Below are 60948 nucleotides of genomic sequence, written 5' to 3' on the forward strand. Positions count from 1 at the left end.
TACAGGATTTCTATGCCAAGCAGAGAAGTATCCAAAAACAGCAAAGCAAAATGCATAAACTGCAATACTAATTTGTGATTTAGCTGGAGAATGTCCCGTATCAACAGGGAACAATGATTTTAGTTTTTCAATCACCCCCAAGATCATGTTCTCTATTGATGCCTGAGATGTCTGTAGGAAATCACTGAAATTGATTTATTTGTCCAGCAAACTTTTTGTCAGCAAATTCACCACTACCTTCAAAATGTCACTGACCACTCAATGCCTTCAAGCACAAGCCACAATGAAACCTGTACTGAGCTCACCCTTACTGTCAGAATTCTAAGAAGCAATAATATATTTATGATTTCATGTTAAAAATATCTCAGACATCACTGTTTAAATCACAATTCAGCAATACCAGTAACTTGAAATTACAAAATTTTACATTTCACCATTCCATTTTCCTCTTCACATTGCACACAATTTGAAAGGATTAAGAGAAGAAGCTGTAACATAAATTATTCAAGAGTTCTTCCTGTTTTTAAGCTCCACAAGATTGAGATGATAAATCTTTTGAAGTGGTAGAGAGTACTGTGAGATATCTGTATATGACTGAAAATAATATAAATGCAAGTAAGTTCAGTCTGATTATATAAAGGTAGATACTCTTTGTTGAGGGATTGAATGTAGTGCATTCAGTTGGGCTTCCCTTGTGGCTCAGCTGGTAAAGAATCCACCTGCAATGCGGGAGACCTGGGTTTGATCCCTGGGTTGGGAAGATACCCTGGAGAAGGGAAAGGCTACCCACTCCAGAGTTGTAGCCTGAAGAATTCCATGGACTCTATAGTCCATGGGGTCGCAAAAAGTTGGACACAACTGAACAGCTTCCACTTTGACTTTGAATGTAGTTGTATCAGTTGGAGATGACCCACTCATTCAAGAAAAGTTTGAGCACCTACAAAGTGACAAAAGGTAGAGATGAATGAAACAGATACAGTCCCTGGCTTCTTGGAGCTGAACATACTGAACCTTTGTATAGCTACATATATGGTATCCATTCAATACTGTATGTGATCCGTTATTGTATTACCCTATGAAAGGACAGGGCTTCCCTGGTGGCTCAGAAGGTAAAGCGTCTGCCTGCAATGCGGGAGACCTGGGTTCGATTCCTGGGTCGGGAAGATCCCCTGGAGAAGGAAATGGCAATCCACCCCAGCACTCTTGCCTGGAAAATCCCATGGTCGGAGGAGCCTGATAGGCTAAAGTCCATGGGGTCACAAAGAGTTGGATACGACTGAGCGACTTCACTTATGACAGGACAACCCACTCCAGTATTCTTGCCTGGAAAATCCCATGGACAGAGGAGCCTGGTGGCCTACAGTCCATGAGATGGCAAAGAGTCAGACACAACTGAGCAACTAAGCAGCAACAGCATTGAGTGGTTTTATATACCAAACACTGTTTTAAGTGACTTGTCTATGTAAGTTTATATAATCCTCATGATGAATTCTTGAGTAGGTACTGTTATTATACAGAAACAGGGAGGTAATTTGTCCAAAGCTCCACAGAGTAAGTAGGGGAGCCAGGATTCAACCCAAGAAGTCTTTGTGTTCTCTGCCACCTCTCAAATTGCTACACAAATAATATTTAATCACCAGGGCAAATTTTTGAGGACAATACTAAATTTTACAGAAGAGGAAACTGAAGTCTGAAGAGGTGAAATAACTCATCAAATGTTAACTGACAAGATCCTACCCACGACACACGGCATTCCTAAGATGGACAAACAAGGGTCAACTAGGCTCTGTATTTAAACTTTGACCCCATTTGACCTCAGGGTAAAGCATTTGCCTTCGAACCACAATGACCACATCCTTTCCTGGCCTCCTGTCAGTGTCTCAAGGAGTCCTTCCATTAGCATTTCTCTTATACATGAAATTCCAATAATACATCTGAATCTTCAAGAGCACACGCAGTTTACACTCCACACTTAAGTATATTTTTCCTTCCCTGACTTATGAACTTCTTAAAATTTAACATTTTTTTTCTGTCCTTTTTGCTCCATGATCTCTCCAGAACAAATTCGTATCTTGCAGATTCCTCCCTAAAATCCATTCAAATTCTGTTTTGCTTACCATCACTAGTGTTTAACTGCTTTACAATATCACTTCTACTTATGCATAAAATGTGTGTCAGAATTTGATTCTGACCACCAAGATGCAGCTTGAGCAGGAAGCCAAATTAAAAATAATTTAAGGTTCATTTTGGCTTATAGTTTGGTGTATATGTTTAAGGCTAAAATATTTCTTTGCACAGCAATGTGAAATGTATTCAATGCCGCTGAATTGAACACATGAAAATGGCTAAAATGTTAAGTTTTATGTGATATGTATGTCACCACAATTTTTAAAATAAATAAAAGCTAAAAGATCTAGTCAATGTCAAGAAGGGGAAAAAAAGAATAAAACATTGCCAACCAAGCCTTAATATCAATTTACAAGATCTAACAGTTTTACCTCATAATAGGTTTTGAGACTATTTTAAGAAAATAACGGCCAAATTTTATGACTACAATGGTGACCTAAAATATTTATGTATTCCAAGTTTATTATCAATTAAAGATGTTTGAATAGGTAAGTTTGCATGATTTAAAAATCAGCAAAGTCCTTTATCTCCCAATCAATATCTTCTAGGTACAAGCAGAGTGCTAGTACATAATAGATACTTTATAATTATTTGTGAATGAATGAATAAGGATTCTTCAAGATTATGTCTATTGAACTTCTTTATACAGAGAATAAAAGGAAGCTTTGCAGTTATATTGATCAGTGGTGGTGGTGGTTTACTCACTAAGTTGTGTCTGACTCTTGAGACCCCATGGACTGTAGCCTTGCAGGCTCCTCTGTCCATGGGATTCTCCAGGCAAGAATACTGGAGTGGGTTGCCATTTCCTTCTCCAGGGGATCTTCCCTACCCAGAGGTCGAACCTGGGTCTCCTGCAATGCAGGCAGATTCTTTACTGAATCTAAGCCCATATTTATCAATATAAAGTATTAAATATAAAGTATCAATATAAAGTATTTTGAGCTTTTTATATAAACAGGGAAAAACGCTTTTGCATCACAAAAAAATGCATCACAAGAAAAAAAAAGATTGGAATTGGTTCAGTTCAGTCTACGTTACTAATGCCTCTATCACTACATCTCAAGTTTGATGTTGTAAAACAAATGGATAATTATTATCAGTAAGAATAAGAAAAATTTTAATATGTATAACATGCCACACATATAATGACTGCTACTATTGTAAGGCTTTACACATATTCAGTTCAGTTCAGTTGCTCAGTCATGTCCGACTCTCTGCGACCCCAGGGACTACAACATGCCAGGCTTCCCTGTCCATCACCAACTCCCAGAGCTTGCTCAAACTCATGTCCATTGAGTCAGTGATACCATTCAACCATCTCATCCTCTGTTGTCCCCTTCTCCTCCTGCCTTCAATCTTTCCCAGCATCAGGGTCTTTTCCAATGAGTCAGTTCTTTGCATCAGGTGGCCAAAGTATTGGAATTTCAGCTTCCCCATCAGTCCTTCCAATGAATATTCAGGACTGATTTCCTTTATGATTGACTAGTTGGATCTCCTTACAGTCCAAGGGACTCTCAAGAGTCTTCTCCAACACCACAGTTCAAAAGCATCAACTCTTCAGCTTTTTTTTTAAAGTTCAACTCTAACATCCGTACAAGACTGCTGGAAAAACCATAGCTTTGACTAGACGGACCTTTGCTGGCAAGGTAATGTCTCTGCTTTTTAATATGCTGTCTAGGTTAGCCATAGCTTTTCTTCCAAGGAGCAAGTGTCTTTTAATTTCATGGCTGCAGTCACCAACTCACTAAATTTTCTTAATAACCTTATGATCTTGTATACTGTTACACCCCAAAAAACTAAATGGAGGCAGACACTTGCACCCAAGGTCACGTAGCTAGTACTTAGAGGATCTAGGATGTAACCCCAGGCAATCCAACTCTCAAATTTGAGCTTTTGACCACTTTGCTCTATTGCTGTTTTTGTGTTTAGTCCTCAACTACCCTAAGAGAATATTTTCATTTTCAGAGGTGAAAGTGAAGTCGCTCAGTTGTGTCCAACTCTTTGCGACCCATGGACTATAGCCCACCAAGCTCCTCCGTCCATGGAATTCTCCAGGCAAGAATACTGGAATGGGTTGCCATTTCCTTCTCCAGAGGTGAGAGTTAGAATAAATAGCTGATAAATTGCAGAACTGACATCCAAACCTGGGAAACCTGAATCCAAGACCCTTCTTGATTCCTCTAAGCAATATTGTCTCCTGAGTCAAGCTAGATCTTAAAACCTGCACACAGTTTTGATATACATTCTGACAGCAAATGTGCTGTGTGATAAATCACTTAAGTCGTGTCCAACTCTTTGTGACCCCATGAACTGTAGCCAGCCAGTCTCCTCTGTCCGTGGGATTCTCTAGGCAAGAAGGGTTGTCATGCCCTCCTCCAGGAGATCTTCCCAACCTGAGGATTGTACCCACATCTCTTATGTCTCCTACATTGGCAGGTGGGTTCTTCTATACATGTGGTTTTGGTTCAGCCAAAAACTGATATTTGTATTCAATTAATGATTCATTGTTATTTACTATACTTTTGGTTTGTGATTCAATTTAGTTCAAATCCATGACCTGAAATAAATCACTCCATCTTTCTGTAATTCTACTTCTTTAGATAAAAAGACTATTAGGAAATTTTAATAGCATGTTGGCAATTAGAGATACCAAGGGAACATTTCATGCAAAGATGGGCTCAATAAAGGACAGAAATGGTATGGACCTAAGAGAAGCAGAAGATATTAAGAAGAGATGGCAAGAATACACAGAAGAACTGTACAAAAAAGATCTTCACGACCAAGATAATCACGAAGGTCTGATCACTCCCACTCACCTAGAGCTGGACATCCTGGAATGTGAAGTCAGGTGGGCCTTAGGAAGCATCACTATGAACAAAGCTAGTGTGGGCGATGGAATTCCGGTTAAGCTATTTCAAATTCTAAAAGATAATGCTGTGAAAGTGCTGCACTCAATATGCCAGCAGATTTGGAAAACTCAGCAGTGGCCACAGGACTGGAAAAGGTCAGTTTTCATTCCAATCCCAAAGAAAGGCAATGCCAAAGAATGCTCAAACTACCGCACAATTGCACTCATCTCACACGCTAGTAAAGTAATGAATGCTCAAAATTCTCCAAGCCAGTCTTCAGCAATATGTGAACCGTGAACTTCCAGATGTTCAAGCTGGTTTTAGAAAAGGCAAAGGAACCAGAGATCAAATTGCCAACATCACTGGATCATCGAAAAAGCAAGAGAGTTCCAGAAAAACATCTATTTCTGCTTTACTGACTACTCCAAAGCCTTTGACTGTGTGGATCACAATAAACTGTGGAAAATTCTGAAAGAGATGGGCATACCAGATCACCTGACCTGCCTCTTGAGAAACCTGTATACAGGTCAGGAAGCAACAGTTAGAACTGGACATGGAACAACAGACTGGTTCTAAATTGGGAAAGGAGTATGTCAAGGCTGTATATTGTCACCCTGCTTATTTAACTTCTATGCAGAGTACATCATGAGAAACGCTGGGCTGGAGGAAGCACAAGCTGGAATCAAGATTGCTGGGAGAAATATCAATAACCTCAGATATGCAGATGACACCACCCTTATGGCAGAAAGTGAAGAAGAAATAAAGAGCTTCTTGATGAAAGTGAAAGAAGAGAGTGAAAAAGTTGGCTTAAAGCTCAACATTCAGAAAACTAAGATCATGGCATCTGGTCCCATCACTTCATGGCAAATAGACGGGGAAACAGTGGCTGACTTTATTTTTCTGGGCTCCAAAATCACTGCAGATGGTGACTGCAGCCATGAAATTAAAAGACGCTTATTCCTTGGAAGGAAAGTTATGACCAACCTAGACAGCATATTAAAAAGCAGAGACATTACTTTGCCAACAAAGGTCCATCTAGTCAAGGCTATGGTTTTTCCAGTAGTCATGTATGGATGTGAGAGTTGGACTATAAAGAAAGCTGAGAGCTGAAGAATTATGCTTTTGAACTGTGGTGTTGGAGAAGACTCTTGAGAGTCCCTTGGACTACAAGGAGCTCCAACCAGTCCATTCTACAGGATATCAGTCCTGGGTGTTCACTGGAGGGACTGATGTTGAAGTTGAAACTCCAATACTTTGGCCATCTGATGCGGAGAGCGGACTCATTGGAAAAGACCCTGATGCTGGGAAAGATTGAAGGCAGGAGGAGAAGGGGACGACAGAGGATGAGATGGCTGGATGGCATCACCAACACAATGGACATGGATTTGGGTGGACTCTGGGAGTTGGTGATGGACAGGGAGGCCTGGCATACTGCGGTTCATGGGGTTACAAAGAGTCGGACACGACTGAGCAACTGAACTGAACTGAACTGGCAATGTTTTGAGCTCAGAGAAGAAAACTGCTCCCCAAATGTTAAAATTAAAACAAAAGCCACCATTATCTGAACCATATTTGAACATCCTGTTAATTACTTACTGTTCTATATAAGCTACAGAGTATCTTCTTGACCTGCAAACAGATTTCTCATGAGGCAGGTAAGGTATGCAGGTCAAGAAGCGACAGTTAGAAGTGGACATGGAACAACAGACTGGTTACACATCAGGAAAGGAGTACGTCAAGACTGTATACTGTTACCCTGCTTATTTAACTTATATGCAGAGTACATCATGAGAAATGCCAGGCTGGATGAAGCACAAGCTGGAATCAAGATTGCTAGGAGAAATATTAATAACCTTAGATATGCAGATGTCACTACCCTTATGGCAGAAAGCAAAGAAGAACTAAAGAGCCCCTTGATGAAAGTGAAAGAGGAGAGTGAAAAAGTTGGCTTAAAACTCAACATTCAGAAAACTAAGATCATGGCATCTGGTCCCATCACTTCATGGCAAATAGATGGGGAAATAATGGAAACAGTGATAGACTTTATTTTCTTGTGCTCCAAAATCACTATAGATGGTGACTGCAGCCATGAAATTAAAAGACGCTTGCTCCTTGGAAGAAAAGCTATGACCAAAGTAGACAGAATATTAGAAAACAGAGACATTACTTTGCCAACAAAGGTCCATCTAGTCAAAGCTATGGTTTTTCCAGCAGTCTTGTACGGATGTGAGAGTTGGACTGTAAAAAAAGCTGAGTGCCAAAGAATTGATGCTTTTGAACTATGGTGTTGGAGAGACTCTTGAGAGTCCCTTGGACTGCAAGGAGATCCAACTAGTCAATCATAAAGAAAAGCAGTCCTGAATATTCATTGGAAGGACCGAGGCAGAAGCTGTAATTCCAATACTTTGGCTGCCTGATGCAAAGAACTGACTCATTGGAAAAGACCCTGATGCTGGGAAAGATTGAAGGCAGGAGGAGAATGAGATGATTGAATGGCATCACTGACTCAATGGACATGAGTTTGAGCAAGCTCTGGGAGTTGGTGATGGACAGGGAAGCCTGGCGTGCTGTAGTCCCTGGGGTCGCAGAGAGTCAGACAGGACTGAGTGACTGAACTGACTGACTGATAGTATATCTTACACCTATATTCAAAATTCTTCACTGTTTTGGATATGGCAAAAAAAATTTCAGCACCTACCATAGTTTAATTCACCTGATTCATATCTGACTCACTGGAATTTTGTTTTTCCTTTTGTTTTTTTATTGAATTTTTAATGAATTTATTAAAATATTCCTTTGAATTTCAATTCAACTATGTTATATGTTATGAAAATAAACTGCTTTTTATAAAAAGGCACAGTAAACTAGACAATAAAAACAAGACAGTTTCAAATCTCACCAAAGACAACGACTATCAACATTTCATGTGATCTTTCAGATATTTTTTTAATGACTTGCTTTTTTTTTTAAGATCAGTTTTCGGTTCATAGCAAAAGTTAGAGGAAAATACACAAGTTTCCCATATCTTCCCCTGACCCCCGTTCACAGATGTAGTGCCTCTCCCATTATCAGCCTGTATCACCAGAGTGGGATATTTTTTTCACAATTGATGAACCTGCATTAGCGTCATAATCATTCAACATCCACAGAGTTTCCAAAAGGGTTTACTCCTGATATTGACATAAAGGTTCATTCACTCTTGGTGTTGTACATTTTATGGGTTTGGACAAGTATTTATGATATGTGTCCACCATTATATTATCATACAGAATATTTTCAGTGCCCTAAAAAAACCTCTGTGACCAGTTCATCCTTGATCACTATCATCCCAGCCCCTATTTAGTATTTTTACACTGTTTCTGAACATACTGATGTATAATACATGTCCACCCACTTTACTGACTTAAAACAGAAACATTTCCAGGTTATTATGAACTATCTCTAAACATCCTTTTATGACTGCATAGCATTTGTGATGTGGGCATTGATTACTCCTTATTTGCCTCTGCTGGTAGACCTGGAGAACGTATGGCATGTGTGGAATTGTATCTGAACATGCCTACAACACAGAATTTGAGATAAAGAGAGTGGTAAAATGATGCCAGAAGGCTGAGTCAAATAGTTTGAAGTTAAAAATTGAGATCACATAGAAACTGAAATTTGAGTGACATGATCAGACTTATATTTTTAGAAGATCACTCTCCCAGCAAGAGGAAGAAATAAGTTCAGCTGGAGGATCTACAGTGAAGAGATGAATACCTCTGCCCTGTGAAACTTCCCTCCTACTGAAATCAAACCCCAGCTTTTGGCCTGGGCAACTGCATGTGGCCATTTGCGAAGATGCAAAATATATGAGAGATAGGGTTGTAGTTCTGTTGTTTTGGTGGGACGTGAGCAAGGAGGCAGATCTGTTGAGTTCAAGCTTAGAATCAGAACATATTAAATTTCAGGTACTCTGTATCCTCAAAGTGGACATGTTCAGTAAAAGCAAAATATGGACAAGAAGTATAGATTGAGAATCCTGGAGGGAAAAGTTGGTAGTTTAAAGACTGAGGATTGTGCAGGGTTGAAAAAAAGAGAGCTTAGGTTAGGATTCTGAAGAAAATGAATCAACATTTAAGGGAAAGGCAGATTTCAAAAGCCCACATAGGAGACTAGTTAAGAGAAGCCAGACAGGACTCAGACCGGAGAAGCCCATTAGTAAAGTCCCAACACCCACCTTTAGGAAGGTGGCAAACAAGAAAGTGGTCTACAGGGTCAGATGCACCCAAGATGATGAGAGATGAAAAGTAAACTTTTACTGACAAAGAGAGCTTTGGTGACTTTTCTTGGAGCAGTTTTCATTTAGCAGTGAGTGTTGAAGTCAGACTATGTTAAGCTGTATTTTTAATGTAAATAGAGACAAAGTTTCCTCTTTTAAAATATTTGGCTAATTTAAGAATGATGGAGATGAGTAATACTTGACATGATAAAATGTTCACACTGTTAAGTGGAAAAGCAGATTATAAAACAGTGTTATAGTCTAGTCCCATTTGTTCCAGTTATCTATGGCTATGTAACAAGCAACCCCCAAATGTAGTGGTGTAAAACTGAAACAGAAGAGAATGGGGCAGGGTACATCCTTTTAAAAAATGATATAGACTTTGAACTTCCCTGGTGGCTCAGTGGTAAAGAATCTACCTGCCAATGCAGGACATCTGGGTGCCATCCACGGTCTGGGAAGATCCCACATGAACAACTAAGCCCATGCACCACAACAACTGAGCCTGTGCTTTAGAGCCCAGGAGCCCCAACTACTGAAGCGGGCGTGCTCTAGAGCCTGTACTCCTCAACAAAAGAAGCCACTGCAATGGAAAGCCCGCACACCACAACTAGAGAGCAGTCCCTGCTTGCCACAAAGAGAGAAAATCCTGCTCAGCAGTGAAGCCCCAGCACAGCCAAAAATAAACAAAATTATTATTTAAAAAAATGACATAGCCTTTGAGAATATGACATAAACTGTTAGAACCAGTCAGGTCCAAGATGACAGAAGATTCAATTTCCCGTAGACACTGAGCCTCATAAAGTGAAGTGAAAGTTGTTCAGTTTTTTCTGACTCTTTGTTACCCCATGAACTATACAATCCATGAAATTCTCCAGGCCAGAATACTGGAGTGGGTAGCCTTTCCCTTCTTCAGGGGATCTTCCCAACCCAGGGATTGAACCCAGGTCTCCCGCATTGCAGGTGGATTCTTTGCCAGCTGAGCCACAAGGGAAGCCTGAGCCTTATAAGCTCATTATGATATATTAGTCTCTAAATAACAGTTGCCATGACAGTTCTGAGGCCCACCCACCGTAAAAGGCCATCAAGTGGTGGTGGCCTAATTCCTCGAAATCCTCCTGCCTTCCCCAAAATAGTTGAAATAATTCTTCCACTTGTTAGCCTATGAAATTACTGCTGCTGATTAGTTACTAAATCATGTCTGAATCTTTTGGGACCTCATAGACTATAGCTCTACAGGCTCCTCTGCCTATGGATTCTCCAGGCAAGAATACTGGAGTGGGTTGCCATTTCCTTCTCCATGGTGTCTTCCTGACCCAGGGATAGAACCCACGTCTCCTGCTTAGCAGGCAGATTCTTTACACTGAGCCACCTGGAAAGCCCCAGTCTATGAAATTACCCAGCCCACAGAAATCATTCCTTATTTCTGGGCTTCCTAGTGCCTTTTGAATGAGGCACTTTTAATTGTTAATTTTTTGATGTGGACCATTTTTGAAGTCTTTATTGAATTTGTTACAGTGTTGCTTCTGTTGTTTATGTTCTGGGCTTTTTTTGTTGTTGCTGTTTTGGCTCAGAGGCATGTGGGATCTGAGCTCCCTGACCAGGGATGAAAACTACACCCATTTCAGTGGAAGGCAAAGTCTTAACAATTGGACCTCCAGGGTAGTTTCCTGGTACACTTTTTACACAAATGTTCTGGACAGGGAGGCCTGGCGTGCTGCGATTTATGGAGTCGCAAAGAGTCGGACACGACTGAGCGACTGATCTGATCTGATCCCTCTTTACATATGAACTGAACCTTGGAGGTAATCCTTTGCTCCAAACTGCTCTTCCCTTTTACTGTGTGCCTTATGGTCAATCACTGCAAATACATTTTACAAATAAAACACTTTACAATTCATTTGCCAGGGGACACATGGCAAGAACCTGAAACAGGCTCCTACTTTGAATAAACCTGATTCCAGTACTGACAAAAAAACATTAAGGCCACATTTCATTTTCCATTAAGAGACAAGTACTCTTTTGTACAAGAAAAATTAGAATATGGGGAAAAACGAGGGTACTAGAGTGAGACTCAAGTAGTTATTGATGGAGGAGAAAATTAACATTTCGATGACTACTATGTGCAATGCACATTTGACATCTCCTTTTAATCCTCCCAACAACTCTGTGATGAACGCGTTATCTCCGTTTTACAGGCAAGCAATCTGCAGCGCCGGGGTTTCTAACCTAGATGGAGCTCAACGCCACGTTTTTTCAAAACCCCACGCTGTCTCAGCAGGAATTAGGTATGAAGTCCTCCTGGAACGACATTGCCCAGGATTAGGGTGGAATATGTCGACAAATGCCTAAGGAAAACGCAAATGTATTCCTTTAGGGCTAGAATATACAGCTCTTTGACTACTGCATTTTGAAATAGAGGGCGATACCAACACCTTTTATACTTTTTAAGACAGGCTGATCATTTTCCCCTTAATAGGGAAATATACCAAGTAAAGAATAATTAGCCACTATGGAAAACAGTTTCAAAAACTAAGCGGTTTACACTACAGCTCAAACAAGGTGCGTACAGTCAGAGATATAAGAACCTCCAAGATGTAGGGCAGAGCCGGCACGTCTGAATTCAACGTCCAGGGTATGAGGAAATGGCTTCACGTTTTTCTATACCATCAATATACATCAGGACCTCCAGTAGAACCCCGGTGCCTGGATCACGCCCACAAATGTCAGTCAAGCAAAGTGGCAGCCGCGCAGTACGGGTAAACGATCAGGCCCCGCCTCCTACCCCACTCCTACCCCGCCCCTGGTCCGGTCCTGCCCAGCCCGGAGCCATTAATCGCCGACCCAACTTTGCGCCTGCGCAGACCGAAAGTGCGGCTGCCGGCGAAAGAATTTGTGCATGCGCCTAAAGGGAAAGTTGGTTCTTTTCCCCTCCCACCCCTCGCGAGAACGTGAAAACTTGCTTCCGGGTCGAAGGGTTTACTTCCGGTGAGCGGGTAGACTGAAACGCGGTTGCTAAACTGGAGGTGAGTTTGCGAAGTTCTCGGTGGAGAAGGCTGTAGCCATGGACAGGTAAGTTCTGGTGGTGACGGCTGAAGTCGGTCACTTTCCTCTCCAGCGTGTTGGAGGAATGAAACAGGTGAAACCCGACTCAGAGGAAGCAGACGAGGGCCTGGAAGCTGACCCTAGGCCTCCTTTTCCGGCTAGGAGACTGCAGCTAAGGGAGAAAGGCCGCTTGGGCCGGGGACGGATATAGTTAATGATAATCTGGTTCCCCCGGAGAAGGCAATGGCACCCCATTCCAGTACTCTTGCCTGGAAAATCCCGTGGACGGAGGAGCCTGGTAGGCTGCAGTCCATGGGGTCGCTGAGAGTCGGACACGACTGAGCGACTTCACTTTCACTTTTCACTTTCATGTATTGGAGAAGGAAATGGCAACCCACTCCAGTGTTCTTGCCTGGAGAATCCCAGGGATGGGGGAGCCTGGTGGGCTGCTGTCTCTGGGGTCACACAGAGTCGGACACGACTGAAGTGACAGCATAGCATAGCATAGCAGTCTCTTTCCCACGGCAACTCTGCCATCTACTCTTTTTCACGCAACACCTTAGGCTCCAGGGGTGGGCGAGGTCGGAGGTGGCCCGGCATTCGAGATGCTGAGTTACTGCCCGAGATCACAAAGCCAGACAGCGACGGAACGGGCTCTTACCCTAGGCTTCCTGATTACAGGTTTCAACACCAGATAGTTAATCTTTATGTGACCTCGGAACTATGGTAGGCTCCTGCATAAAGATGAGTTATTCAAAGTTCTTGGCCTCGGGGAATGTATAGTGAAGGAGACATTGCGGAGCAGTGCGGAATGATAAATGTTTTGTACTACTTTGTGGGGAAACAAATGGAGCAATGAAGTCTCCTTGTCATGGAAAGTATCAAGAAGACCTCTCAAAGGAGGGTACATTCTAGGTGGTCTTTGAATAGTGGCAGTAGCCTACATCGAGTGCCTTAACCGCTTTAAATATATTATTGTTGTTCAGTTGCTAAGTGGTGTCCGATTTTTGCGACCCCAGGAACTGCAGCCGGCCAGGCTGCTCTGTCCATGGGATTCTCCACGCAAGAATACTGGAGTGGGTTGCCATGTCCTCCTCCAGGGGATCTTCCCGACCCAGAGATCGAACTCGCGTGTCCTGCTTTGCCGGGGGGGTGGGTGGGTGTGTGTGTGTAAGCATTTGTGATGCTATATTAGCTATTTTAATCCTAACAATCCTAAGAGGGACAATCCTATGAGGGTAGCTACTGTGATCCTCTTTTCACACATAACATTGAGGCTAAAAGAGGTTAAGGAACTTGATCAGTTAGGAAGCTAACAAAGGAAGCTAAGAACCAAGTTGCCAACCTGGATATGTGTTTCTAGATTCTAGGGAGCTGTTTGATGAGTAAGACTTATTCACCAGATAGACCAAAGAGGTGAATGTAGGCCTCTGAAAAGAAGCATGGGTACAAAGGTGTAAGGATATGAACGTGTAGCTGAATGGTCACATGCAGTGTGTGTTTGTATGGAAGTGATGTTTGTGGCTGAATTGGTAAGCTGGGGTCAGATTATAAAAACCATTGTAGGAAATTTGGACTTGATTCTGTAGGCCAGATATATCTATCTGAAGATTTTAAGTGGAGGAAATACACATTAGATTCTTATGATACAGATCTCATAATACAGTTTATTTTCTAGATGTTGGGCTATACATCTGTGACTATAATAGTGCTGAGACAGGAGACACCCTTAGTGTTCTCTGGGAAGAAAAGCTTGAAGGATCATTTCTTTCCAATATATTAGATTTATTTTTTACTTAGTCTCCCAAGTCACCAGCTTAAATAGAGGTATCCATGGTTTGAAGTACTTTGGAGACTACAGAACATCCTTTTAAGAGTTCCTGGAACTTTAGGAACCTCCTCAATCCAACGAAGAAAGGTTTATCTTCACGAAGCAATTATTTAAAGCACCGTTAGAATATAGATTTAGATTCCAAGTGTTAAAATAATTCCAGAGGAGGAAAAAATTAACAAGTAAGTCAGAGAAGACTTTATGCAGGTAAAATTTAAGCAGGACTTTGAGAGATAAGCTGGATTTGGAGTCAGAGAAGTATTAGCAACAAAAAAACAAAGACTTGGCAGTTGTGATGATCTGCGCCTTAACTGACTTAGGATCCTTTGCTTCAGTCATAATGATAAAGTTTTTTGCAAATGCTCCATTCTCATTTCATTCACGTGAATTTGGTTATTGCCATTTTAGGAGTGGCTTTGGAGAGATGTCATCTCCTGTGATCCGGGAGGCAGAGGTGACTCGGACTGCACGCAAACAGAGTGCCCAAAAAAGAGCTTTACGTATCCTTTGCATTTTAAGCATCATTATAGAAATTGTAACATGTTTGGAATTAGCATTATAGACTTCATGAGCGATGTTAAACACCAGCTGTAATAAAATACTGTGGAAAATAATTTTTTTAACTCTCCCCATGTGTTATTTGGTAAATATAATGCTGAAATTCAGTGAGATTCATATTTCCTTGAAAATAAGGATGTTCCATTTTACTGCTAACTATCATATTGTGGTTAGCTTTTGCTGAGATTAGATTTTCTTTATTATTTGAGATCTAAGAACTCTTAGTTCAGTGTGTGGTAACCTAAGACTTGAGCTCTTAGTTCAAGACTGTAGTAATTGATAACTAGAATTTAAAGGGGAAAAGGAATTATTTACTCTTTGCATAGAAAATATGGTAGCTGTAAAATACCTTGTCTTTGAAAAACATTCCCATATTTTGTATAGTGTAAATATGGTTCATGCTGGGGGGATTGGGGGCAGGAGGAGAAGGGGACGACAGAAGATGAGATGGCTGGATGGCATCACCAACTCGATGGACGTGAGTCTGAGTGAACTCCGGGAGTTGGTGATAGACAGGGAGGCCTGGTGTGCTGCGATTCATGGGGTTGCAAAGAGTCAGACATGACTGAGCGACTGAACTGAACTGAAATATGGTTCATTCTAACTTTAATGATGTTTTTTTCTATACGAAAAACTTTCCTTAACATTTCCTGTAGTTCGGGCAGCCCAAGATGAAATTTTTTCTAATACCACTCCAAGAAACCAGGTTATGCCCCGAACTCCCAGCTCATTTCGACAACCTTGTAAGATTTTTTTGCTTTTAAAGCATTTAATAATGATAAGAGTAATAGCAGCTAATACTATAATATATATTATATTTTTAAGTTATTTTTAATTAAGAGCAAATAATAGGGATTGCACTTACTGTTTGTTGAACTCTTACCATGTGTAAGCCTTTACCTAATTGCATGATAGCTGTGAAGTAGATATTGTCTCTATTTTGACAAATCTGAACATGAGACCTAGAGAAGTTGATTAAAGCAGATAAAATAGCTAGGTAAGAATGTAAGTAATGGAACCAAAATGCAAATCATAATCTGCTTACTTCAGAGCCCATGTCTTCTATACTATAGTATGCTTTATAAAATTAGAATTTGATAAACTCATGAACTCATGAGTGTCTTTTTTTTTTTTTTTTTTAATGTTCAGTTATGTTATAATGAAAGCATCTCTGTTTGCAGTAAAGTTTTTTTTTGGTGGGCTCAGTAGTGCCAAAAGTTCGTATTTAGAAAAATAAGTTAAATCTTTATATTATAGAAATGTTAATATTGAAAGTATTTATTCACTTAGAATCTAAATAATTGAAAAATGAAAATTATTTGTTTTTATTTGCTTGTTTCATTGTCATGATCAATGCTCATGCACTTCGAATTCTTTTTACTAACTTCTTGCTTGTAGTTACTCCACCAAGCCGGAGCTTACTGAGGCAACCAGATATATCCTGCATTCTTGCAACTGGAGGGAGGTCTCCCCGGCTTACACAGTCTTCAGGGTTCTTAGGAAATCTGTCTATGGTATGTAGAAAAATGGGGCTGAAATTTTCTCCCTTTTTTAACTATGGTATGATATTTAGCTTAAAAATTTTTTTATGAGGATTGAAGTCTTATTCATAATAAAAGTAACTCAGTTATGTAGGTTGAAATTATTTTTTGGTTAGACTTCCAGAAAACTGAGACCCGTAAGCATCTCACGTCATAGGTGGAAACTGTGACACCAGCAGCAGTTAGATGCAGATAAAATGTATTAATCTGACAGTTTACTGATCAGATTTACTGATTGGTTGCTAGTGGCGGTAAAAACTGAGCCCTGTTTTGAAGCATAGAAGAGGAGGCCAAGAGTAATCAATGAAAACTGTCATAAGGAAGAAGAACAAAGCATTAAAGGAGAGAAAAGAGAAAATTTGAGGAAAAGTTAAGTGAGACACTCTTCAGGAATCATTATGATACAGTATTAAAATAGCAAAAGAAATGTCATATAGACTGTGATCCAGAATGACCTGACCTACGTGCTTAAAATACACTATAGAGAAAGAACGAATTGTGCCTAACTGAGAAGATGAAAACGAAAGAGTTTTGTCGGACTAGTAGAGTGTTATGGCTCATTTAGTTCCAAGAACAAGATGAAAAGGGCTCTTTATTTGGCTCTGTGGTTATTGAAAAAACAGAGAGTTTTACACACACCAGGAATGGCTCTGTGGTTACTGAAAAAACAGAGTTTTACACACACCAGAAATTGTCTAAATTATGTGTTTTCAAAGGAATGGTTTTGCATATTAAACCTCTCCTTGTCTTAGAAGGTTAAATCAATCTTTGAAATATTTTAGAGTGTTAGTATCTGATAGTGATCTAGTCATTGAACAGTTTTACTCTGGTTATGAAGCTGGTTTATTTTGGGAACATTTATTCTTATTCCACTTAAAAACATAAGTGAATTGACTATTTCTAGGTTTCAGCATAAGATGATGAGTTTTATTATTTAGTGCTTTAGAACTGCAAGTTTAATAGTAAAATTATTACTCTTCTAAAGGCCAGGATAGAGTAAATATGTATTGATTATCACAGAGTGTTTGGAAGTTACTTTGTAGTAAAAAATGTTTTCTTGATTTTGTTTTGCCAATTTTAGTATCAGTTATGAGAGGTGTTTGAAGGAAGTACAATTATTTGTTACGTTGGTTGATTTTAAGTACACCATGTGTACACCATGTGTCTACCTACAAAACATTTTTATGAATGCAGAATATCACTACTGTGTAAGATTTTCAGTTTCATCTGGGTGCTAATGATGATGAGTACCCAGAAGGAAATCAGTCTTGTGATAGCTGAGGCTAAAGTCTCCTCAGCCCATAGTTACTATCTCATTAATATATAGGGTCCTGGCACCCATCTTTAGCATTTTCCCTTGGGGAGACTAATTTAAAGGAAATTTTTATTGTTGTTCATGCCTGAATCTTTTAACATATTGCATTTGCTTGGTATGTCTCCAGTACTTAAATCTGTAAGTTTCTAAATCATCCTTTTTTTTCATTACCATTTATATGTTTAAGAAACTGAGTCATTCATCTCATAATATTTCCCCAAATTAAAAAATTGATTTGAAGTAGTCCTAGAGAGTAAAATTCATGAACAGAGGAGCCTGGTGGGCTGTAGTCTATGGGGTCATGAAGAATTGGACACAACTGAGTGACTAACACTCTCACTAGAGCATAAAAGCATGGAGTAGTGCAAAGAAGAAAACAAAGCCATAACATCCTTAACAAAATAATCATGTGGCTATCTTTTAAAAGTGAAAAACACATGTGTTTTTAAAAAAATGTAGTAGTATTAAAGTCTTTATTCACTCAGTGGCAATAACTACATTACTTTTCTGTGTCTCCTTTATCTTTTAGGTGACTAACCTGGATGACAGTAACTGGGCCACTGCTTTCTCATCACAGCGTGCAGGGCTGTTCACAAACGCAGAGCCCCACAGTGTAACCGAGGACGTTACCCTCAGTGCTGTTATGTTACGAGAGGATGATCCTGGAGAAGCTGGTAAAATAGCTTTGGTCTTTGTTTATAACACAGTAGTTTGCCATTTTACTAACATCAGGAAATCATCTCCTATTCCTGAATATTTAAAAATATTTTTTGTTATGCTTGTTAGTTACGGTAATGGCTGTGCCACTTGATGATAACAGGTTAGTCAAAAGTTTGTTTGGGTTTTTCAGTGAAATTTTTGGCCAACCCAATAGTAACTCTAGAAAGTTGAGAACCTCACCTTAGTTCTCAGTTGGAGCAGCATCCTGCCATTTAATCATTTCAGTGTAAATAGCTCCCTGTTAGGTTATTAGACTAGTCGTTAATGCTTTTATTCTTTCCAAACTTGTGCTGTTGAGAGAGCTTCTCTTTTTGTTTAATTTTTATCTGACATTGTTGACATGTTTTATTTTGGCCTGAATGCTAATGCTGTTTCTTCAAATAGTATTGTGACCATTCTGACTTTAGGCTGGTTATTACCATTCCCTTTTGGGAAAAAACATTTGCTTTTAGTGTGTTTGTACCTGCACATTAGGACATAGATGCTTCGTTAATTTATCATCACAGACTAACATACATGAGTGCTAGTCAGTATGCTACCACTGTGTGCACGTTAACTCATTTCATGGTCCATTAAATAGATACAATAACGATTTCATTTTCGTGGAAAGGAAACAGCTGCTCAAAAAAATTAACCTATTTGAGCTCACCTGGCTAGGAAATGATGGCTGCTGCTGCTGCTGCTAAGTCGCTTCAGTTGTGTCTGACTGTGCGACCCCATAGACGGCAGCCCACCAGGCTTCCCCGTCCCTGGGAAGTGATGGCACCAGGATTTAAAACTGAGCAGTTTGATTTCAGCACCCTTCTCTTAACAATGTGGTGACTACTACTCCTTTGTAGTATATGCCGGTGATAAGCATCAAAAATGCTGTGTACTTAATATATAAAATATAAGAATTTCATGTTTAGTATGAACCATGGCTGAGGCCTTAGATATTATACAGTATTATAGTAGGATGTATATATTTCCCCTGAATAAAGCATGTCGTTTTAGGATCTGCTATAACTTTCCCAGTTACTTTGTTATGGTGTACTTATAATATAATTCAGGTGTTTTAAAATTTGGCTCATGTTTTTGAAGTAATTGTTGACAGACTAATAACTAATATATCTTTGGAATCTTAAAAGACTTGTAGATGAGAGAAGACCAAATAGATAAATTGGACTACATCAAAATATGGATCAGAAAATATAGTCAATAGAGTGAAAATGCCACGGAATGTGAGAATATATTTGCAAGTTATATATCAAAAAATTAATATTCAGAATATAAAAAGAACTACAACTCAACAGTAACAGAAGACAATCCACCTAAAAAGTGGACAGAGAACTTGTATAGATATTTCTCCAAAGAAGATACAAAAGTGGCTATCATGCACATGAAAATTTGCTCAGTATAGCTCAAGTGGTAAAGAATCCACCTGCAGTGCATGAGATGGAGATTCAGTCCCTGGGTCGGGAAGGTGCCCTGGAGAAGGAAACGGCAGCCCACTCTAGTATTCTTGCCTGGGAAATCCCATGGACAGAGGAGCCTGGTGGGCTGTAGTCCAGGGAATCACAAAGAGTCAGACACGACTGAGCACTGGAAGGAGGTAGTAATCATTAAGGAAATGCAGATCAAAACCACAGGGAGACAGCACCTCACACCCATTAAGATGGCTACTCTCAAAAACAAAAAAATCCCCCAATAAACAGGAAATGGTAAATGTTGGCAAGGATATGGGAAAATTGGAACTCTTGTGTGTTAGTTGTGGGAATGCAAATGGTGCAGCACTATGGCAAACAATATGGTCGTTCCTCAAAAAATTAAAAACAGAATTATCTTTTGATTTAGCAGTTCTACCTCTGGGTGTATTCCAAAAGAAGTGAAAACCAGATTTTAAAGAGATTTGTATTTCCTCGTTCATTGCCCTGTGAACAAAAGATAGAAGGAACCCAAATCCCATTGATGGGTAAAGGATAAAATATGATAAATACTTTTTAGTGGGATATAATTCAGACACATGCTACAACATGAATGAACTTTGAGGACTTTATGCCTGATGAAATAAGCCAGTAGCACAGGGACCAAATACTGTATGATTTCACTTATATGAGACACCTAGAGTAGTCAAACTCATAGACATAGAAAGTGGAATAATGATTGCAGAGGTCTAGGGACAGGGGAGAATGGAGAGTTACAGTGTTAGAGTTTTTGTTTTTGTTTTTTTGAAATTGACATTCTGTAAGTTTAAGGTGTATGACATATTGCTTTGATACACTCGCATATTGTAATATAATTATTAGTGTTAGCTAACACCTCCATGATACTTTCACATTATATAATTATCATTTCTGTGATAAGAACATTTAGGATCTCATCTCAGCAACTTTGAACTATGTAGTGCAGATTTATTGACTATAACAATGCTGTGTGTTGGATTTTCAGAATTTACTCATCTGCTCACTGCAAGTTTGTACACTTTAACCAACATCTCACAATTCCCTTATCCTCCAGACCCTGGGAACCACCGTTCCAGGCTCTGGTTCTTTGAGTTTGGCTTTTTTAGATTGCTCATGAGTGATACAGTACAGTATTTGTCTCTCTGTTAGCTGTTAGATTTATTTTACTTAATGCCTTCAGGGTTTATCCAGGGTCTGTCCTGTTACAAATAGCAGATCACTTTTTCATGGCTGAAAAATATTCTGGTTTTGTGTGTGTGTGTTTATGTATGTATTAATATCTTGTTGTTTAGTTGCTAAGTCATGCCCAACTCTTTCTGTGACCTCATAGGCTGGGTAGTTTCCCAGGCAAGAATACTGGAGTGGGTTGCCATTTCTTTCTTCAGGGGATCTTCCTGACCCAGGGATCGAACCCACGTCTCCTGCATCAGCAGGCAGATTCTTTACCTCTGAGTCACCAGGGCAGGCCTGTATATATATACATACACATACATACATATATGTATGTGTGTATGTGTGTGTATACACACACACCCCGCTTTTCTATTTATCTGGTGATGCATACTTGGGTTTTTTCCCTATCTTGGCTGTGGTGAACAATGCCACAGTGAAAATGAGAGTACAGCTGCCTTTTCTTTTTATTTATTATTTTTGGTTGCACTGGGTCTTCATTGCTGTGTAGAGGCTTTCTCTAGTTGGGGCAAGGGAGTTGGGACTACTGTTCATTGCAGTGCACAGGCTTCTCGTGGAGCACAGGCTGTAGGTATTGGCTTCTGTAGTTGTGGCCCACAGGTTTAGTTGCTCCACAGCATGTGGAATCTTCCCAGACAAGGGATCAACCTGTGTCTCCTTCATTGGCAGACAGATTCCCATCCACTGTACCACTGTATCTATAGGGAAGTTCCTATAGATACCTTTTGGTTGGCCTGTTTTCATTTCCTTTGAATATATACCCAGAAGTGGTATTGCTAGATCATTTGGTAGTTCTATTTTTAATTTTTTAAGAAACCTTCATACTGTTTGCCATAGTGGCTAAACTAATTTACGTTCTCACCAGTAGGGCACAAATGTTCCCTTTTCTCTGCATCTTCACCAACACTTGACATTTCTTTCTTATTGATTGGTGATATTTGTTCTTATACATGTGTGGTGATATCTCACTATGGTTTTGTTTTGTGTTTCCCTGCTGATCAGTGTTGTTGAGCATCTTTTCATGTACGTGTTAGCTATTTGTATGTCATCTTTGGAGAAATGTCAGTTCAGTTCCTCTGCCCATTTTTAAATCGTATTGTTTGTTTTTGAGTTTTATGAATTCTTCATATATTTCGAAGATTAACTTTTTATCAGATATATGGTTTGCAAATATTTTCTCTCATTCCATAGGTTGCCAGTTCATTTTGTTGATTGTATCTTTTGCTGTGCAGAGCTTTTTAGTTGATATAGTCCCACCTGTTGAGTTTTTGCTTTTGTTGCTTGTGCTTTTGGTGTCATATCCAAAAATTATTCTCAAGACAGGTGTCAAGAAGCTTTTCCCTATGTTTTTTTCTAAGCGTTATACAGTTTCAGGTTTCATATAAGTTTTTTTTTTCTCTCCAAGTTTTGGCTGTGCTTGGTCTTCATTGCTGCTCATGGGCTTTCCCTACTTGGGGGAAGCTGGGGCTACACTCTAGTTGCGATGCATGGGCTTCTCATTTCAATGGCTTTGCTTGTTGCAGAGCATGGGCTCTAGCGCTCAAGGGTTCAATCGTTGCAGCACATGGGCTCCAGAGCGCAGACTCAGTAGCTGTGATGCACAGCCTTAGTTGTCGCGAGTCATGTGGATTCTTCCCGGACCAGGGATTGAATCCCTATCCCCTTCATTGACAGGCAGATTCTTAACTTGACCACCAGGAAAGTCATCATTTAAGTCTTTAATCCATTTCAAGTTCAGTTTTATGAGTTGTGTAAGATAGGGATCCAGTTTTGGTTTTCTGCATGTGATTTTCCAGTTTCCTTGGCACTGTTTATTTAAACAAACTATTCTTTCTCCATTCAGTATTCATGGCTCCCTTGTCAAATATTTCTTGACTATATATGTAGGAGTTTATTTCTGTACTCTCTGTTCTGTTCCATTGATTTCTGTGTCTGTTTTGAATACTAGCTTCTGTTGTGTAGTGTGAAATCAGGAAGTGTGATGCCTCCAGCTCTGTTCTTTCTCAGGATTGCCTTGGCTCTCTGGGGTTTTAGGTTTGCAAAAAGCAAAGAGTTCTGTGGTCGGATGGTGGTTATGGTGGCACAGCTCTGTGAATGTACTTTCTCCCACTGAACAGTTAAAAATGGTTAAAATGATAAATTTGGTTACATGTATTTTACCACAATTATGTATTTTAAAAAACACAGTAGTTTCAAGAAAGTATTTAGAGCTGTGTTTTAAGTTTTCAAACAAACAGAATGACTTGGAAGTATGTCACTTAATTTGTCTGTTTATTGTGTTCTAGCATCCATGAGTATGTTTTCTGATTTCCTGCAGTCTTTTTTAAAACACTCTTCAACTACTGTTTTTGACCTTGTAGAAGAGTATGAGAACATTTGTAGTAGTCAGGTAAGTTACTTCACGTCATTGTTGGTCAGACTTCAGTAATCAAGTTTTTTTCTGAACAACATTAGTTTGTGAATTTCCTTCCTGTGTTTAAGGAGGATGTCTTAGAGATAGTTAGAAAGTCAGCCAGAGCAGATCTACTTTTTACACATTGAGAATCTTACAGTATTTCTTTTAAGGACAGAAGGGTTCTGCAACTTTGACAAAGGAAAACCCAAAGTATACCAAGAACTTAAAACTCAACCATAAGAAAATGAACAATCCAATTAAAAAATGGACAAAACATGTAAACAGACACCTCATCAGAGAAGATCTGCAGACGGCAAATAAGTATATGAAAAGATGTTTAATATCAACACGACATTGAACATCAACTCTACTCTAATATAAAGTGAAGATTGAAAAAAATTTTTTAAAACACATCATGTGTCATTAGGGAGTTGCAAATTAAAAAAAGATGCTACTATACACCTGTTAGAATGACCAAAATCTGAAACACTAACAAAACCAAATGCTGACAAAGATGTGGAACATGAATTCTCATTTATTATTTTTGGGGATGCAAAATGATAGCACTTGGGAGCATAATCTCTCAGTTTCTTAGAAAACTAAACATACTCTTGCCATATAATCCAGCATTCATACTCTTTGATATTTATCCCAAAGATTAAAAGATTTATGTCCACATAAAAGCTTACACATAGATGTTTATAGCAGCTTTATTCATAGTAACCTGAATTTGGAAGCAATCAAGATGTCCTTTAGTAAGAGAATGGGTAAGTCAACTGTGGCTCATCCAGTCTGTGGAATATTACACAGCCCTTAAAAGTAATGAGGTATCAAGCCATAAAGAGTTGAGGATGGACCCTGAATGTATATCACTAAGTGAAAAAACCCGATATACAAAGGTACATATGGCATGATTCCAACTGTATGATATGTTGGAAAAGGGAAAACTTAAAGAGAATAAAAAAATCCGCAGTTGCCAGAGTTCAAGGAGAGATAAAGATAGAAAATGAAGCACAGTAGAGTTTTAGGGGAGTGATATTTAATGAGTAGAAGTAGGATTTGTAGGAGATGGTAACCCATTCCAATATTCTTGCCTGGAAAATTCCAGGGATAGAGGAGCCTGGTGGGCTATAGTCCATTGGGTTGCAAAGAGCTGTACGAGACTGAGCACATTATAATGATATTACATGATGGGTACATCATTATACATTTGTCAAAACCCATAGAATGTACAGCACCAAGAGTGAACCCTTCTGTAAATTAAGGACATTGGGTAATAATGACATGTCAATGTAGTTTTATTGACTGTAACAGATGTACCACTCAGGTACTGGATATTGATAGTGGGGGGAAAGAGTGTGTATATATGGGGCAGAAAGTAATGAGAACTCGCTGTACTTTATTCAGTTTTGCTGTGAATCTAAAACTGCTCAAAAAGTTGTCTATTTTAAAGAAAAGGAAAACAGCTTCAAGAATAATTGAAATAATAGTAATAGCCAACTATTTTGAGCATTTAAATCAAGAAACACCTGGAGTAACAGGCAAATTTGGTCTTGGAGTACAGAATGAAGCAGGGCAAAGGCTAGTAGAGTTTTGCCAAGAGAATGTACTGGTCATAGCAAACACCTTTCCAACACCACAGAATACTCTACACATGGACATCACCAGATGGTCAACACCGAAATCAGATTGATTATATTCTTTGCAGCCAAAGATGGAGAAGCTGTATACAGTCAGCAATAACAAGACTGAGAGCTGACTGTGGCTCAGATCATGAACTCATTACTGCCAAATTCAGACTTAAATTGAAGTAAGTAGGGAAAACCACTAGACCATTCATGTATGACCTAAGTCAAATCCCTTACGATTATACAGTGGAAGTGAGAAATAAATTTAAGGGACTAGATCTGATAGACAGAGTGCCTGATGAACTATGGATGGAGGTTTGTGATATTGTATAGGAGACAGGGATCAAGACCATCCCCAAGAAAAAGAAATGCAAAAAAGCAAAATGGCTATCTGAGGAGGCCTTACAAATAGTTGTGAAAAGAAGAGAAGCCAAAAGCAAAGGAGAAAAGGAAAGATATACCCATTTGAATGGGTTCCAAAGCCGAGTTCCAAAGAATAGCAAGGAGAGATAAGAAAGCCTTCCTCGGGGATCAATGTACAGAAATAGAGGAAAACAATAGGAAAGACTAGAGATCTCTTCAAGAAAATTAGAGATACCAAGGAAATATTTCATGCAAAGATGAGCACAATAAAGGACAGAAATGATATGGACCTAACAGAAACCGAAGATATTAAGAAGAGGTGGCAAGGATACACAGAGGAACTGTACAAAAAAGATCTTCATGACCCAGATGATCACAAAGGTGTGATTACTCACCTAGAGCCAGACGTCCTGGAATGCGAAGTCAGATGGGCCTTAGGAAACATCACTACAACCAAAGCTAGTGGAGGTGATAGAATTCCAGTTGAGCTATTTCAAATCCTGCAAGATGATGCTGTGAAAGTGCTGCATTCAATATGCCAGCAAATTTGGAAAACTCAGCAGTGGCCACAGGACTGGAAAAGGTCAGTGTTCATTCCAGTCGCAAAGAAAGAAATGCCAAAGAATGCTCAAACTACCGCATAATTGCACTCATCTCACACGCTAGTAAAGTAATGCTCAAAATTCTCCAAGCCAGGCTTCAGCAGTACATGAACTGTGAAGTTCCAGATGTTCAAGCTGGTTTTAGAAAATGCAGAGGAACCAGAGATCAAATTGCCAACATCTGCTGAATCATTGAAAAAGCAAGAGAGTTTCAGAAAAACTGCTTTATTGACTATGCCAAAGCCTTTGACTGTGTGGATCACAACAAACTGTGGAAAATTCTGAAAGAGATGGGAATACCAGATCACCTGACTGCCTCTTGAGAAATGAGAAATCTGTATGCAGGTCAGGAAGCAACAGTTAGAACTGGACATGGAACAACAGCCTGGTTCCAAATAGGAAAAGGAGTCTTAGGAAGAGACTGGTACAAAAGTCTTTGTACCAGTAGGAGAATTTTTCTTAATGTTTTTTATATGGTATAAATTTTTCAGATAATTTGAAAGTATCTTATTTTTAATGTTCATTCTGCTCTGTTGGTTCATGATATATGATTTTATCAGGCATAGGTTAGATTTAGCTATCTTCTGGGTTGATCTACAGGGAGAAAAATGTACTCATGACTGTTACTGTTGAATCTGAAGTCTAGAATATGTTAAACTTCTACATACACACTCACCTAGACACACCTTACTTCAAAGTAAGGCCCTTTCTAGTGGGAATGTTATATTACATTTAATTTAAAAAGGCAGTAGACAGGAAAAATTTGTAATGTAAATGTATACTTTTGGCACTATGTACTTGAAAAATACAAAGTTGTGACTCAGAATTACAGAAAACCTCTTTACATTTGTGTCTTTAATTCAGGTAAATATACTGAATAAAATAGTGAGCCGAGCAACACCTGGACTTCAGAAGTTTTCAAAAACAGCCAGTATGCTCTGGCTTCTTCAACAGGAGATGGTCACATGGAGGCTGCTGGCTTCTTTGTATAGGTAAAGTTGTGTAGGACTCAGAAATAAACTGGTGATTAACTTAGAAGTTAGAATGAGGTGTGTTTGGAAATACGTTCTGCCATTTTATCGGAGAAGGCAATGGCACCCCACTCCAGTAGTCTTGCCTGGAAAATCCCATGGACGGAAGAGCCTGGTAGGCTGCAGTCCATGGGGTCGCTAAGAGTCGGACACGACTGAGCAACTTCACTTTCACTTTTCACTTTCATGCATTGGAGAAGGAAATGGCAACCCACTCCAGTGTTCTTGCCTGGAGAATCCCAGGGACGGGGGAGCCTGGTGGGCTGCCATCTATGGGGTCGCACAGGGTCGGACACGACTGAAGCGACTTAGCAGTTAGCAGTTCTGCCATTTTATGATGCTTATCATGTCTAATGCCTTTAGTTGTCAGAAGTGAGTTAGGAGGAAAGAGGGGAATATTAAATCATAAAGTTGGTAACTATCAAAAATTGGATATTTGTAAAGATTTAAGGAAAGTGTTAAAAACACAGCAATATTTAGAAGAAGATAGATTAAGGAAAAAAGTGACAGATACACTTGATAGTGTATCTCAGGTAGAAAGTCTGAGAGAAGTTAATCAAATTTTTCTTAGATGCTCCTTGGTTTTGGCTCTCATTCTGTTGCTTTCTCATCCCAGTGAGAATACCTAAAGAGAAAATCGTATTTTTTCATTTTGGCCATGTGAAAACGTTACATTCAGAAGTTAAGTTTATGCATTAGCAGGTGGCCTTCAAAGACTTTGTATTGTGTTTATTTTTAGTAAATACTATTTTTTTCAATATAAGAGTCAGAAGGCATTTACTACTTGATTCTTGTTTTTAAAGCATGTTAGCTAAGTTACCCCAGATGGAATGCAAGTTTGTGCGTGTGTTAGCTTAATGGTGATTTCATTTCTCTTGTGAAATAAGGCTTTTTCATTTTGTGTTGTTTTTCCCCAGAGACCGAATACAGTGTGCATTAGAAGATGAAAGTATGTTTGCAATTACTGTAAGTTTTATATTGTTTTTTCCCTTATAAATGCTTAAAAATTTAAATGGTTTTTATAGAATTTGATTTTTGATGCTCCTCTAGAGTTTCTCCATTTTTAAATTTTTACAAGTAAATAAAAGATACAGTAAGCAAAACTGATGTACCCTGTAGAGTGAAAGGTGTAAGTCCTGTTTTATCCTTCGTGCTTTTCAGTCTAACAATTCAGTACGTATCCTACCAGACATTTTCTTTGCATCTTTATACATATATATACACAGAAGTTTTATGGGTGTTTTTTTAAGATCAAGTTGAGAATGTCATTTTGAAATATTTAGTTAAACCTTGGGAAGAGCAGTCACAGTGTTCTAAAAATGCCTTCCTTCAGACCAAGGACCCTCTAAGTGAAGGGTGTGTCTCACTGAACTTGAAACATTGAATTTCTAGGAAATTTGAAGGAGTTGTCCCTTAGGCCATTCAGCAGAAGCTTTTTTTTTAGTGCAATTTGGGTGGGGTGTTGCAGTGACTTGGTTCCTAGCAAAGGTATTAGTTGTTGTTCAGTCGCCAAGTCGAGTCCAACTCTTTGCAACCCCATGGACTGCAGCATGCCAGGTATTAGTCAGGTTGTTAAATTGTGCAGACTTGTTTGCAGTGCTGAATGTATTTTGTCCTCTCCTAGAGACTCCAAGCAGAGAGAAGATAGAGCCTGAAGGGAATGAGTCACCCGACTCTGTCTCATTCTGTAAATCATCTTCTCATAGTTTTCTTCACCTCCCAGCAGACCTGTGGGAACCTAGCCACTTTGCCCCCCTTCAGAAGTCAGCACCTTCTGCAGTTAACTCCTGAACAACATGGGTCCACCTAATATGCAGATCGGTTTTTCCCCCACTAAACGCATACTACAGTATTACGCAGTCTGCAGCTGGTTGAATTCTCAGGTGCAGAACCTCCAGTACAGAGGAAACCAGCAGTGTAGAGAACCAACTGTAAAATTATATTTGGATTTTCAAGTACAAGGAGGATCGATAACCCTGACTAACCCTTGCATTGTTCCAAGGTCAAATGTATTTCTTTTTTTCTTTTAAAGCAAAATAATTTTCAAGTACAATAACTCCAACCTGTCAGAAGTCAAACCCACTCTTGTTTTTCAGTGGATAGCACCATGACCAATGAACATTCCCTAAGCCAGCACTTCTCAAACTTTGCTGTGCACATCAGTCACCTGGGGATCTTGTTAACGTGCAGATTCTGATTAGGTAGGTCTGGGATGGGCCTACAAGTCTGCATTTTTAACAGGCTCCCAGATGGTGCTGGTGTAGTTGGTCTGTAAACTGCACTTTGAGTAGCCAGGGTCTAGACTGGTCTCTGCCTCATCTCAGAAACAACTGCACGTTGTGTATCAGACTTTGCTGACTCTGTCTCTTCTGTTGCAATTCTGCTCTCTCATCTTGTTTCTGTTGCCACCACTTAAGCCAGAACTTTCATCATTTTTCTTAGGAATTATGCCAGTAACTTTTGTCTAGTCTCCCTGGCTTTCGTTTGGCAGGGATGGTTTGGGCGGGGGTTCTCTTTTTTTTTTTTCTTTTTTACCATATAGTATGCTCTCATTTATACGTTATACTGAGAGTTTTTATTTTTTTTATTTAAATTTTTAAAAACTTGATTATATTTTTGGCTGCACTGGGTCTTCATTGCTTTGTGCCGGCTGTCTCTAGTTTCGGTGAACAGGCGTCTCACTGTGGTCACTTTTCTTGTTGAGAAGTACACGTTGTGAGCACATGGGCTTCAGTAGTTGTAGTCTGCAGGCTCAGTAGCGGCGGCTCAGGGTCTTAGTTTCTCTGTGGCATGTGGAATCTTCCTGGATTTAACCTGTGTCCCCTGCATTGGCAGGCGAATTCTCATCCCCCAGGAAAGTCCACTGAGAGTTTTTATTATTCATCAATATAAATATATACTTTCATGTCAATTTGTATAAGTTTACCTTATTTTTTCATAGTATGCTTAAGTATAAATGTACCATAATTTTTTTCAGACATTCTGCTGGACATACTTAAATTGTTCCAGTATTTTTCTTATAGTAATCAATGCAATGAACATTCGCACCTACATATTTGAGGATTTCCTATATTTCTGGAAGTGAAATCATTGGGACAAAGTTTGAGAGATTGTCGTGTTGCCTTCCTAATGAAATGTACTAGTTCACACTGTCATAGTATGTGAAAATATTTGCTCTGCTATCAGTCATTTGATTTTTTCCAGTTGGAGGGGAAATACCTCACTTTAATATGCATATCATTAATCATTAATAAGATGGAGTGTTTTCATTCTGAAGTATTTATATTATATGAATTCTATTCTTTGCTCACTTGTCTGTTCATTATTTTCTTTTTCTTTCCTCAACATGGTAAAGATAGTCTTTCTGTCACTTGTCTTTCAGCTTTGTTTCAGGGGTCTTTGTCAAGCAGGCATTTCCTTCTTTAACTGATCAACATCTATCCTGCTTTCCTTTATCATTCACCATATGTTATTAAGGAAGGCCTTTCTTACCTATGTGAAAATTATTCTCAATGTTTTCTTCTACATGAAGTTTTTTTTCCTATACAAGAAGTTAATTCACCCAGATTGTTTGTGAAGGGAGCAAGAGATTTAACTTTTCCTCAATAGATATCCATTTATCCTGACACCCTTTATCATATTTATGAAAGTAAAAGTCGTTCAGTCGTGTCTGACTCTTTCTGACCCCCTGGTCTATACAGTCCATGGAATTCTCCAGGCTAGAATATTGGAGTGGGTAGCTGTTCCCTTCTCCAGAGGATCTTCCCAATCCCGGATCAAACCCAGATCTCCTGCATTGCAGGTGGATTCTTTAGCAGTTAAGGCACCAGGGAAGCCCAAGAATACTGGAGTGGGTAGCCTATCCCTTCTCCAGTCGATCTTCCAACCCAGGAATTGAACTGGGATCTCCTGCATTGCAGGCAGATTCTTTACCAACTGAGCTACCAGGGAAGCCCTATCATATTTATACATAGATCTTTTTTGTTTTGATTGCTTTATTTGAAAACCAGTACTACACAACTGAGTCACTCTAGCTCAGGAGTTTTGCTGTTTTAAGTTTTCTCTTCATTTGGGGTTATTTTTGCCCACGTTTTCCCAGATAAACTTTTTCATTTCTTTTTTTAAAAATCCTTTTGGGAAATTTTTTGAAATAATATTGAATCTGTATATTAATTTGGGAAGACCTGACGTCTTAACTACGTTGGATTTTCCTAGTAATGAATATGGCATCTCTAATTATTTAGATCTTTTATAGATTATATAGATTTGTGCTCTTCGTAAAAGTCATTTATAAAGGATTTACATTAATCCTGTTGAGAATGACTTTCCTTTCCTATTGCATTTTCTAATGATTTACATGTAAAGCTCATATTTGACCATCTTTTGGACCTGACATTAGCTCCAGCAAGTTTTAAATTTGATTTTATTGGTTTTCCCTGTTGGCAGAAATCATCTACTAATAATTAATTTCTTTTAATCCTTCTATTTGGTATATTTTTAAGGAAAGTTTTACTCTTTATTTAAAAAATTTTTTGGACTGTGCTGGGTCTTCCTTTCTGTGCGTGGGCTTTCTCTAGTTGGAGTGAGCGAGGGCTCCTCTTGGTTGCAGTGCATGGGCTTCTCATTGGTCTGGCTTCTTTTGTTGTGGAGCACGGGCTGTAGGCCAGTGGGCTTCAGTAGTTGGGGTACACAGGCTCTGTGGTGTACAGCATGGGAGCTCTAGCGCTGAGGCTTAATAGTTGTGGCACATGGGCTTAGTTGCTCCACAGCAAATCTTCCTGGACCAGGGATCAAACCCATGTTCCTTGCATTCTCAAGAGGATTCCTATCCACTGTACCACCAAGGAAGTCCATAGTCTGTTATTCCTCTTACTTGCCTTATATCATGGGCCAAGAACTCCCATACAATTATATCAATGATAGCAGGTATTCCTTTCTTGTACTTGACTTTTGATAAGAATGATTTTGTGTTAGTGAAGAATAAGAATTTTTTTTTCTCTTAACTAGCTAAGAGTTGCAGTCAAGTGCTTTTTATCTTCTGTAGATACCTGTTTTAAGTTTATTTTATTTTTGGCTGCACTGGGTCTTGTTGCTGCGTGGGTTTTCTCTAGTTGCAGTGCATGGTCTCTAAAGTTCATGGGCTTAGTTTTCCATGGCATGTGGAATCTTCCCAGACCAGAGATCAAACCTATGTCCCTTGCATTGGCAGGTGGATTCTTAACCACTGGACCACCAGAGAAGTCCTATAGATAACTGTTTTAATTTATTAGCATAATGGTTTGCATTAATAGTTCTCCTAATGTTGAACTATCCTCAAACAGAATAAACTTTAAGTCATGATATATTCTTAAATATGCTACTAAATTTTATTAGCTGATTTTTTTTAGAAGTTTCCCAAATATATTTTCTTTTTTAGTTACTTTTTCGTATCTAGTTCTAGTGCCTAGAATTGTGCCAGCTCTGCAGAACAAGTTCATACATCTTCCATCTTTGTGTGCGTGTGTGTGTGTGTGTGTGTATGTGTGCACGCATGTGTGTGCTTTGTTTGAAAATTATAGTAATTAACCTGTTCTTTGAATCCTTAGTAAAAATATGCCTTTAAAACCATAAAGACCAGGTGCTCTTTTAGGGTTTAGCTGTTTTTGTGTTCTCATTACAAAAAGTAACCTATGTTTAAAGCAACTATGAATAGTCAAAAAAGAAGAAAAGATACTTTTATTTTATAATAAATGATTTTAACCACATTTGTTAACTTGCTTTTTCAAGTATCTTTTTAAAGTATCTTAAAATATTTTAAAATATTTTTTCAATCTTTTAATTTATTTATTCTACAAATACTTATTTCATTCCCAGCTAGTGAGATGCATATCTTGGAAGATTATTTATCTTATATTTGGCTATTTATTGAACTCACTTATATGTTTTAATAGTTTTTTGTTGATTATCATGCTATTCTAGGTAGGTATTCCTGTTAATCTACAAATAGTGATGACTGTGACTCTTTTTCCCTATTTTTAACTACTTAGTGCTTCTTCTGGTTTTATATATTAGCTAGAACTTTTAATAGTAAATTTGAGTGATTTCAGCAATTTTTTTTCCATCTTCTGGATTCTAAAGGGAGTGTCTCTCTTTACAGTTAAGTAGGGAGGCCTGGTGTGCTGCGATTCATGGGGTCGCAAAGAGTCGGACACGACTGAGCGACTGATCTGATCTGATCTGATATTTGCTATACTGCTGCTGCTACTGCTAAGTCGCTTCAGTCGTGTCCGACTCTGTGTGACCCCATAGACGGCAGCCCACCAGGCTCCCCTGTCCCTGGGATTCTCCAGGCAAGAATACTGGAGTGGGTTGCCATTTCCTTCTCCAATGCATGAAGGTGAAAAGTGAAAGTGAAGTCGCTCAGTCCTGTCCGACTCTGAACGACCCCATGGACTGCAGCCTACTGGGCTCCTCCATCCACGGGATTTTCCAGGCAAGAGTACTGGAGTGGGGTGCCATCGCCTTCTCCGATATTTGCTATAGGCTTCACTATTAATAGATACTCCATTACATTGGCAAAGTATTCTTTTATTTCTAATTTACAAGGATATTTTTATCAAATGACATTTTGGCGTCTATCAGGATCTCCTGGAGAAGAGAATGTCTACTGACTCTGGTATTCTTGCCTGGAAAATCCCATGGACGGGCAGCCTGGTGGGTTACTGTCAATGGCGTCACAAACAGCTGGACACGGCTGAGCACACATACATGTTCGCTAGATTCATGTGTCTCTCTTTTCCTTGAACCATGAATAAGATGAATTAATAGATTTGGTCATTGTGTGTTATCCTTTTACTGTGTTGCTTGATTTAACTTCTTAATATTTATGTCAAGTTGTCTAAGTCAGTCTTTAGAAACTTGGATTATTCCTAAGTTTTATCGTCCATCAACTTCAGTGTAGAATGAAAAGATTTAAAAAATTTTAAATGTTAACTTCCTAATATGCCTCGTGACTGCATCCTGCCCTTTATTGTGAATTGTTTCATTTTGTTTTATGTTTTATTGTTCTCTAAAACAACATCTTTGGAGAAATAGAACTTAAAAATTTTAAGTGTAACCAAGAATTAAAATATCAAGTAAGAGTAGCTGCTCATTGATCTAGCAGTTTGAAATTTATTTATAAAAAATTTTCAAAGATGAATATACAGATTTGCTGTCTTAAAATAGTTATGGGTGATAAAATATACTTATTTCAGATTCTCTTTTACCATTCTGTTGAAATAATGTTCCTTGAGCATCTTCTTTTCTTTTTTTCCATCAAATTTTTAAAATAGGCTCTTAATGCCAGTGAAAAAGCAGTTGTGGAAGCATTGTTTCAGAGAGATTCACTTGTCCGACAAAGTCAGGTATGACTAGAGTTTTTACATTTTAGGGGTGAAATATGGAGAAAAGGTAAATGACCTTTAAAAAATGAAGTTTTTTAGATTTGAAACTTTTTCCTTAAATTTTTTTCTTTTTCATCTTTTAATTTATAATTAAAAGGAAGTAAGCACCTTGTTTTTTGGTTTTCAAATAATAACCCTAGCATTTACAGGAATAGCCTGTTGAAAACTGTAATATTCCTCTAGAAAATTTCTTTTGCCATAATATTTATACATCTTTAAAAAGTAAAAATAGTGGTAGAAAAAGTTATTACTTGGTATTTTTTGAAAGAGAAACTTTGTTTTAATTGTGGGAGTAGTACTACTTCAAATAAAATCCTTAACAAAATTTATAGTTAATGCTCTTTTTTTATCCCCTTCCCTAGCTGGTGGTAGACTGGTTAGAAAGCATTGCCAAAGATGAGATTGGAGATTTTTCTGATAATATTGAATTCTATGCAAAGTCAGTGTATTGGTAAGTCACTAAACTTTTATTCCTGAAGTCACTTAATGTTGATTTTGTTTATCCATCTTTCAACAACCATTTATTCAGTTCTTGCTGAATTCAGTCTGTGAGCAAAACAGATAACAGCCCTACCTTTATGGGATTTATAATTGTATAAGAGTTAGACAGCAAATAAATATATCCTGTTAGGTGTTAATAGCTTTAAAAGAAAAAGGAATCAAGAGTTGATAGATAGAGGATAATAATGGGAGTTATTTTAAGTAGAAGAGGTGACCAAGGAAAGCCTCTCTAGGGAAATAAGGTTACAGGTAGTAAGAGTAAGAGGCTTTTAAGAAATAAAGGAGGTCAGGCATGCAAAACTTGAGTGACAAGTGCTCTGGGCAAGAGCAGGAACTGCAGAGACTTTAAGAAGGTAAAGTATTTGTACATGAAGGCCAGTGTGAACACAGCAAAGAAAAAGAATAGTACTTAATGAGATTGAAGAGAGCCAGCTAATATATTGACAGTCAGCTGAGCTCAGGGTTTGGAACTTTATCCTAAATGTGATAGGAAGCCTTGAGAATAAAAGAATGACATGATCATGTTATCATGATCAAGCACTCATTTTCTTAATAATCATAGTTTGATCATCAAGAGAATTCTACTGTGTTTCTAGCTACTTATGTGTGTGTTTTTTCCCCCTTGCCTTACATTCTGCAATGCTTCTAATTTATTGTTAAAACCTTGAAACCAGAAAGCAGCCCCCAGGTTAAAGGGACAGTTTATTTCAAGAGTTAAAGGAAAAGTTCACTAAATGGGAAGGAACTCAAAAAAGAGGGGATATATGTACACATATAGCTGATTTACTTTGCTGTACATCCGAAACTCACACAATATTGTAAAGCAACTATGCTCCAATAAAAAGTAATATAAAAAAGAGAAACATTTAGTTTGCCTTTGAATTCAGTAACGTGTATAAAGTCTGCAAATCAATTTTTTTCCTGCTTAACTAGAAAATTAATGCTACCAAATATATACAACTTCTAAATCTTGATTCGTGTTGACTTTTCTGAAAGAAATTTCCATTTTCAGAAAAAATGTTAAAAATGCTTGTTTAACTGTGTGGCATATGGAATCTAGTTCCATGACCAGGGATTGAACCCAGGCCCCCCTGCTGCATTGAGAGTGTGGAGTCTTAGCCATTGGGCCACCAGAGAAGCCCCAGAAAAAAAAATTTTAAGTTAAAATATCTGTTAAGATTTTTGCAAGTTTTTGCCTGTTGGTCTTCTTTTTTTTCCCAATCAATAAAAGAGAATAGAGAATCCTAAAACAAAGCCACACATATATGGTCATTTGATTTTTAATAAGGCATGGAAGCAGCCCAGGATGGAAAGAAATGTTCTTTGAACCAACCATACAGAGAAAACTGCGTATCTGTGTGAACAAAGATTAACCTTGATACCTCCCTTGCACTGTGTGTGCATGCTAAGTCGCTTCAGTCATGTCTGACTATGACCCTGTGGACTGTAGCCTGCCAGGCTTCTCTGTCTATGGCATTCTCCAGGCAAGCATATGGGAGTGGGTTGTCGTGCCCTCCTCCAGGGGATCTTCCTGACCCAAACACCGAACCTGCATCTGTTAGGTCTAACCTGCATTGCCAGGCGGGTTCTTTACCACTAGCACCACCTGGGAAGCCCCCCTTGGACTGTACCCAATAGTTAATTCAAGATGGATCATAATCCCAGTTGTAAAAGCTAAAACTTAAAGCTTTTTAGAGGAAAATATAAGAGGACATTTTTGTGACTTGGAGAATAAGTGATTGTCACAGAAAGTAAAGGGGAAAGAGTGATTTGACTTTAACAAAATTAAAAACTTCTTATTAAAAGATGTAATTGAGAAAATGAACTGGTGGTAAGCCACAGATTGGAAGAAACATAAAGAACCTGTAGTTCATAAAGAACTCCAACTTGTAACAAAGAGATAACCCAATAAAAAAGACAAAGATCTGAACAGATACCTTACAAAAGCAGGTAAATAAATGGTCAATAAGTCATGAAAAAATGTTCAGCATTGTTAGTCATCTGAGCTAAAATGCCCCTTTGTATTTAGTGTTGTGCATGTTTTTTCTGAGTTGGTAGTCTTACTGTGACTTGACTTGATTCTTTAAGTAGACCTATACAAATAGTTCTTCTAAAAAGAAGTTGTACGTATATTTTCAGGGAAAATACTCTGCATACCTTGAAACAGCGGCAGCTCTCTTCTTATATAGGAAGTGTCCGTCCTCTTGTCACTGAATTGGTAAGTGTTCTTTGAAATGAAAGTTGCCCTCAAAGTTAAGTGATTTTCTTAAAGACAGAATGTTCTTCTCTTGGATCCTTGTTTTAGATTTCTGAAGGACTGCATATACTGTTTAACTCTTAAAAAGCACTAAGTTGCATTTGAATTTAATGGCATGTATTGAGCCCATCTGTGGCCTATGGATTGTAAATTGTAAAAGAGAATGTAGAAAGTATTCCTGATTTGCCAGCATTAAAACAAATTAATTTTGACCTTATAGCAAGGTTTAACTCTTTAACTATAAGATGGTGACCTGTGAAGGTTCTTCTATGTAGAAAGCAGGGAGAAAATAAAGCTTTGTGAATTAGCTTGAGGTTAGAAAAAAGTCATTCTAGGATATGAGTAATGAGAGTAACAGTGGCTTTGAAAAAATGAGAGTCTAATAATTGTAGAAATGACAAAACAGAGCTTTGTGATAGGTGGAGGCATGTGAACTAAAAGTTTATAGTGAAGAGTGAGAGAAGTAAGTAAGAACTGAAAAAATGGACTACTCTGTGAGTAAATAGAGTAAAACTATTTTGTAACAAAAGTGCATTTTGATAAAAATTACTTGGAAACTACTGACAGTGCTTGTAATAAATTGTAGCAAAATTATCCCACAACAAACAACTAAAAATCATTTATCCTTAATTTCTGGAAAGTGATTTCCTTTAGTCAGAAAGAAACCATCTTCCAAAATTGAATGATTATATCTGCAAAAATATTTGTGGAACTAGCCAGTTGACCTATTATGCATTCCATTTTTTGAACTGATACTCATATTACTCAGTAACATTTGGAATAAGAATTACTTCCTCCCTTTAAGTCACATTAAAATAGCTTTTCATCTGAAATTCATCATGTAGATAATGTGTGCTCTTTGCTGCAGAAGTAAGGCCAGTGTCATCCTTAGTGTTTAAATGCACATTTCTTTCTATTCATGAAAGGTAGTTAGGAATAACTGTCGGAGGGTAGAGGTATTTATCAGAAATCTATTTTACAATTTCTTTAGTTGGACATGGGTTTATTTTTATGTACTTTTAATCCCATACTGGGCTCTCTTCTCATATATTCTCAGGAAAAACCAGCTATGTACCTTCTAGTCACGGCATGCATTGTGATTCCTGGAGTTTCTCTGCTCATTCTCCATCTAGGCCTGATTCTACTTAGGATTAACTTGGCCACATAGTTGCTACAGCAGGGTAGAGTTCAAGTCTACTTAATTATGAGTAGAATTTCTAGAGTTTCTGGGCTGGGCTAGTGATATCTCTGCCTTGCCTGACTAAGGCATGCAGCTTTGTGGACCAGTGGAGTCTGTTTTGAATGGGCAGCAGACAGTTATGTCTATTTGGACCACTTACCACTTTTTCATTCTGTTTGTTACCTAACTAAATTAAATTAGTTTATTTCAGTATATAAACTCAGGAGATGTTTATCATGTCTCGATAATGTTTAAATCATATATGTATATCAAGGATTTATAGTTGATTGATTAATTTTTGTAGGACCCTGATGCTCCCATAAGACAGAAGATGCCACTTGATGATCTGGATAGAGAAGATGAAGTCAGATTACTCAAATATCTTTTTACTCTAATTCGTGCTGGAATGACAGAAGAGGTAAATGATACATACCCTGCTTGTCCAGTGTCAAAAAGTCACAGACTGTAAGTTAGAAGGGATCTTAGTATACTTCCTCAATGCATTAATGTTTTTCACAGTATTTCTGGGTCTAACACCTAACATTTTCGATGATAAAGAACACATTGTTTCAGAAAGCAGTGCACTTTAGTTTGCGTATCTCTGGTAGAAAATTCTTTATAAGAAGTTAAGCTTTGGCTTCCCGTATTTGTACTTTGTACTCTAGGCATAGCCTCATTATTTCTGGTTTGGATTTTTAAGAGTTAAGAATAAATCTGACCCTGATTGCTCTTCTAGTTGACACTGTGTAGCATTTGAAGACTATGATGCCCTCAAACTTCTTCCTTTTAACTTCACCTCTTTAAAATGTAACCTCCTTTGTGATAGTTAGATAGAAATATGTTAGTTCAAAGTGTTGTTTGTTCTTCTCTGTTATAAACCACCAGCATATATTAAATAATTTCTTATAGTAGTAACCCTTGGATTATTAAACATCATTCTTATTTTTTAATTAAGAAAAGAAGTAACATATATTCATTTATTCAGAAAATATTTAACGGCCAGCCACTGTGCCAAGCCACGTGCAGGATATTAGGAGTCACAATGGCAAACGATATGTATTTTTAACAACAGAAAACAAAAATATAATCACATGACTGAGAGGCTTGAAAAACAAAAACTTTTAAGGTCCTACTACTTTTGCATAATCACAGATAGGTTTTAAATAAAAATTTACTTACAACCCTTTTTCTTTTGTACCTTTTTGTAATAAAATTATACTTTATTGCTTTTGAATGATAATTATGTTTATGAAGATTTAGTTTCTGTGTTATGATTAAGTAGAACCTAGTTGACTCTAAAAGAAAAGAAAAGCTGATTGTTCTTTTTCACAGTATAAAATGAATTATTGCACAGCCAACTCTTGATGAACCACACAAGAATTATTCAGTTTGTGAAATATTTTGGACTTTCCCCGGTCCTTCAACTGATTGCACTTGTTACAACTGGGCACTGAGTGAGACAGCTTTTGTACCTGTTTTTAACATAATTGTAAGCACAGTATACCTCCAGGTTTTTTTTTTTTTTAATCTTTATGGAGATATAATTCAAATACTGTACTGTTCACCCACTTCAAGTGACTAACTCAGTAGTTTTTTGGTATATTGCAATATTGATTTTTTTCATTATGATAAAAGATATATAACAAAATTTGTCATTGTGACCATTTTCAAATGTTAATTTCAGTGGCATTAAGTACTTTCATAGTGTTGTGCAATCATTACCACTGTCTGTTTCTAAAACTTTTTTGTCACTCCAAACAGAAACTGTAATCATTATGCAGTAATTTCCCATTTTTCCTTTCCCTCAATATTTGGTAACCTAATCTACTTTCTGTCTCTGTTAATTTGCCTATTTTAGCTATGATGTAAGTGGAATCATATAATACTTGCTCGTTTGTGTCTAGCTAATTTCACTTAGACAAATGTTTTTAAGATTCTACGTTCAGATTTTGTCCTGCCTTTTTTCACATAACATACCAAATATTTTAAAAATATTTTTCCATGTTGCTACACTGTAGCTTTAATTATAGCTTTTATTACTTTTATGAACCATAAATTCAAAATATGTTTGGAGTATTATGCTTTTTAACTGGTTGTATTAATCAGATTCTGTAGGTTCAAATGATAGAAACCTAACTCAGATTACTTACAAGCAGGGAATTGATTGGTTCCTGGAACAGAGAAGTGTAGAGCGTTATATCTGGCAGGATCCCGGGACTCAGAAGATGTCATTAGATACTGTCCAGGCTCTTGACCCTGCATCCTCTCAGTGATTTCATTCTCAAGAAGCCATTTGTGTCGATAACAGCCACCAGCAGCTCCATCCTTATCTTCCTGCAAGCGAACAACCCTAGCAAAAGGACTGTCTCTTTCCCAGTATCTCTGGCAAGAGTCCTAGGAGTGATTCTTGTTAGATCACATGCCTAATGGTTGAGTTCAGAGGTGGAATCATATGATCTACTCAAACCATGTGAACTAAATGGGGGAGAGATGGTTCCTGAAGAGATTCTGGACCAACAAACATGTGTCTTATCTCAGTGGTTCATCAGGTGCATCTGATTGGTCACATTTAACATAAAGACATATCATGGTTATGGCCTGAATGATCAGTAGCACCCCTGTCATTATAGAGACTAACTATTTTTACATAAATCAGGGGTCATCAACCTTCTTAACCCATTTGTCTTTAGCAGAACTAAATGCTTGCGGGCACCATGAGCATCTAGTGGTGAGCCCAAAATCAAAGAGCAAAAGGATTATTAGGGAAAGAAAGATAGGGACCACAGAAAGACATGCATGTGTGAAGTGTCATTACTAATTTGTCTACACCGTCCTTTTGTGACATCTGTGCCGTAAGTTATATAATCCTTTGTTAAATCACTTATATTTTTCTACAAAGCACACGTATTTCTTTGGTACTGCGTTGGTTATATGGCCAACCATCTTTTTCTTGTTTCTAAAGGCACAGCGACTCTGCAAACGCTGTGGCCAGGCATGGAGAGCTGCAACACTTGAAGGCTGGAAACTCTATCATGACCCCAATGTTAATGGAGGTATTTTAATAGATTTTATTCTGAAAGTTGGGATATATTTAACTGTAAATAGCAATTTTGTGAAGTATAGCTTTTGTTTTTAGAAATTATTGAAGTAAGATATCATTTTAAACTGTAAACTTTATTTCTTTTACTATTTTATAGGAACAGAATTAGAACCTGTTGAAGGGAATCCATATAGATGCATTTGGAAAATAAGTTGTTGGAGAATGGCAGAAGATGTAAGATATAATAAAATATTTACTGATACTGATTTTTACTTTTAATACATGGAAGGCCTGCTGAAAATGCTGTGGAATTTTGAGAATAGTTAAGAACTAAAGTTCCTGTTTTTTAAAACTTTCAATCAGACTGAAGAATAGGGTAGGCTTTATTAATCAGAGGCTCAGAGTATAAAGCGTCTGCCTTCAATGCGGGAGACCTGGGTTCAATCCCTGGGTCGGGAAGATCCCCTGGAGAAGGAAATGGCAACCCACTCCAGTATTCTTGCCTGGAGAATCCCATGGACAGAGGAGCTTGGTGGGCTACAGTCCACGGGGTCACAAAGAGTTGGACACAACTGAGCAACTTCACTTTCACATTCAGACACTGAGTACTAAGAGTTAAGTGCTGAAATAAGACAAAAATACCAAAAAAAAAGAAAGAGTAGCAAATGAAGTCACAGAATAAGCACTAGGCTGGGTTCCCAAGAGAGCACTGAATCGATCTTTTAAAAATTTGAGTTGTTGGTCATGAAAAACAGAGGAGGGAATTCTAAATAGGATGCCTAGGTTGGGAAAACTCAAGGGAAGGCAGGTGTGTCAGGTTGGAGCAGAAAGCTCACGAAAGGAAATATTGTCATTTCTGTTGTGACATGACCCAGGCATTCCTAGCAGTCATTGCAGCAGGGCAAATGGTGCAGAAAATCCAGAGCTTTGAGGGAAAATGGAGTTAAGAGCACAGTACTCAAAAACCATCAGTAATGCTTAAAAAGAGAAAAACTTAATAAAAGCCACACAGTTTCACTCTGTTAAATAAACAGGAAATACATAAGTAACTGCAATAAATAGGCAGTTTACCTTAAAAAAGAACTGGAGTTTGCTTGTGGTACTGGATATCAGAGGGTTGCAGCTTGTGAGTTACTGAGAAGTGATAGGAGGTTGCTATCTGAAGTCAAACAAAATTGTAACAATTGATGCAAAAGGATTTAATTTAACACACACCTGGACAGCCCAGGGGGCTGATAGATGTTTGAGGAGTGTCAGTTTTGTGTATTTCTAAGTGGCTTGGTTCAGTTAGGTGTTGTTTCCTGTATTCAACCAGTGTTTCTTGTGGATGAAATTGTGCATAAAGAAATGGGAAGTTTGTATTATGTTCAAATTGTTCCTTGATAAATCAATTGCATTGGAACAAATTCACATTTTCAAAACAAGCACTGTAGCCGAACTGACTAGGCAGGCAGTGGTGATCCTCAAATGCTGCTCTAAGATGAGTGAAAAAGATTAAGAGCAGGCAATGGTGGTCCTCAAATGTTGCTCCAAGGAATGGGAACTTTGTACCGTAGATAGTAGTGAACCATCTAAACCTTGAGGGCACGTGACAGCAGTACTTTAAGAAGATTAGCATGGCAGTGGAAAATAGGCTTAAAATTGAATGAACTAAAGACTGAGAAACTAGTTAGAAGCCTGTCAGAATTATTCAGACACTAAGAAATAAGGGCCTGTCCTAGGTTACTTTGGCGAGTAGAAAAGAAAGGAACAATTTTGGTCAGGACCAGAAACTGGAAATAGAAGGCAGAGGAAGACTCAATTATGTAGTGAGAGTCTCTGAAGTCTCTTGTTTGGATGATGAGAAAACAGGAAATGTCATTAATAGAATCCAAAAGTAAAATGGGATAATTTGGTGAAAATAATTAATTCTGCTTAGGAATTTGATGCAAACTGGTACATGTCAGGCTCCAAGGGCCTTGTTTGATGTTCTTAGAACAGTATCAGGTAGTGTTAGGTATTTAGAAATTTTATAGGAGAAAACATCTATGCGGATTCTATCTGGAATAAAATTTGACTATAAAATAATCAAAGCATCCATTAGAGTTGAATCTGCTTTCACTCTGTATTTGAAATTTAGCTGTTTGACTTTTCTGGAAGATTTCATTATTGACTACATCAAACTAAGGGATCCTTCCTTCTTAGTCCCCTAGGAGATCTTTTACTAAAGTTTAGAAACTGTTCGGGAACAAATAAGTTCAGTTTAGAAGATACTGCAGAATTCCAGATTATGAAAAAAATTGACATACTGAGATAAACAGTAGTTAATTTTATTTATATTCATTGTATTTCAGGAGCTTTTTAATAGATATGAGAGAGCAATTTATGCAGCTCTAAGTGGGAATCTCAAGCAGGTATGCAATGTATCTTAATCTTTTTTCCTATGGAATGGAATCAGCTGAATAAAATATTCTAATATAGTAATCATATAAGCTTAAGCTAGTTTCTAAGAATAGCAGTGATAAGATTATTATGAAATAGAATGGTAACTTGAGCTACTTAATTTGATGTATCCCGTATACCATATGATGTTTTAATCTGTGCAGTCAGACTTCAGTTTCTCAAAATTGTAAATATAATTACAATACACATTTATAACTTTTGTTACCATAGCTTTATCCAGAAATGTGTCACCAAGGCACAGTATGACTTTGAATTGTCTCACGTATGTGTGCTTCTCACAACCCCCTCGATCCCCTACATTTTATAGCTATTTTGAGGGATGTTATTTTAATTAGTTGAAAACCATCTTATATCAGCATGGAAAATTGATGCTATAAGAGTCCAGACTTCTTAGAAGATGTGGCTTGAGGGATCTCCCTGATGGTGGTTAAGACTCTGCGCTTCCACTATAGGAGCTGCTGGTTCCATCCCACTGTTTCCATGTGGGAACTAAGATCCCACATGCTGCCCACTGTGCCCCTCCACCAAAAAAAGTTGTGGTTTGGGGAGAAGTTGGAGACACAGGGTTATTTGGTGTGATAGTTTATAATCCATATGTTTTATGTTATTATAGTGATTTTATAGTTCACATCAAGAGGTTCCGCTGCTTTTCCTTTTTGTTGACTGTGTCTGCACGTTTCTCTTTTGGAACGGGTGAAGCTGCTTCCTGTCTGTGACAGCTGGGAGGACACAGTGTGGGCCTACTTTAGGGTGATGGTGGACAGTCTGGTCGAACAGGAGATCAGGACATCGGTCATGACTCTGGATGAAACTGAAGAACTCCCTAGAGAATATTTGGAAGCAAAGTGAGTCTGTTGGCTTTTTTTTCATCATGAGGATTTGTAGTATGCGCTAAAGTTTTATTCTATAGTCTTTGTTCATATTATATATTAATGTTACTTTATCCGTTTTCTTGATTTTTCTTTCAAAAGTTGGACCTTAGAAAAGGTTTTTGAAGAACTTCAAGCTACTGATAAAAAGGTAAATATTAATGTTTCAGGATAATTGGAATCGGAAACTAAATGTTACATTGTTGTGTACTGTAGCTGAAAGGCACAAAAGTATGTGGAATCTTGTTATATTCTCTCTTTCTTTCCTCACAGCTTACTCAAGTAAGAGATTGCTTTGAAAGGAAGAAATTTAATTGCATATTTAAATGATATATCATTTCTGTTTATTTGGTTTAGAATTTATTTCATTGAAATATATGGCATGCATGTAGGCTAGTTCATTTCTTTCTTCTTGAAAAATTAAATTGGAATGGAAAGTTAACAAAACTTTATTTTCCTAGATCTCAAAATAATCTAGTATTTTTTAAAGTAATATTCTTAAAACTTTTAAAAAATGACCTTAGTATATACTTGTAACAAAATAATCTAAAAATGTATTATATAAGACCTTTATAAAATTTCCTCCCAGCCTCTTTTTGATTATTCTCATTCACTGAGATGATAAAACATGGATATGTATCCTTTGTATCCTTCTCCACACTCTTAGAAATATATGTAGATATTCCAATATAGGATTTTAGTTTTTGAGGTTGTTTTTCGTGTCATTCTACCTGCATTCGTTTATGGCTCCCTCCTTTGCCCCACCCCCTCCACCCCTGTTTAATGAGACTGTCTTTGAGTTAATGCATATAAATTTAACAACCTAACTTATTATTTTTAATAGGTATATAATATTCTATAGAATTATATATCCTTTTTTAATCATTCCCCTTTTGGTAATCATTTGGGTTACTTCTAGCATTGCAATGAATGTTCTTGTTAGTCTTATTTATGCTTATCTACGAGTCCTGTTTCTTTACAATAAGTTTTCTGAAAGCAGGGCTGCTGAGTTAAAGGGTATATGTATTTTACATTAATTCCCCGGTTGTAGCAATTAATTCATATTCCTACAAATAATTTATTGATATGGCCATTTCCCTGCCTTATCACTAGCCTCACATGTCATACTTTGTTTTTGCCAACCCATCAGATGAGGTGGGAAGTAGAAACTCACTGTTCTTCTCATATTTCCCTGTCTATTCATAAGGCTGAGCAAGTTTTCCTGTGTTTATTGACCATTTTTGAATTTCCTACTTAGAACTTTCACTAATTTTTTTGTTGAATTTTATCTTTTCCTTTTTATTGTATAAGATCTCTTTGTATAGTGAAAAAAAGTTACTTTCTCTATCAAATTTTTCTTTTTTTTAAATCAGTCTGTTTTGGAGATTCTAGGAAATGAAAATAAGTCATTTTATTTTCCAGCAAATGAAAGTCAAGGAATAAATACAAATCTAAAAAGAGGGGAACATTTACATATGATAAAAGTATAAATCTAGAAAATTTGTGACTCAATAAGTTACTATAATTAAGAGCATTTTTAAAGTATCTAAATTCAAGATAAAGTTATGAAAAAATTATAGCCTTTTTGTACTTGCTACAGCTAGTAAGAAAAGGATTTGGTTCAGTTCAGTCACTCAGTCGTGTCTGACTCTTTGTGACTCCATCAACTGCAGCACACCAGGCCTGACTGTCCATCACCAACTCCTGGAGCCTACCCAAACTCATATCCATTGAGTTGGTGATGCCATCCAGCCATCTCATCCTCTGTCGTCCCCTTTTCCTCCTGCCCTCAATCTTTCCCAGCATCAGGGTCTTTTCAAATGAGTCAGCTCTTCGCATCAGATTGCCAGAGTATTGGAGTTTCAGCTTCAGCATCAGTCCTTCCAATGAACACCCAGGACTGATCTCCTTTAGGATAGACTGGTTGCATCTCCTTGCAGTCTCTTGCAGGGACTCTCAAGAGTCTTTTTCTAACACCACAGTTCAAAAGCATCAATTCTTCGGTGTTCAGCTTTCTTTATAGTCCAACTCTCACATCCATACATGACTACTGGAAAAACCATAGCCTCGACTAGATGGACCTTTGTTGGCAAAGTTAATGTTTCTGCTTTTGAATACGCTATCTAAGTTGGTCATTACTTTCCTTCCAAGGAGTAAGCGTCCTTTAATTTCATGGCTGCAATCACCATCTACAGTAATTTTAGAGCCCCCCAAAATAAAGTCAGCCACTGTTTTCACTGTTTCTCCATCTATTTGCCATGAAGTGATGGGACCGGATGCCATGATCTTAGTTTTCTGAATGTTGAGCTTTAAGCCAACTTTTTCACTCTCCTCTTTGACTTTGATTAAGAGGCTGTTTAGTTCTTCTTCGCTTTCTGCCATAAGGGTGGTATCATCTGCATATCTGAGGTGATAGTTTTCCTGGCAATCTTGATTCCAGCTTGTGCTTCCTCCAGCCCAGTGTTTCTCATGATGTACTCTGCATGTAAGTTAAATATCCCCCCAAAGTCTCATTTAAATTACTGACCGAAACTGTAAGATGCCTAGGAATAAATAGCCAAGGGTTTGAGTACCTCCATAAAAAACTATAGAATCTTATTGAAAGACACAAATAAATAGATTTAGCAGATTCCTGGATGAGATGATTTGTTGTTAATATCAGTCATTCCAAAGTTAACATTGAAACCTATTGCTTTGGGGTATTATTTCTGGACAGAAAATTTCCATGTAAAAGAGTAAGTGAGAATAGAAATAAGATTTAGAAAAGAATAGTAGTTATGTGTTCCTTAATAATAAAATAATAAAAAGATTTAATAAAACAGAATGGAATTGGCACAGGAATAAATAGATCATCAGAACATAAAAGTCTGTATTAGATTCAAATATATATGAGAACCTAATAAAGGACAGATGACCTTTCCTTTCAGACAAAGAGGGGTGGTTTATTTACATATATGGTATGGACATAATTGATTTTCCATCTGAAATAAAACAAAGCTAGATCTCTGTCTCGTGACATGCATTACAGTCAGTTCCAGGTGGAGCAAATATTTGTAAAAAAGACAGAAAGACTGCTGGAAGAAAATTTAGACAAATAAAAATTAAAACCCTCCTACAAAGGCAGGTCTATGGTTTCCTATCTTTTGGACACATAAGAACTGGAGGCAAGGAAATGTGGATTTGGAGAAGTCTGGTGCCAGCTTCCTTGCTGCAAGCTCAAGATTAACCATCCCACATAGAAAAAAAAAAAATTGACCAAAAATATAGGAATTATTTTCTTTAGGAAAAAAATCTAACAGCAGGTAACTTGTAAATTTTTTCTACTCTGTGCCTAATCACTATTTTGATGGATTTTATTGGTGCCATTTGCAGATGAATGCTTTCAAAGACCACTGTTTATGTTGAAGGAAATCTTATAGTTTATTTTGCTTTGGTCACCTGTCCCCTTCTCTTCTGGTTCACCATGGATGGTCAAGGAAAACAGTAAAATACATTAATACAAATAAAAGTTTCATAACATTCACAGAGATTAAATTGTTTTATCACAGTTCTCTGTTTCAAAAAATAATGTTCAACCTTGAGTCCCAATGGCAGTATCTTTCTCATACTTTATTTAAGTTTCCTAATACCCTTCATTTCTAGCTTTTTCTTTGTCTGAATGCACGTGTGCTAAGTGGCTTCAGTCGTGTCTGACTCTTTGCGTCCCCATGGACTGTAGCCTGCCAGGCTCCTCTGTCCCTGGGATTCTCCAGGCAAGAGTACTGGTGTGGGTTGTCATGCCCTGCTCCAGGAGATCCTCCTGACCCGGGAATCGAACCCATGTCTCCTGTGGCTCCTGAGTTGCAGGGTGATTGTTTTACTGCTGAGCCACCGGGGAAGCCCTTTGTTTGTATATGTTCCTTCAACACTTTATGTTTTTAGCTTACCAATGAGTATATGCTACAGAATGACCATAATAAATTTATAGAAAATGTAAAAATTTTTTCAGAGAGTTCTAGAAGAGAATCAAGAACATTATCATATAGTTCAAAAATTCCTTATCCTGGGAGACATTGATGGTAAGATATATTTTATTTTACTTTGCATGAGTTCTTTGGTTTTTTAAAGTAATTTTCTAAAAAGTTATCAAAGCAGTGCATATGACTTACCACATCTTGTCATCTCTTTCAACCTATTTGACTGCAACTATATAATTTTTAGAAAATAAAGTTTTAATTTAATCCAGAGGCTGTTTTATATGGTAGTTCATAACAATAAGTGAATTGATAGAATGCTATATGAATATAATAAATGTCCTTGGATAGTGTTTATATCTCTTTTTTGATTTGTATCCATCTAAATCTTTGCTTTAATGGTTTGTAGGTTTGATGGATGAATTTAGCAAATGGCTTTCCAAAAGCAGGAACAGTCTACCTGGACACCTCCTCCGCTTCATGACTCACCTCATTTTGTTTTTCCGCACTCTGGGACTACAGACCAAAGTAAATAAAAATGAGCTGTATACTCTTCTCTGCAAGGCTGACGCTTCATACATCTATTGTCAGGAAAACATGCTACTTTGGGGTTTTGTTTTCTAGAAATGGTGACCATAGTCTCACATTGTCGCTCAGTGATAACTCACTGCAGATGACTCATTAATGTTCTAATCTGTGAGTACAGAGTGCTGATGGTTACCTAGTTTGGAGACAGTTTATAACTTCAGTCCTCATCAGTACCCAACTCTAAATCAACCAGCTAAGCTAACTGAACCAGACTAAGTTTTCTGTGGGATTTTAAACCTTTGTTTTCTTTCTTTCTCTTCTGTCCTAAATGATTGGTAACATTTTGGGCAGAGTATGCATAGAAGGCAGAATGATGTAGTAGTTGAAAGCTGGGGTTTTGGATTAAAAATCTTGGATTCACATCTTACTCAGAAGCTTCTAGTGGTGTAAATCTGGGTAAATAAAATCTCTTTAAGTCTTACTTTCTTCCTCTGAAATGTAAACAACAATAGTAATTACTCACAAAGAGTTAGGGTAAGTTAATACAAGAAATTTGTTAAGCAGTTAGCCTGGCATGTAGTAATTGCTCAGTGGTAAATACTAAAAATCATTATGGCGGGATTTTTATTAAATATATTGGTGGTACATATAAACAGCTGTATTTATAATTTAATTATATCTTTTTTTTTTCCTATGAAGGAAGAAATTTCCATTGATGTTTTAAAGACATACATACAGGTAAATTCTAGTAAAACAGGTAAAATCAAACCCACAGTTTGATTCTTTTTTTTCCTTTGACTATTTTAATGAAAACATAAATCAGAATGATAGTATTTTAATATCTAGTGGCAGAAAGGTTATCAAAATACATAAATATCTTAATTATCATAAACACTTTCTTTTGGAATTTTAAATTAATCCTGTTTAGCAGTACAACTCTATGTCTGTATGCATCTCTCCTAAATATGTTTAAAATTTTGAATTGAATAATGCTGTTATTCCTAGAACTTGCTTTATTATTGACATATTAACATTTTGATCTTTTTCTATTTTTCAGCTTTTAATAAATGAGAAACATACAAATCTCATAGCATTTTATACCTGTCATTTGCCTCAAGACCTTGCTGTTGCCCAGTATGCATTGTTTTTGGAAGGTGTTACAGAGTTTGAACAGCGCCACCATTGCCTGGAGCTGGCTAAAGAGGCAGGTAAAAATGGAAGGCTTCACCTGTTGGGCTCTGTAGGCAGATTATCATTTTGTCTTAGTAACATATATCCTTCTAGTTTTAAATCCTGTTTTCTCTTGAGAGGAAAAGAAGGAATGAAATTTTCAATGAAATTCTGTTTTGGAATGAAATAACTTATACTGTATCTTGTGTAAAATATATTTTAATTTTGGCATTTTCTTTTATAATTTCTTTCATATTTTAATGAATTGTTATCCCAGATTTACTGAATCATTGTGATTATTTAAAGAATATTAGTGTGAATGATTAATTCTTGTTTTCATCCTTTCAAAAAATTCTTTAGATTTGGATATTGCAGCTATAACAAAAACTGTAGTTGAGAATATTCGAAAGAAAGATGATGGTGAATTCAGTCATCATGACCTGTCCCCAGCACTGGATACGGGTACTACTGAGGTAATATGAGGGTAAAAGAAGTGTATTATGTAACTGAATAATCCCTCATGTTCAGCTTTTTCTAAATGTCTACTTTAAAATACTCTGGCTTCTTTCTTTTTTTAAGAATTTTTCTTTGTTAGCCAAGTTATGAAAATTGACAGCAAACTTAAGGTCTGTGTAAGGAATTGCTTAGTAGTAGTTATATGTTAAAGGAAGCTTCTTTAATAGTAAAAACTTGAGCATTGAATTTTTACTCATCAGATTATTCTAGATACTTGATCAGTTAACTAATTTTTATGTAGTTTACTTATTCCTTATTTTCAGAAAAGAATAGAAAGTTTTATCTAGGAAAGAAAAAGCTGTAGAATAGCACTTAAAGGAGTCATAATTAAATTGGTGGCATATCAGATATATAATTCCAGACTGACAGTCCAGTAAGTTTTTTCTATAATTTAATAGAGAGCTATTAAATGTGAAAATAAACTAAGAAAAGCTATTTTCTTTAGTAATTTTGTATAACCTGAAGGAAAATATTCATTAGTAGTACAGATGTAAGCCAATTCTATTAATGTGCAGAATATCTTAGGAAAAAAGCACAATTGACATTTTTTTTTTCCAATTAAATGAATAGGAAGACCGATTAAAAATTGATGTAATTGACTGGTTGGTATTCGACCCAGCACAGAGAGCAGAAGCACTGAAACAAGGCAATGCGATAATGAGGAAATTCTTGGGTATGCTCTATTTTATATTCTTTTTTCAAAGTTTTTTTTTCTGTTCTTAAATTTTGTTGTTTTTCTAACCCTTCCAGTAGGGTAAGGTACAAAATACCCACTCTTACGGCTGATATTGTGAAACAAAACATATTTAATAGTGACTTACTATGTCCCACTCAATTTTATATATAATCTCAAGGTTTTGAAAGATGGAATTTTTTTTTTAAGACAGTATGTAAAAGTAACTGTAGGATTTCCTGGTGATCCAGTGTTTAAGACTCCGTGTTTCATTGCAATGGATTTGGATTCAGTCCCTGGTTGGGGAAGTAAGATTTGGCATGCTCTGCAGTGCAGCCAAAAATTGAAATAAATAATGAAAACAAAAGTAATTACATTTAATTAATCCTTTATGTGACTGTCACACTGAAATAAGGAAAAGCCCAGCCATTAGGTAGAAAGATCACCCAAACCTTTAACAGAAGTACCTTGGGCCCTGAAATGGTTACAGGTCATTGTGAAAGTCACAGACTAATAATTTGACTGCTTTAGAAACTACTACACAGAAATCCATATATATTGGAAAACTATATATCTTTTTCACAGCCTCAAAGAAGCACGAAGCTGCAAAAGAAGTATTTGTGAAAATTCCTCAGGATTCAATAGCAGAGATCTATAACCAGTGGGAGGAACAAGGAATGGACAGCCCACTTCCTGCTGAAGATGATAATGCTATCCGAGAACATCTGTGCATCAGAGCTTACTTGGTGAGATTGTAGAGAAAACCATGAAGTGTCCTCCTTTATGATGACTTCCTGATTAACTCTCAAACCTTAAACTACTTTTTTGAAAAGTGGTGATTGACTTACTATCTTACCTCCCTTGTGACTCTGGGAATCACCGATCCCTAAGAACTTGGAAGTCCTGACCTTGTCTTCATGTGCGAGACCCTCTAATCATTGTTAACCAGCACACAATGTGTTCCTTAAGATTCTTTGAATTCTTAACTCAACTTTAGCATTTCTGCTTTTGGCAACAACTGAAAAAAAGCAAGATAATCTGTATTATGACTAAAATAACAACATACTCATTCAAAATTCATTCAATAAATAATGAAGTGATTAGCTAGGTTTTAGGACTAAGTCTGAATTTCTTTGCTTCCCTCTGGAAGCTAATAGGCTCATCAAGGACACGGATAAGCACGTGAATATCACAAACAAAATACTTATTCACTGTAATTTTTTTGTATAAAAAAGAAATATCGTACAATTTTATTTCTTAACTGCTGCAAAATTACTTCTAAGAACAAAATTTTTAAAAATTTTATTGAACATATGTGAAAAGTTTTCATTTTTTGTATTTTTCTATTTTACTTTACATTTTAGGAAGCCCATGAAACCTTTAATGAGTGGTTTAAGCATATGAATTCAGCTCCACAAAAACCTACTTTGACAACTCAAGCAACTTTTACTGAGAAAGTGGCTCATGAACACAAAGAAAAGAAATATGAAGTAAGTTAAATGTAGATGAGACATGTCTCATTGCATCTCAAAAATACAAGTCATATATGTAAGGAGATCATTTCTTCAACAGTTATATTCCTACTATAAGATAAGAGTTGATGTTCCTTATTACTGTTCTACTTTGAAGGAAGAAATCTGTTAGTTACCTTTTTGTAGATAATTAACCAAACATGAAACGTACCTTCAGGTGACAGTAGTGTTCATTTACATGGTAAACATTTTAGTCTTGTATTGAACTTCAATCTGTTGATGTTTATTTTGTATTTGGCTTACTGAATGTTAGTTCTTTAGAATGATGTTCCATATATGTACATCTTTGTACTTTGCAAATATAGTCCATTATATATCTGCCTTATATCTTTTCCAGATGGATTATGGTATTTGGAAAGGGCATTTGGATGCCCTAACTGCTGATGTGAAGGAAAAAATGTACAATGTCTTGTTGTTTGTTGATGGAGGGTGGATGGTGGATGTTAGAGAGGTAAGCTCTGTGCATTGTTTATAGCTAAAAGCAAAAACAAACAAGCTACATCTTTTTATTTAAACTTCTTTCTCTGAATAGGAGCAGTTACGGATCTTATATAACCTTTGTACTATATTATAACTGAACATCCCATAATTTAAGTCTAACCTGAAATACTAGTTAGGGAATATATGAATGTCTGATTCCTAGGTAAACTGTTTCTCCATATGTAATATGTTCACTCAGTATAGTATAGTAAAATCTAATTTTTTAAAATTCTGGACCCAAAATCAACTATTCATGTATTCAACTCCGTCTGTAGAGGTGAAGGTGAGTCTAGTAGAGTGAGTAAGACATACATAAAGCAGTGGCTCTTGCCTCTGAACTGTCCATTTAAGTGACCTGGAGAACTTTTAAACAATACTGGGTTGATTCCATTAGTGGCTACCAGTGGGGAGAAGGAAGGAGAAGCAACATAGGGGTTGTGGGGTGGGAGGTACAAACCATTGGGTGTAAAGTAGGCTACGAGGACATATTGTACAACATGGGCAGTAAAGCCAGTATTTTGTAATAGCTAAATGGATTGTGACCTTTCAAGATTGTATTAAAACAAAAAAACCTTTTAAAGAGTCCCAAAAAGACATGACAATTAAATACAATATGTGATTCTGAACTGGATCCTGTGTTGGCGAAAAAAAGATGCTATAAAGGACAGTGTTGAGTCAGTGATGTTAAGGTATTATGTCACTGTTAAATTTTCTGAAGTCATTAACTGCACTGTGACTATATTAGAAAAAAATTCTCTTTGTTAGGAAATAAACTCTGAAACATTTAGATGTAATGGAACATGATTATGCAACTTGCCCTCAAAGGGTTTAAAAAAAAGAAAGTGTGTTTATAGATGCACACACACAAGCAAATCATAAAGTAGACAGGGTAAAGATTGAGCAAAGCAGGGTAACGGGTATTGAGATATTCTTTGTACTGTTGTTGTAATTTAGTTTGTTTGAAATGATTTTCAATTAAAAATTTGTTTTAGATACTAAAAAAGAAATACTGGGTTTCACCTCCACAGATTCTGGTTTAATTGGTCTGAAGTAGGGCTGGGCTTTAAAAAAAAAAAGTTTAAATTACCTGGAAAGCGTTGATGTGTAGCCTAGGTTGAGAATCAGTTACAGAAGTACTAAATGCCAAAAAAAAAAAAAGCACAGATGAAGTATTTTGTGACTTCAGGAAAAGAAAAGGCTGCTTCTACCCAGAAGAGATCTGGACAGAATGCTTAAAAGGTATAGCATTTGACTGAACCTTGAATGAGGGGTAGATTTGGATGAGTAGAAGTGGGCGAAAGGAAGAATGCTGGAAGTAATAACATTGTGAGGGAAAGGTATTGAGGCTCGCTCCTGGGGCGTGACAGAAACGGTGCATTATTATAAATGCTAGATTCTTGGATAACCTTATTTTGAATAGAAAAATCCTAAGAGTGTCTTTGGTATCTTTCCTTCTGCATTCCCTGAATCCTAATATAGTCACTTCTTTTTTATTGTTTGTTTTGTTTTTTGCTACTACACTTTTTCTCACTTTACTGGCTTCCATTTTCTGGCCAGAAGCAAAACATTAAGGACAGCTTGCTGTTTAAATGGCAACCTACTCCAGTATTCTTGCCTGGAGAATCTCAGAGACGGGGGAGCCTGGTGGGCTGCCGTCTATGGGGTCACACAGAGTCGGACACGACTGAAGTGACTTAGCAGCAGCAGCAGCTGTTTAAATACTAAAAAATACTAAAGCTTCCCAGGTAAATTAAATACTAAAGCTTCTTAGGCAATTTAATTAAAAAAAAAAAAGGCCAGCCCTACTTCAGACCAATTAAACCAGAATCTATGGAGGTGAAACCCAGTATTTCTTTTTTAGTTTACTACTACTGTTTGCTACTAATGATCTTAAAAGTCTCCACATCTTATATATAAATTCATAATAGAACCCTGCTAACTTCATAGTTTTGAACCATTTTATGTGTGTGGGGGGGTTCTTTTTATTATTTCATTAATTCATTAATTTATTTTTTACTGTGCTGGGTCTTCATAGTTGCACGGGCTTTTCTCTAGTTTCGGCGAGCAGGGCCACTCCCTAGTTATGCATTAGCTTCTCACTGCAGTGGCTTCTCTACTGGGGAGCACAGGTTCTAGGTGTATGGGCTCCTTAGTTGCGGCACACAGACTCAGCTGCTCATGGCATGTGGGACCTTCCTGGACCAGGGACCAAAACCCTTGTCTCCTGCACTGGCAGGCGGACTCCTCACCATTGAGCTATCAAGGAAGTACAATAGTTTTGAATCTTTAGCAGGTTCCTTAATGTTAAACTTTTCTCTCCTGATTTATGTTGGTGCTCATGAAGATAAAATGTTAATGTTGCAAAATGCTATCGGTATTTAAGGTTTGAAAAGACTCAGTGCCTTATTTATGCATAAATATTTATACTTATGTATTTGTTATTCTAAGAATTGATCTTAGATAGTGAAAGTCACAGAACAGACACTTTGGAATATTTTTAAAATGGAGTTGGAATGGAAAATTATGAATGATACCATTTTGTTTACAAATATTTTTAAATCAACATTCTGTGTCAGTCACTTCTTCAAATCTAATCCAAACAAGAAGTGATTTCTTGAACTAATTATAAAGGATGATATTTTGAGTTGAGTTTAGCTTAATACTCTTACATATTCAGTGAAGCAGAAAATTATTCAGGGCTCCTGCTAGCACTTACATAACTTGTATAAGGATTAGGAAATGGTACCCACTCTCTTACATAGATAGATTTCATGTCAAGTGCACATGACCTGTAGAATGGAGCACGGATTAGATTTCAGCGGCCACTCCTTTACTGTCCAGCACCACTGTGCAAGGCGCAGCTGTTCAACAAAGCCCTGACCTGATATGCTGGCTCTTACATCTGCACCTCACTTTTTACATAACTGCAGAATGGTCCCATTCATGTTGGAGGCTGGTGGCACACAGGGATGGCAGAGCAAATGGAGCAGGCAGGCCATCTCTATCTAGTCTTCACCACCTCTGCCTCAACCACATTCTGGTTGAAGTGTCAGCTGTCTTTGCCTTGCTTCCACTCTTCTGTATGCAGCCCCTTTGTATAGTATTTTCTTTTAAAATCAAAGAGATACTACTCTCCTACTCTGATCCTTCTGATGGCTTCCCATTACACTTTGAATAAAAACCAAAGTTCTTTTCTTGACCAACAAAGTCACACATACACTGGTCCTGACTGCCTCCCCAGTCTTTGTATCCTATTCTTCTCCCCTCATTTGTTCTAACTTTCCGGCCTCTTTGCTGTTCTGCTTATAATGCTCTTTCCCTGAGATATCTGCACGGATGACTTCCTTACTTCCTTAGCAGCGTACTCCAGAGACCCTGCTGCAGCCCTGCCCCCTGTCCTCAATAGGATACATACGTATATATACATATCAACACATCCCAGTTAATGATCTTTTCTCACATATAAGGCACTGTACATCCCTGATGGAAAGAATCTTTTTTTTTTTAATACATATTTACAGGATTTTTCAAAGCTTTTGTTCATTTCAGATGAGAAAAATATCATAGGTAGTAGCAGAGCAATTTGTTGTTTTCCTTGAGGGAGACTGCTGGGCCCATCAGGCATGATTCTGGATACTTGATGGCAACCAGTCTGCTGGTGTGGGAGTCCCCTGCAGTCAGCAGAAGAGATCACACCCTAATACTTGGCAGCAACAGGATTTAGGAGAGGCAGGTGCCAGAATCCATCCTGTGAGACCAGGTTATCAAAAAGCCAGCTGCTCCTTCAGTTGGTAAGAGATCTGGGAGCCCCAGGTACTTTGCCTCTTCAGCACAGGGGAAGGAGTATATTGGAGCACAAATGGCATGACCCAAAAGGCAGCAGTCCTCTCAGCCTTACCTAGGCGCCAGGTGGGACTCACCAGTGTGAATTACGAGTGAGGCCTCGAGGTGTTTTAAATCTACCTCTGAAGGGAATGAGTGCTTATTTGAGAAAATAAATGAAGGTGCTTTCCCTTTTAAAGCTAAGAAAATACAAAGCATGCATTTTGATATTTGCTTCCATGTATCTGTATCTCAAAACAGAACAAAAAGATTGATAGTAATTTTTCCTATGCATAGAAACCTGACGTACGTCAACGTTATTCTTTGGTATAATTTCCAGATTACATTCTGTTGCTTCACACTTCTACTTACATCTACCTTCGAAAAATGTTTTAACAATTTAATATCTCATGTGAACATATTTTTAATGATGAATATAATTGTCATAAGGAAAAAATTTAATTAAGTATCTTATTAGGCTTTTCAAAGGAGCAGTTGTTATTTTTGCTTGTCCCGTTTTCTTTCACACTATTACACAGGACTTCTCTGGTAGCTCAGCTGGTAAAGAATCTGCCTGCAATGCAGGCTGACCCCAGTTCGATTCCTGGGTTGGGAAGACCCCCTGGAAAAGGGATAGGCTACCCACTCCAGTATTTTTGGGCTTTCCTGGTGGCTCAGACGGTAAAGAATCCGCCTGCAATGTGAGAGACCTGGTTCAATGTGTGGGTTGGAAAGATCCCCTGGAGGAGGGCATGGCAACTCACTCCAGTATTATTGCCTGGAGAATCCCCATGGACAGAGGAGCTTGGTGGGCTAGAGTCGAACATTACTGAGCAACTAAGCACAGCACACAACATATGATACATGTTACCTTTTTTGTCTTGCCTAGCTTGCAGGATCTCAGTTCCTCAAGCAGGAACTGAACCCAGGCCATAGCAGTGAAAGCCCAGAATCCAAATCCCTGACTAGGCCACCAGGAAACTCCTTATGTTTGTTTTACACTTAGTCCTATGGATTTCCTTTCAAGTTTTAAGATTATTTCAGAATTGGGGTACCTTTTTATTATTTAAATTCTTTTACTTTTCAACTTTGTTATAAGAAAATGTAGTGAACATAAGAGGTCTATTCTTTTTTCTGTACTCTTGAGTGTCTACAAAACTTTTTAGAAAGATCCCTGTATACTTATAAAGAAATGCTCATTGTTTTCTCTACAGTAAGTTTTCTCATATATGTTAGTTCTGTCCCATTCACTGTATTATTCAAATCTTTGCATTCTTTTAATTTTTCTATTTTTATAAAATTATACAGAAGCATCATAAATTCATTCTAAGTATTAAAAAAAAATATTTGCAGTGAAGTTGTCCTCCCTGTGCACCTCTCCCCTCATCCTGACCCTTCTTCCCAGCAGGAATCACAGGGTATGAAATGCCCTTTCAGACTGCCCAATATCTGCCTCTGTTTCCTTCTATGTATATCCAGGGGAATAGTTACTATTTTCTATTCTGATTTTTGCTCTAGTCTTAACGTTTTTCCTTTTATGTAGATGTTTATTTAAGACATAGTAAATACAGTTTCAGAAGCATTTTGTTTTCATTATCAGACTTGTGACTCCTCTGAAGTGTATTTTGTTCATCTTCATGGTTTTTGCCAAAAAATCGTGTCTACTCGATACTGTGATTGAAACCTTACCTTGGGAATATGTTTGTGGTCCGGTGGTTAGGACCCCAAGCTTCCACTGCAGGGAGCACAGGTTTGATCCTTGGTCAGGAAATTAATATCCCACAAGTCGAGTGGTACGGCCAAAAAAAAAAACAACAAGCCTTGCCTTGTTTTATTTTTAATGGGCCTAATAAGCTTTACAGAAACTCTTTAGCTTCTACTTGTTGCATTTTGGTTTGTGTGTAGGATGCTGAGGAAGACCATGAAAGAATACATCAAATGGTTTTACTGAGAAAGCTTTGTCTGCCAATGTTGTGTTTTCTGCTTCACACCATACTGCATAGTACCGGTCAGTATCAGGAATGCCTGCAGTTAGCAGATATGGTGTCCTCTGAGCGCCACAAACTGTATCTGGTAAGTTCCAGAGTGTTTGCACTTTAAAATTTTAATGATTTGATGTCCTTTGTAGTAATATTTGGGGCGTCCCAGGTAGCATTAGTGGTAAAGATCCCACCTGTCAGTGCAGGAGACACAGGGACTCGGGTTTAATCTCTGAGTCAGGAAGATCCCCTGGACGAGCACATGGCAACCCACTCCAGTATTCTTGCCTGAGAATCCCCATGGACAGAGGGGCCTGGTGGGCTACAGTGTATAAGGTTGCAAAAAGTTGGAGAAGACTGAAGTGACTTAGCATGCACGCACGTAGTAATATTTAATTTTCTGAGATGTATATATTCTTTAAGTGTTCTTAGATTTTCTTAAAGTAATGATCCAGTTTTAATGTTTGTGCTTTTTAATATGGAATATGTTTACATATCTAAGCAGTTAGAAGTATATTGACTGGCCCAGAGAAGTAGCTTTGAGCTATGCTAGTATAATGACCTCCGGCTACATAAATCTTAAAGAGGAATTTCTTCTTGAATTAAGCTAATCAGGTTGGTTAGGTGACTATAAATTTACACTCTTCTTTGTTCTCATTCTTAACATTTTTTCTGTTTTAAAAACAGGTGTTTTCTAAGGAAGAATTAAGGAAATTGCTACAGAAGTTAAGAGAATCCTCTCTAATGCTCCTCGACCAGGGCCTTGATCCATTAGGATATGAAATTCAGTCATGATTCATTCATTCTTTGTAGTCTAGATAATTTCCATGATAAATGGAGTTTTTTTGTAAAATATATGTATTTATAATTACTGGTTTTTTTCTTTTGCATTATCATGGGGAAAATGTAAAATTTAGGCATTGAATTTTGTACTTTTAAGAATATTATGGTGAGACTTTGAAAATTTAATGTATTATATAATTTCCCTGTTTATTAATAAAACTATATAAAAATTAAAATTTTTGTTCATATGAATTCCAGGAATGCCCCTCTATGGTGTAATAAGTTAAATTTTCTATTCTACTTTTTCCCTGTGATCATAAGTACTCTGAAATCTTAAAATTATAAAAATAGAAAGTCCTGATACATTTTTAAGCCAGATACATAATTCCTCATCATAAAATTTAGTGTTTTTTAACTATTACAATTAGGTGAACAAAGCAAGAATGTTTTCTAAAATAATATTATGCTGTTATTTTACTTTGAAGCCGCTTCTAGTTTATTAATTCTCATTCAGTAAACCTGATCTCATAAGTTGCAGCATGTAAAGACTTAGCATCTATCTGGTACACAGCAAACACTGAATACATTGGGGACTATAAAATGAGTAAGATCTTATCTAGCCCTTCTAGGAGGGGAAATACAATAAATATGTCTTTTAAATGCCATTTAAAAATACAAGTAATCTGAGTAGGAAGGAGCTATTTCCAGCTAAGAGATTTGTGAGGAAGTAGTATTTGAGCTGGAGTCTGGGTAATGCATTGAATTTGCAAAGACAGAGATCAAGAAAGGTAAGGCATTACAAGTTTAAGAAATCAGTATGAGCAAGGCCTGCAAATGATGAGTGCATTTTTGTGAATCAGCATGTGCGCCAAATTGACTAGCATGTAGCACTCATAAATA

At 37.4% G+C, this 60948-nt stretch overlaps 1 protein-coding gene and 1 non-coding gene across 3 annotated transcripts; both read left to right on the plus strand.

Annotated features, from left to right (window-relative positions):
- The first annotated feature begins 12195 nt into the window (after positions 1-12195).
- Positions 12196-60273, plus strand: NUP107 (nucleoporin 107). Of its 2 annotated transcripts, none has more exons than XM_070370560.1 (28): positions 12196-12263; positions 14522-14613; positions 15328-15414; positions 16070-16185; positions 18057-18201; positions 23166-23269; positions 26733-26860; positions 27817-27865; positions 34213-34284; positions 34686-34774; positions 36964-37042; positions 38566-38679; positions 41224-41314; positions 41459-41535; positions 43635-43694; positions 44443-44588; positions 44715-44763; positions 48601-48670; positions 48975-49093; positions 49793-49831; positions 50151-50301; positions 50624-50736; positions 51350-51452; positions 52038-52198; positions 52817-52942; positions 53322-53435; positions 59192-59359; positions 59953-60273. In XM_070370560.1, exons 2-28 carry the CDS (start codon positions 14538-14540, stop codon positions 60058-60060), a joined length of 2754 nt encoding a protein of 917 aa, XP_070226661.1. In that variant the 5' UTR covers positions 12196-12263; positions 14522-14537; the 3' UTR covers positions 60061-60273. The 2 variants fall into 2 exon arrangements, with proteins under 2 accessions (XP_070226661.1, XP_005909103.2); XM_005909041.3 differs by having other exon boundaries at positions 12205-12309.
- On the plus strand, positions 47720-47851 carry LOC138988050 (small nucleolar RNA SNORA38). The gene has a single exon (XR_011464394.1). It is a non-coding gene; the product is annotated as a small nucleolar RNA SNORA38 (small nucleolar RNA).
- Positions 60274-60948: the final 675 nt, after the last annotated feature.

Source organism: Bos mutus, chromosome 5, assembly GCF_027580195.1.
Source record: "Bos mutus isolate GX-2022 chromosome 5, NWIPB_WYAK_1.1, whole genome shotgun sequence".
In the NCBI taxonomy this organism is placed as follows: domain Eukaryota; kingdom Metazoa; phylum Chordata; class Mammalia; order Artiodactyla; family Bovidae; genus Bos; species Bos mutus.

Coding starts and splice junctions, on each gene's coding strand:
- NUP107 (XM_005909041.3), top strand. Junction 43,695..44,442: donor TAAGTGGGAATCTCAAGCAG/GTATGCAATGTA, acceptor GAACGGGTGAAG/CTGCTTCCTGTCTGTGACAG. Junction 51,453..52,037: donor GATAATGAGGAAATTCTTGG/GTATGCTCTATT, acceptor TCTTTTTCACAG/CCTCAAAGAAGCACGAAGCT.